Source organism: Leucoraja erinacea, chromosome 37, assembly GCF_028641065.1.
Source record: "Leucoraja erinacea ecotype New England chromosome 37, Leri_hhj_1, whole genome shotgun sequence".
Lineage (NCBI taxonomy): Eukaryota > Metazoa > Chordata > Chondrichthyes > Rajiformes > Rajidae > Leucoraja > Leucoraja erinaceus.
The window spans coordinates 2636356-2697303 of NC_073413.1; the positions used below are offsets into that span (position 1 = coordinate 2636356).

Sequence of the window (60948 nt, forward strand, 5' to 3'; positions counted from 1 at the left end):
TAGTTTTTGGTATTTTTTTTGTTGGTGTGTGTGTGTGGGGGGGTGGGGGGGGGGGGGGGGGGGGTGGGAGGGAGGGGGTAACTTTTAAATCTCTCCCTGCACGGGAGACCCGACCTTTTCTTTGTCGGGTCTCCATTGTCGTTGGGGCTGCAACGTGGAGCGGCCTCCAACAGGAAGACCGGGGGCTCTGGTGCCGACTACTCACCTCACCGTCGCGGAGCTGGCCGAGTCCAGAGCGGGTGGAGCGGTGGTGGAGTGCTGCTGCGGCCCGACCTCCGGAGATTCGGAGGCTGCAACTGCGGGTCTGGCGGACGGCGGCACCGGGAGCCCGCGGGTCCCTGGAGGGAGACCGCTTTTCAGGGCTCCCGCAACGGCGACTTCTCCCGCCCGAGTTGCGGGGTTGAAGAGCTCCTGGAGCGGGGCCTTACATCACCGCCCCGCGCGGCTTGGAATGGCCGCGGGACTCTGCGAGCGCACGCCGGGGGCTCTAACATCAAGACCCGGTGTGCGACCTTGCATCACCCGGCGTGGCTTTAATGGCCGCGGGACAATCGCCATTGCCAGCCGGGGGCTTTGACTTTGACTCTGACATCGGGGGGGGGGGGGGGGAGTGCAGTGGAGAGATAAGTTTTTTTGGCCTTCCATCACAGCGATGTGATGGATGTTTATGTAAATTATGTTGTGTCTTGGGTCTATTTGTTTGTAATGTATGGCTGCAGAAACGGCATTTCGTTTGGACCTCAAGGGGTCCAAATGACAAATAAATTGAATCTTGAATCTTGAATCTTGAATGGAAGAATAAAATACGTGCAGGAAGAAAGTCCTGTAGTAGAGGTCCCGGTGACCATACACACCAACATGGAAGAGCCTGGCAGACGCAAGCTCGAATCGCCTTTTGAGGACTTGTCAAGCCTCCCTCATGACACGTGCCAGACCACTGTTTCTCGGTTAATAACCCCCATTGACCTTCTACACCCGCCACCCCTCAGACCACGGCGAAGCTGCAGAAGGCCACTGGAGGCCCACCTCCTCCGTTTAGGTGAAGGTGAAGGAGAGAGGAGGCGGTGAAGGTTGACGACCATCAATGTATCTGATGCTCTCTCAGCGCCTGGCTCCTCCAGGGGTGTGTGCTGAGGAGATGCGTCTGGCACTAGCGGGCTGCCGTCTAACAGCGGGAGTTTAGAGAAGCAAGGCGTGAAACAGGCCCTTCGGCCCACCGAGTCCGCGCTGACCCGCGATCCCCACACATCAAGATTCAAGATTCAAGATTCAAGAGAGTTTATTGTCACATGTCCTAGATAGAACAATGAAATTCTTACTTTGTTTCAGCACAACTGAATATAGTAGGCATGAATACAGAACAGATCAGTGTGTCCATATACCATCATATAAATATATACACACATGAATAAATAAACAGATATAAGGTGCAAATAAGCAGATCTATTAATGTTCAGAGTTTTGTTTGAGTTGAGTTTAATAGCCTGATGGCTGTGGGGAAGTAGCTATTCCTGAACCTGAACGTTGCAGTCTTCAGGCTCCTGTACCTTCTACCTGAAGGTAGCAGGGAGATGAGTGTATGGCCAGGATGGTGTGGGTCCTTGATGTTGCTGCCAGCCTTCTTGAGGCAGCGACTGCGATAGATCCCCTCGAAGGTAGGGAGGTCAGAGTCGATGATGGACTGGGCAGTGTTTACTACTTTTTGTCTTCTTTTCCGCTCCTGGGCGCTCAAGTTGCCGAACCAAGCCACGATGCAACCGGTCGGCATGCTCTCTACTGTGCACCTGTAGACGGTAGAGAGAGTCCTCCTTGCCAATCCGACTCTCCGTAAACTTCTCAGGAAGTAGAGGCGCTGATGTGCCTTCTTTATAATTGCATCAGTGTTCTCGGACCAGGAGAGATCTTCAGAGATGTGCACGCCCAGGAATTTGAACATTAACACTACCTTAACAATTTGCAATTATACCAAGCCAATCGACCTACAAACCTGTCCTTCTTTGGAGTGTGGGAGAAAACCGGAGCACCCGGAGAAAACCCACGCAGGTCACGGAGAGTGGGTACAAACTCCGTACAGACTCGCATCCATAGTCAGCATCGAACCTGGGTCTCTGGCGATGTGAGGCAGCAACTCTACCGCTGTGCCAATGTGCCCCCTCTATCGGGAGTAACGGACATTCTGCAGGGACTCACAGGGTTAAAGCCCTGTCCCACGGTACGAGTTCATTCCAAGAGCTCTCCCGAGTTAAAAAAAAATCAAACTCATGGTAAGCACGGAGAATGAACGTAGCGGGTGCGTCGGAGCTTGGGGACCTCTCTTAGCGACTCGTAACGCTAACGGCAGGTACTCGGGAAGACTCGTTAATGGCGGGTAAGCACGGGAAGACTTGTGAAGATTTTTCAACATGTTGAAAAATGTCCAGGAGAGCCCTGAGTACCGACGAGCGGCCATTGCCGTAAATCTCCGAGTTGGAATCAGGGCAAACTCGGGAGAGCTCTTTGAATGGACTCGTACTGTGGGACAGGGCTATTAGAGAGGGAGGTTTATCGGTTTACATTGCCATGTGTATCAAGATTCAGTGAAAATCGTTGTTGATGGGGGATTCAACCCGACCATTCGATGCTGTCATAACCAGGCTGGTGTGGATGGATACTGAGGTGGAGAACACATTGTCAGACCAGGCTGGCTGAATGCAGGAGATGACGGGGAACATGGGGAAGACTGTTCCAAGCTCCGCCGGGAGGTTGTGGGGAGTTTGGAGACACCAGACTATCTGGTGGTCGTAAGGGCTAAGGAAAAACCCAAGGCAGCCTTCTGTTGATTCTAAGATAGACACAAAAAGCTGGAGTAACTCAGCGGGACAGGCAGCATCTCTAGAGAGAAGGAATGGGGTGACCTTATGGGTCGAGGACCTTCTTCACCCGATACGTCACCCATTCCTTCTCTCCAGAGATGCTGACTGTCCCGCTGAGTTACTCCAGCGTTTTTGTGTCTATCTTCGGTTTAAACCAGCATCTGCAGTTCCTTCCTCCACACCATGACTATCTCTGGGTCACAGAGTCATACGGCATGGAAGCAGGCCCTTCGGTTCAACATGTCCCTGATCGACCAACATGCCCTTTTTACACTGGTCCCACCTGCCTGCGTTTGGCCCACATCTCTCGAAGCCCGTGTCAATGTGACAATTGTGCTGTAACAATTCCATGTTTCTACGGTAGACAAAAATGCTGGAGAAACTCAGCGGGTGCAGCAGCATCTATGGAGCGAGGGATTTCCCTCGCTCCATAGATGCTGCTGCACCCGCTGAGTTTCTCCAGCATTTTTGTCTACCCTCGATGTTCCAGCATCTGCAGTTCCTTCTTAAACTCCATGTTTCTACGCTCACTCCAGGCGGTGGGCTGGTGACAGTGCCTCAGCAGTGCTGGGGGGTGGGGAGTGGTTGAACCGATCTATCTCACTGCGACACTACCACCCCCCTGGATTAACACTGCAGGAGACAGAAGTAGGGAAAGTCAGGCCGACACTGCAGCTGCTGTTATCTGCTAGATTACCTGCTGGAACATACAACTGGGCAAAGGTCTAATTGATTGATTGCTTGGTTATGGGTGTGTGAGCAATGAGCATGTCAAAGCTCGCGGAAAGGCTACAAGGCAGATAAGCACAGGCAGGAAGCCAAGAACAAACCTCCTGAACTAGAACAAGGGAAATCTTTACCTTTTGATTCTTAGTCCCAATTAATGTACTGTATGGTGCCTTGACGATCTTTGATTTGATTGCTGTACTGTTTATGATTGTTCTTCCTGCTATCAGGGTCCACAGCTTTGAAATTGTGTCCCTAAGCACCTAATGCTCTTTATCCAACTTTCCTTCTGTAAGGACTAATTTTTTAACCCAACATTTTATTTTGTTATACAAAGTTATTTTTGGCCCTGAGAACATTTTCCTCTGTAAAGAGAATGATATAATATTGTGGAAGTTGAAGTGAAAAGTTGTGGAAAGTTACTGCTGGTGAAGCAATCCAAACTCTGTTGATATTGGTCGCTTGCCAAAACAGCTTGTGACTGGAACTGCGGTACAATTTGGAGCCGAAACAATGACTCAGCACAAAGTCAAAGTCGAAAGATTAGTCAGCAGTTTCCTGTTGACGGGACCTTGGCCTGCCGTGATTCAGCAAAGTTTGATCAGCTATCATTGACTCAGCAGAGCAGGAGCTGAACCATTGCTCAGCAAAGAGTGACATGGCAAAAAAATTGCCAAGTAATCTTTGGGAAATAAATGGGCTTTGATCTGTGAAGTAATCACAGCACTCTGTGCACGAGAGTGTGCTTGCATACGTGTGTAGAAACATGTTTGTGAGAGTATCTGTGAAAGAATAAGTGTGTAGGAAAAAACTGCAGATGCTGGTTTAAATCGAAGGTAGACACAAAACGCTGGAGTAACTCAGCGGGACAGGCAGCATCTCTGGACCTTTATCTGTGTACCTCCCATTCCCCTGACGTGATCTATGATCTATGCTATATAGACACACTGAACTATTCTGTATTTATGCTTACTAGTCAAGTCAAGTCAAGTTTATTTGTCACATACACATACGAGATGTGCAGTGAAATGAAAGTGGCAATGCCCGCGGACTTTTGTGCAAAAGACAAACAACAAAACAACCAAACAAATTATAAACACAATCATAACACACATATTCTTTTACATAATAAATAATGGAAGAAAAAACGTTCAGTAGAGTTAGTCCCAGATGAGATAGGCGTTTACAGTCCGAATTGCCTCTGGGAAGAAACTCCTTCTCAACCTCTCCGTTCTCACCGCATGGCAATATTCTGCAAGCAAGAATTTCATTGTCCTATCTGGGACACATGACAATAAACTTTCTTGACTTGACTTGACTTGACTTGACTTGACTTGACTTGACTTGACTTGACTTGACTTAACTTGAAGAAGGGTCTCGACCCGAAACGTCACCCATTCCTTCTCCCCAGAGATGCTGCCTGTCCCGCTGAGATACTCCAGCATTTTGTGTCTACCAAAGAATAAGTGCGTATCTGTGTGGGCGCATGTATATATATTTCTCCCTTTGTGTGTGTGTCTATGTCCATTTTTCACTGTGCATGCATGTACAGTATTTGCATGTTTCTCCCTGAGAGTATTTTGGTATCAGTGAGTGTGCTCTTCTGTTTAGTCTCGTGTGGGTGAATGTCTCTGTGACTGTGAACGTGAGTGAGTTTCTTATTTGGTTTAGTTAAGTTTAGAGATACAGCGTGGAAACAGACCCTTCGGCCCACGAGCCCACACCAACCAGCGATCCCGGCACACTAACACTATCCTACACACACTCGGGACAATTTACACTGTTTCCGTGCTGTATCTCCAAAACTAAACTAAACTTGACTTCAACTCGTAGAAACGAAGAACTGCAGATGCTGGTTTATACCAAAGATAGACACAAATTGCTGGAGTAACTCAGCGGATCAAATAGCATTTCTGGAGAAAGAGTCTAGGTCTAGGTGACATTTTGGGTCGAGATTCCTTCTTCAGATCTAAAGAAGAGACTGAAAAAGGATCCCAACCCGAAACGTCGCCTATCCTTTCTCTCCAGAGATGCTGCCTGACCCGCTGAGTCCCCCAGCACCTTGTGTCTATCTTTGCCTTCATCTCCACTAATCTCCCTGTGGCTGATGCATCTGTTCACTATAGAATTGGTAAAAGTGACCACTGCACAGCCCTAGTTTCTGCCCTAACCATCATAGTTTTTGATGGCTATTTGCCAGGGATCGCCCTCAGAGCTCCAACCGTTATGCTTCATGTGTACACAGGTGAAATGTGAGTATGTGTAAGAGTGTTGGAGAGGTTGGTTAAGAGAGCGTGTTTGCGACCCAGTTCCTTTTGCTGACCTCCACCACACGTGTTAGGTCATTAAACACATAGACAAACCCAGCTCAGAAACCAGGTCCTCTGGCCTGTGAGACTGCAGCAGTAATCCAGCACCCAGCTTTTTACACCATTCTTACCCCGACCCTTTATATTCTTCGTACATTCTCATCAACTCCTGTAGATTCACTTACTCACAATTTACAGTGGTCAAATAAACCTGCCACTCACACGTTTTTGGGATGTGGAAGGAAACATCCAAGGGAAAACCCATTTGGCCACAGGGGTGATGCAGACTCCCCACAGATAGCGGTGGAGCCAGGATTAACCTGGATCTTCAGAGCCATAAGGCAGCAGCTCAGAGAATATATATTGGAATAATAGAGGATTTGAGGGCTGTGGGGAACCCGTACAGAGGAAGAGTTAAGAGGTCCAGGAAGTCCAGAGGCGGCACACACACCCCCATCCACATTAATGGGACGGAGGTGGAACGTGTTTCTAGCTTCAGGTTCCTGGGAGTCAACATCTCCGATGACCTCACTTGGACCCACAATACCTCAACTCTGATCAAGAAGGCTCACCAGCGTTTCTTCTTCCTGAGGAGACTGAAGAAGGTCCATTTGTCTCCTCAGATCCTGGTGAACTTCTACCGCTGCACCATCGAGAGCATCCTTACCAACTGTATCACAGTATGGTATGGCAACTGCTCTGTCTCCGACCGGAAGGCATTGCAGAGGGTGGTGAAAATTGCCCAACGCATCACCGGTTCCTCGCTCCCCTCCATTGAGTCTGTCCAAAGCAAGCGTTGTCTGCGGAGGGCGCTCAGCATCGCCAAGGACTGCTCTCACGCCAACCATGGACTGTTTACCCTCCTACCATCTGGGAGGCGCTACAGGTCTCTCCGTTGCCGAACCAGCAGGTCCAGGAACAGCTTCTTCCTGGCGGCTGTCACTCTACTCAACAACGTACCTCGGTGACTGCCAATCACCACCCCCCCCCCGACACTAATTATTATTTATTCAAATCGTTTGCTATGTCGCTCTTCCAGGGAGATGCTAAATGCATTTTGTTATCTCTGTACTGTACACTGACAATGACAATTAAAATTGAATCTGAATCTTAAGGCAAGCAGAGAGTGGCCACGATCACAGAATCTCATAGACCTATACGGCATGGAAACAGGCCCTTTGGCCCATCTTGCCAATGCTGACCAGGTTGATATACTAGGCTAGTCTCATTTGCCTGCATTTGACCCATTCCTTCTAAATCCTATCTGTCCATATGTTGGGAAAAAGACTCCTCATGTTTCTCATGACGTGTCTTCCCTAGAGGCAGGAAACATGTTCCCGATGTTGGGGGAGTCCAGAACCAGGGGCCACAGTTTAAGAATAAGGGGTAAGCCATATAGAACGGAGACGAGGAAACACTTTTTCACATTGAATGGCGGTGCTGGCTCGAAGGGCCGAATGGCCTACTCCTGCACCAATTGTCTATTGTTCATTGTCTTTTGTCATGATCTTGTATATGTCAAAAAGCCCACCCCTTAGCCTCCTAAGCTCCGTAGGAAAAAGTCACAACCTCTCCATTTCACTCTAGCCCATATTGAATGGGAGGCAGGCTTATGAGGCCTGATGGCCTTCTCTTATTTTTTTTTGTGTACAACAGATTTGTTAAATTTATTTTAGTTTTAGAGATACAGCACGAAAACAAACCCTTTGTCTCACCAAGTCCGCACCGACCAGCGGTCCCCACAGGCTAACATTATCCTACACACTGGGGTCAATTTACAATTTTACCCAATTAACCTACAAATTTGTACGTCTTTAGAGTGTGGGTAGAAACTGGAGCACCCGGAGAAAACCCACGCAGGTCACAGCGAGGACGTGCAAACTCCGCACAGACAGCACCGGTAATCAGGATTGTACCCGGGTCTCTTGCGCTGTGAGGCAGCAACTCTACCGCTGCGCCACCGTGCCATTCTAGATGTGCCTAACCTGCAGAATGCTTCCAGTATGTTCTTATGTAATATCACTAAAAATAGATTGTTTGGTCATTATTCCCAATGCTATTTCTGAGAGCACGGAGTGCAAAATCAGCCTCTATTTTTTGCTGCATTACAACATTCCTTCATTCCCCCATCCCTCTGTCATTTGGAACTGAAATAAGGAGACATTTCTTCACACAGACGATAGACAATAGACAATAGGCGCAGGAGTAGGCCATTCGGCCCTTTGAACCAGCACCACCATTGAATATGATCATGGCTGATCATCCCCAATCAGTACCCCGTTCCTGCCTTCTCCCCATATCCCCTGACTCCACTATCTTTAAGAGCCCTATCTAGCTCTATCTTGAAAGTATCCAGAGAACCGGCCTCCACCGCCCTCTGAGGCAGAGAATTCCACAGACTCACAACTCTCTGTGTGAGAAAGAGTGTTTCCTCGTCTCCGTTCTAAATGGCTTACCCCTTATTCTTAAACTATGGCCCCTGGTTCTGGACTCCCCCAACATCAGCAACATGTTTCCTGCCTCTAGCGTGTCCAAACCCTTAATAATCTTATATGTTTCAGGAACAATCTTCCTTCATCTAGCCTGTCCAACCCCTTAAGAATTTTGTAAGTTTCTATAAGATCCCCCCTCAATCTTCTAAATTCTAATGAGTACAAGCCGAGTCTATCCAGTCTTTCTTCATATGAAAGTCCTGACATCCCAGGAATCAGTCTGGTGAACCTTCTCTGTACTCCCTCAATGGCAAGAATGTCTTTCCTCAGGTTAGGAGACCAAAACTGTACGCAATACTCCAGGTGTGGTCTCACCAAGACCCTGTACAACTGCAGTAGAACCTCCCTGCTCCTGTACTCAAATCGGAGCATCATTTGAGTATCGGAAGAAGGGTCTCGACCCGGATTGTCACCCATTCCTTCCCTCGAGAGGTGCTGCCTGTCTTGCTGAGTTACTCCAGCTTTTTGTGTCTATCTTCGGTTTAAACCAGCATCTGCAGTTCCTTCCTACACATTAGTTGAGGGCACGCTGCTGACACAACCTTGTACACACGCCCGGCCCAACGCTGCGTTTTGTCCCACAGCTCGCTGTTGTCCCATGACTACTGAAAGCAGAAGTTGAGAAGAGCTGAGTAAGAGTTCAAGTCTGTTGCTGTCTCACCTCCACCTCCCCAAAACCAAACTAGCAAAGGGTTCCCAGGTGTGTGGTTGCCCCTGGAAGCAATGTCTATATGTGTGTACAGAGAACTCACTCAGTGAGGTTACCTTGCATCATTTACCTTGCAAAGGACAAACACAAACAAGGTTTATTTACCAACTGTGTAGCAATGAACTAGGTAAATACTGGTGTTTTCAAATGATCCGTTTGCAGTTTCACAATGAGACACATTGCATCCTGTTTAACCAGATATCGGGTCAATCTTGGTACAACTAACATCGGGTTTTTTTCAAATGTTCAATGTGCAAACCTGCACTATTCATTTAATGAACAACTTCTAAGGCAATGAAACTAATTACATAGTTCACTACAACCATCAGGCTATTAAACACCACAATCTCCAAATAAACTCTGAACTACCTAGACTTGGGGCATTGCTTTTATCTTTCTACACTATTAACCTTTTTATGTGTGTACGTGCGCGTGCGTGCGTGTGTGTATGTGTGCATGTGTGCATGAGTGTGTGCATGAGTGTGTGCATGAGTATGTGTGTGTGTGTGTGCATGAGTGTGTGTGTGCATGTGTGTGTACACTGTGTGTGCGTGAATGTGTGTGTGCGTGTGTGTGTGTGTGTGTGTGTGTGTGCGTGCGTGTGTGTGTCCGTGTGTGTGTGTGTGTGTGTGTGTGTGTGTGTGTGTGTGTGTGTGTATGTGTGTGTGTGTGTGTGTGTGTGTGCATGTGTGTGTGTGTGCGTGTGTGTGTGTGATGTGTGTGTGTGTGTGTGAGTGTGTGCGTGTGTCTGTGTGTGTGTGTGTGAGTGCGTGTGTGTGTGCGTGAGTGTGTGTGTGTGTGTGTGTGTGTGTGTGTGTGTGTGTGTGTGTGTGTGTGTGTGTGTGTGAGTGTGTGTGTGTGCGTGTGTGTGTGTGTACAGCCCGCATAAATGTACCAAATATGTGCCAAAGGGGGTCACGAAATAGATTGGAAGATCAGGAATTCATTCTCAACATATGAGAGGTCTCTTCAATAGTCCGTTAGCAATGAAAAAAAAGCTGTTCCTGAATCTGGAGGTGCCATGATTCCAGCTTTTGTATCTGCTGCCTGACAGGAGAGAGGAGAAGAGAGAAAGACTGGGGGTCCAACCATGGATTGCAAATTCTCATGAACATTATCTTCTTCTTCACAAGTGATCCGGGTTCGATCCCGACTACAGGTGCTGTCTGTACTGAGTTTATACGTTCTCCCTGTGACCTGCGTGGGTTTTCTCCGGGTGCTCCGGCTTCCTCCCACACTCCAACGACGGACAGATTTGTAAGCTCACCGGCTCGGTAAGATTGTAAATTGTCCCCAGTGTGTGTGGCTTGGCTTTAGTGTGGGGGGAATCGCCGGCCAGCGCGGACTCGGTGGGCCGAAGGGCCTGTTTCCGCGCTGTATAACTAAACCAAACTAAAACTACTTGGCTTATATTTCAGTGACATGGAAAATAACCCAGGAAACACGAGTTCAAATCCCATTGGGGTTTTTTTTGAGAGAGAAAAAAGATTTCTGTTAAAGTTGCTGTTTCACATGTCTTTTTTTTAGAGAAGGAAGTTCATTGTTCTGTGCTCAGCTGGCTTCAATGTGAATCCAACTCTGGTTGGAAAGATTTCTTCTGCATCCGGTTTGAAGCCCAACATCACACGCTGGGGGCATGATACGGATGTTTTTGTGAGGAAACGGGCAGAGGGAGGAGGGGCATCCTTGATGTCGCCCCAAACGATGGTTGGTGGCTGAGGGACAGTTTAGTTTAGTTTAGTATAGTTTAGTTTAGAGATACAACGCGGAAACAGGCCCTTCAGCCCACCGAGTCTGTGCCAGCCAGTGATCCTCGCACATGAACACTACCCTACACACACGCCAGGGACAATTTTACATTGACACCAAGCCAATTAACCTACAAACCTGCACATCTTTGGGGTGTGGGAGGAAACCACAGATCTCTGAAAAAACCCACACGGCTCACGGGGAGAATGTGCAAACTCTGTACAGACAGCACCTGTGGTCAGGGTCGAACCCGGGCTCTGGCAGATTGTAGCTGTCAAATTGCAGCAACATCTATATTTCTCTCCTGGTCTGGCCTGTTTACGATTCCTGTTTCTTAGGTAGTATTCTCCTAAAGTTCCTTGAAGAAAGAATCCCTTGGTCATTTCGCGACCCGTACTGGTTTTATCCACAACCCACAAATGCTTTATTTTTTTGAAGTTTGCATGACTTAGGATATACAGCATAGAACTGGCCATTTGCCCCAATCAGTTCCTGCTGGCGGTCATCATTTTGTCACAAGGGCCATTCCTGTGCTGTTTTTGTCCGGTTTTGGAGAACTGCCATTAGTTGAGGGCAGACACAAAAAACTGAAGTAACTCACCTGAACAGGCAGCATCTCTGGAGAGTAGGAATGGGTGATGTTTCGGGTCGAGACATAGACATCAGAAACATAGACATAGAAACATAGAAAATAGGTGCAGGAGTAGGCCATTCAGCCATTCGAGCCTGCACCGCCATTCAATATGATCATGGCTGATCATCCAACTCAGTATCCTGTACCTGCCTTCTCTCCATACCCCCTGATCCCTTTAGCCACAAGGGCCACATCTAACTCCCTCGTAAATATAGCCAATGAACTGGCCTCAACTACCTTCTGTGGCAGAGAATTCCAGAGATTCACCACTCTCTGTGTGAAAAATGTTTTCCTCATCTCGGTCCTAAAGGATTTCCCCCTTATCCTTAAGCTGTGACCCCTTGTTCTGGACTTCCCCAACATCGGGAACAATCTTCCTGCATCTAGCCTGTCCAACCCCTTAAGATGGGATTAATGAAGAATGTCACAGCACAGGATCCCCTAGGACAGAACAAGATAGAATTTCAAACTCTGTCAAGTATGGAAAACACTGAAGCTGACGGAGTTGGCTAGAGTAAATGTAGAAATGGATTATTTAAAAGGTCAAATGGTCGACCAGCGTACTTGCTGAATTTGATCAAATACTTTCAGAACGATATATTCAAAGGTTTCAAAGTATTAGTCACCTACACCAATTGGTGTAGTGAAATGCTTGTTGCCAATGCAGCACATTAAAAAAGAATACAAACATGACAATAATAAAGAAATTTAAACATAAAAAACATCCCCCACAATGGCTTCCATTATGAGGGAAGGCACTAAGTCCAGTCCCATCGCCATGTCCACCCATAGTCGGGCCTATTGAGGCCTCCGCAGTCGCCGCTATGGAGACCCGATGTTCCAGGCCGTTCTCGCCGGGTGATGGTGCTCCGGCGTTGGGAGAATCCTCTCAGCAGCTTGGGACACCTGGAACAGCGGCTTCCTTACTGGAGACCGCGGCTTCCGAAGCAGACAGGCCGCGCCGGATGGAGCTCCACCACTGGCGATCTCGGCAAGAGATCCCAGGCTCCCGATGTTAAAGTCAGCACCACCGCGCGCAGCTGGCCGCTCCACAGTAATGGAGCAACTATTCAGCAAGAAGGGACGCAAAGTGCTGGAGTAACCCAGTGCCTCTGGAGAATATGGAGACTGCAGGTGGGTCCTGACCCAAAACGTCACCTATCCACGTTCTCCAGAGATGCTGCCTGAGTGACCCACCGAGTTACTCCAGCACTTTGTGTCCATTATCCGGCACAATGTCCAATCTGAAAGTCGAGTTGCGAATAGTGCTCCACAGCAGCACCTAGTGGACAGGCATGCAATAGGTGTCAGAAATAGAAATAAGGAACTGTAGTTGCAGGTTTACAAAAAGACACAAAGTGCTGCTGTAACTTAATGGGCCAGGCAATATCGCTGGAAAAAGAAGGGACTGATGCAAAGTGTCACCTACACAAGTTGTCCAGTTGCAGCCTGACCCGTCGAGTTTGTGTCTTTTTATGCATAGGTGTCTATCCAGTGCTCCTTGTATTACGAGGAACTGGTAATCCCATATGTTTGATTGTCTAAGCACATGCCTTTACATTATAGCTGGCTGATCCCACTGGCATGGCTCATTGCCAGTAATTTCTCCAGAAGAAACGTCTGAAGAAGGGTCTCGACCCAAAACTTCGCCAATTCCTTCTCTCCATAGATGCTGCCTCACCCGCTGAGTTTCTCCAGTATTTTTTGTCTACCTTCGATTTTTCCAGCATCTGCAGTTCTTTCTTGAACATTTCTCCAAGCCCAACTTGATTTGGTGAAAATGCGTGGGATCTATCTTTGCTGTTTTGACGTGTCCTGGATTACTAGGTTTAGTTTAGTTTAGAAATACAGCACGGAAACAGGCCCTTTGGCCCACTGTGTCTGTGCTGACCAGTGATCCAGAGGTTTCAGGCACGGTTTGGAAAACATTGCTAAAATTACACCTAACATCTGAGACACCTGTCAAAGCTTCAGTTTAAAATAAAAGCAGTTTAAAATGATGCCCTCCACATGATAAGGATGAAACAATTGCCAACTTCTTTGTGCAAAGAAGGTCTAGACGATGTCTAGAAGATGGTCAGGTCCACCTCAACACTTATATTTCGCATCTGCATCACTGTGGAGGACAGGTGTTATCTGGCTGAAATAAATATCTATCATATTGGGCGGCACAGTGGTGCAGCTCGTAGAGTTGCTGTCTCACAGCGCCAGAGATCTGGATTGGATCCTGATCTCGGGTGCTGTTTGTGTGGAGTTTGCACGCTCTCCCTGCGACCTCGTGTGTTTCCTCCAGGTGCTCCGGTTTCGTCCCACGTCCCAAAGACGTGCAGGTTTGCAGGGGAATTGTCCTCTGTAAATTGTCCCTAGTGTGCAGGAAATGGGAAAGTGGGATAGCATCAAAACAATGTGAACCAGTGATCAATGGTTGGCTCGGACTGAATGGGACTAAGGGCGTGTTTCCATGCTGTATCTCTAAACCAAACATTTTGAAGCATAAAAGATCGACATTTGTATTGCATTTTTGACTTTTAAGTTTTGATTGACACTACACTTGTGAATATTATGGTTATTGCTACTTTCAACACTTAAGGAATAGTGAATATGCATTTCTATAATGGCTTTCACAATCCCAGGAGGTTCCAGTTGCCAAACTGATTTGTGATGCATCGGGATAAGATACAGCACATCTATAGAAAGCAGTGGGCAGGTGCTATGGACCTGCACGGGAAGGTAGACGCTCCCGCCTCCACGAGTCTCGGGTAGATGGGGCTCGTCAGTCGGGGAAGGCGGTCCATCTAGGAGATGGAAAACTCTGATTTAAAACCTCCACTGCCTTGTGGCCATATCCAGTCATGGAAAAGGCTCCTGGAGTAAACCTCAAGAAAATCCGGAGTCGGAGCCCCTAAGGCAGTTTGTCGTTGTCTACAACCCCGCTCTGGCTGAAGAAGGGTTTGAAGAAGGGTTTCGGCCCGAAACGTTGCCTAGTTCCTTTGCTCCATAGATGCTGCTGCACCCACTGAGTTTCTCCAGCATTTTTGTGTACCCGCTCTGGCAGCTCCTGCGACGGCGCTGGTGCCAAACTGTAACGGCCCTGCTGTTCCTTTGGATCGATCAGCGACGTGGAGAGGGGGAGACGTGCTGCATGGGCAACAGCCTGTCCTCCATATGACATCGCCCAGGGCTTGCATCCGACCACACATCATCGTAAGCGACGCTGCTCTAGCCGAGGTTTGGGGCAACCAGCCAACAACTAGGATGCGTCAACCATGATCAGTCACGACCAAGGGGGGCAATAGACAATAGACAATAGCAAATAGGTGCAGGAGTAGGCCATTCGGCCCTTCGAGCCAGCACCGCCATTCAATGTGATCATGGCTGATCATCCCCATTGGCTATATTTAAGAGGAAGTTAGGTGTGGCCCTTGTGGCTAAAGGGATCAGGGGATATGGAGAGAAGGCAGGTACAGGATACTGAGTTGGATGATCAGCCATGATCATATTGAATGGCAGTGCAGGCTCGAGGGGCCGAATGGCCTAATCCTGCACCTATTTTCTATGTTTCCCCTGTTCCTGCCATCTCCCCATATCACCTGATTCCGCTATTTTTAAGAACCCTATCTAGTATAATAATGGTATATGGCCACACTGATCTGTTTTGTAGTCAATGGTCAATGCCTACTATGTTCTGTTGTGATGAAGCAAAGCAAGAATTTCATTGTCCTGTCAGGGACACATGACAATAAACTCACTTGAACTCGAGCTCCCTCTTGAAAGCGATAGGGGCCTACGGTAGAAATGCAAATGCACCACCTGCCTCCAAGTTGCACAACTTCAATCGACGTTGGCAGATATTTTGTTCTATAACCATATAACCATATAACAATTACAGCACGGAAACAGGCCATCTCGGCCCTACAAGTCCATGCCGAACAAATTTTGTTCCCCTTAGTCCCACCTGCCTGCACTCGTACCATAACCCTCCATTCCCTTCTCATCCATATGCCTGTCCAATTTATTTTTAAATGATACCAATGAACCTGCCTCCACCACTTCCACTGGAAGCTCATTCCACACAGCCACCACTCTCTGCGTAAAGAAGTTCCCCCTCATATTACCCCTAAACTTCTGTCACTTAATTCTGAAGTCATGTCCTCTTGTTTGAATCTTCCCTATTCTCAAAGGGAAAAGCTTGTCCACATCAACTCTGTCTATCCCTCTCATCATTTTAAAGACCTCTATCAGGTCCCCCCTCAACCTTCTGCGCTCCAGAGAATAAAGACCTAACTTATTCAACCTATCTCTGTAACTTAGTTGTTGAAACCCAGGCAACATTCTAGTAAATCTCCTCTGTACTCTCTCTATTTTGTTGACATCCTTCCTATAATTTGGCGACCAAAATTATACACCATACTCCACATTTGGTCTAGTACTGGCGCGATGGGCCGAACGGGATCTTCCTCCCGACTGACTGCTCCAGAAGTACAGGCGCCTGCCTGAAGGGGGAGCGCAGGAGCTGTGTGTGTGGACGGACGGTCTGGCGTCGGCGGCGGGCGGGAAGGAGGTCGGTGACCGGTTGTCCGCTCCGGCAGCGGCTGCAGGTCGGTCAGGCGATGGGAGGGGAGCGGGGCCCCAAGCAGGAGACGCCTCGGGGGGGGGGGGGGTGCAGATAGATCAGCCGATCGTGGAGGCCTCTCGCCCGGTTGCGCCCACCCACCTCGGCCCGCTCTCCTCCCCTCCCTCATCCCCATGTCCCCGCCCTGCATCCCCCCCCACCCCCATGTCCCAACTTTACTGGAGCAGCTTAGACACATAGCACGAGTAGGCCATTCGGCCCTTCTAGACAGCACCGCCATTCATTCAACATGATCACCATGGCTGATCTGTCCATCCCCAATCCTGCTTTCTCCCCACATCCCTTGATTCCCCATATCCCTGAGACCTGAATCTAACTGTATGAAAGAAGGGAGACAAAGGGGATGAACATAGAAACATAGAAATTAGGTGCAGGAGTAGGCCATTCGGCCCTTCGAGCCTGCACCGCCATTCAATATGATCATGGCTGATCATCCAACTCAGTATCCCGTACCTGCCTTCTCTCCATACCCCCTGATCCCCTTAGCCACAAGGGCCACATCCAACTCCCTCTTAAATATAGCCAATGAACTGGCCTCAACTACCCTCTGTGGCAGAGAGTTCCAGAGAATCAACACTCTCTGCGTGAAAAAAGTTCTTCTCATCTCGGTTTTAAAGGATTTCCCCTTTATCCTTAAGCTGTGACCCCTTGTCCTGGACTTCCCTAACATCGGGAACAATCTTCCTGCATCTAGCCTGTCCAACCCCTTAAGAATTTTGTAAGTTTCTATAAGATCCCCTCTTAATCTTCTAAATTCTAGAGAGTATAAACCAAGTCTATCCAGTCTTTCTTCATAAGACAGTCCTGACATCCCAGGAATCAGTCTCGTGAACCGTCTCTGCACTCCCTCTATGGCAATAATGTCCTTCCTCAGATTTGGAGACCAAAACTGTACGCAATACTCCAGGTGTGGTCTCACCAAGACCCTGTACAACTGCAGTAGAACCTCTCTGCTCCTATACTCAAATCCTTTTGCAATGAAGATTAAGGAAAATGTAGAAGGTAGAAAACTCTCTCTGTGAGGCTCTGGAGACACCAAACGTCACCCACTCCTCTTCTCCAGAGATGCTGCCTAAAGATACGAGGCTCCTCTAGTATATTTGATGCTGCCTGTCCCACTGAGGTACCCCTAGCATTTTCCATAAGGAATGGGGCATGAAACTGCTCACCCCGGAGCTGGAGTGAGCTTTTGTTGTCGGACTGACTCCCACGCCTGTCTTTAAGAAGGAACTGCAGATGCTGGAGAATCGAAGGGAGACAAAAATGCTGGAGAGACTCACCCGCTGTGTTTCTCCAGCATTTTTGCCTACCCACAGCTATCTAGACCCCTCATCTTCCCACCCCGTTTCCTGTAGAGACTCTATCCCCTACTTCCAATTCCTCTGACCACGCTGCCTCTGCACCCAAGATGAGGTGTCTGCAGGAGATCTGAGATGTCCTCATTCTTTTGGGAAAGGGGTGCCCATCTTCCTTCATAGATGATGGGGGGGCGGGAAGAAGAAAGGGTTTATAATAGATGTCATTTGATAGTTTGTCTCCTGTGATGGAGACGGTGAGATCAAGAAATGTTGGAGATGGTCCAAGTGAAATTTAAGTGCAGGATCGAAATTAGAAGTAAAGTTTGCAGGATGGAAATATTTGATGCGGCCCGTGTGACATGGCATGATGACGTATTGACGCGCGGTGTTTTTTCATGTGTCGCAACATTTTTTTGGACGCCGCTGGAATTTGAAATGTTCAAAATCTTTGGCGACACTGATATGACGCCAGCAAAATCGGCAAGTGGGACCAGCCCTTTACAGTATTTATCAACCGAGAGATCAGGCAGGTTTAGGCGGACTGAGCGGAGGCGTTAAGCGAAACGATCGCCGAGCCTGCGCTTGTAAACCAGCATCTGCAGTTCCTTCCTACACGAGAAGGAAAACGTGTAAGTTACGGCATTCATTTTTCCGTTGCATTTTGGCTACAAATGTAGTTCAAGGGGAATGGAAGGTGGCTGACGTGAACATAGAACAGTACGGCAACAGTACGGGACCATGGCCCTACAATTTAGTGCTGAACAAGTTACACTAAACTCCTCTAGGTGCACATGCACATATCCCTCCATTCTCTGCATGCCCATGTGCTGATTAAATCACATGAAATGTCCACTCCCTCTCTCTATTTACCATTTACCATTATTTTCTTTGGAGATGCTATCACCATGAAGTCAAGTCAAGTCAAGTTTATTTGTCACATACACATACGAGATGTGCAGTGAAATGAAAGTGGCAATGCTCGCGGACTTTTGTGCAAAAGACAAACAACCAAACAAATTATAAACACAATCATAACACACATATTCTTTTACATAATAAATAATGGAAGGAAAAAACGTTCTGTAGAGTTAGTCCCTGGTGAGATAGGCGTTTACAGTCCGAATTGCCTCTGGGAAGAAACTCCTTCTCAACCTCTCCGTTCTCACCGCATGGCAACGGAGGCGTTTGCCTGACCGTAGCAGCTGGAACAGTCTGTTGCAGGGGTGGAAGGGGTCTCTCATGATTTTGTTTGCTCTGGAGTTGCACCTCCGGTTGTATAGTTCCTGCAGGGGGGTGAGTGAAGTTCCCATAGTGCGTTCGGCCGAACGCACTACTCTCTGCAGAGCCTTCTTGTCCTTGGCAGAGCAATTCCCAAACCAGATGGTAATGTTCCCGGACAAGATGCTTTCCACCGCCGCTGCGTAGAAGCACTGGAGGATCCTCGGAGACACTCTGAATTTCCTCAATTGCCTGAGGTGGTAAAGGCGCTGCCTTGCCTTACTCACGAGTGCTGAGGCGTGTGATGCCTATGTCATATCCTCAGAGATGTGGACTCCCAGATATTTAAAACAGTTCACCCTATTCACAGGATCCCCATTTATCCTCACTGGAGTGTACGTCCTCGGATGATGTGCCCTCCTAAAGTCCATGATCAGCTCCTTCGTTTTTTTGATGTTCAAGAGGAGGCTGTTATCCTGGCACCAGAGTAGAACTCTGAGTTCTAGTGATCTCTGGGCACAGCTGAAAAGAGAGGCAAGGTTTGCTATTGTTGGTGTGAAATTAATGTTATCAAGTACTGTTCACACAGTGAAATAATTGGGTTGAGTGAGCCACTGTAAATTGGAGGAGCAGCATGTCATATATTGCTTGGGTAGTTTATACCCCAGCGGTATGAACATTGACTTCTCCAATTTCAGATAGTCCTTGCTTTCTCCTTCCTTCCCCTCCCCTTTTCAGCTCTCCCTCAGCCCACTGTCTCCACCTCTTCCTTTCTTCTTCCTGCCTCCCCCACCCTCACATCAGTCTGAAGAAGAGTCTCAACCCGAAACGTCACCTATTCCTTCGCTCCATAGATGCTGCCTCACCCGCTGAGTTTCTCCAGCATTTTTGTCTACCTTCGATTGTCCAGCATCTGCAGTTCCTTCTTAAACTTGTACCCTGTGATGTTTTTTTGTCTAGATGCCTTTCATAAACAAGGACTAGAAGTGTGAGAGAAGCACTCTGTGGGACTCTGGTGATCATGGATCCAACCTCCACCACGCTGGCAAGGCTGGGAACAATATGCATGTTCACGTTCCACACAGAAGGTAATAATCCTCTGAGGGGTATCATGAAGTGGTCTCACTCTCTCACAGTGTTGTCATATCATGGAAGGAACAGGGGAATTGTGTGAAAAAAACTGAGGGCCATCTTTGCCTTCTACTGTCCTGGCAATTACATAAAGGGCCTGTCCCACTGTATGAGGTAAATCAAGTTCTCCCGAGTTTTCCCCTGATTCGAACTCGGAGATTGTCTGTGGGAGTCCGTGGATGTCCCGGAGTGGCTCGTACGAGCAACGGTAGGTACTCGGGAAATCTGGTAAACTCGTGACGTTTTTTCAACACTGTGAAAAATGTCCACAAATAAAAAAATACTCGCGATGAATACTTTTTACTCGTACGAGCCGCTACGACAAGAACTCGGCAAGAAGAAGAAAACCATCAGATCCCTACAGGGGAGGAGGTGGTGGGTCCTATGGGATGGTCACATGAACAGACTGGCAGAATGCCTCATGACCAAAGTTTTCAGACAAGCTCCAAGACCCATGTGGTTGGTGGTGAGAAAAGGCCTCAACGTCAGATCTTTCATATCTGCTTGGATTGCTGGCCACTTGAGGCCGTTGCCCATCTCTGTCTAGAATGTGCCGTTGCCAAGAATGGTTTGCGATGTGCTGCAGGGGTTCTTGACAAGGTTCATCCTGAATAGCCCTGTCACAACTTGGGGGAGCACGATGACGCAGCGATACAGTTGCTGCCTTACATTACCAGACCCGGGTTCTACACTGACTACGGGTGCTGTCTGTACAGAGTTAGTATGTTCTCCCCGTGACCTTTGTGGGTTTTCTTCGGGAGATCCAGTTTCCACCCACACTACAAAGATGTGTAGGCTTGGTAAAATTGTACAGTTATCCCTAGTGTGTGTAGGATAGTGTTATTGAGTGGGGATCGCTAGTCGGCACGGACTTGGTGGGGCCGAAGGGCCTGTTTCTGCGCTGTATCTCGAAACTAAACTAAAGTAAACCTGACTGCTGCTCCTAGAGGCAGAAGCCATCTGTTGCTGTGAAACCATCAACAGAATCAACTATGCCCTCTGGTCTCACCGAAACGCAACTGGTGCTCCAGAGCAAGGTGCGGTCCGTGGCCAAGGGTTGCAACTTGGCTGTTGTTAAGGTCTAGGACCATTTGTGGAGGGACGCGTGGATGCTGGGTGCAGCTACTGCAGGGGATCTGAACTGAACCATTCTGTATTTTTGCTTACAATACTCTGTTGTGCTGCAGCAAGCAAGAATTTCATTATCCTATCTGGGACACATGACAATAAAATCTCTTGACTTGACTTGACTAGTGATATATCATAGAGTTTAGTATAGTTTAGAGACACAGTGTGGAAACAGGCCCTTTGGCCCATCAAGTCTGCGCCGGCCAACAATCTAAACACCATCCTACACACACTAGGGACAATTTACAATTTTTACCAAAGCTAATTAACCTACAAACCTGCACGTCTTTGGTATATGGGAGGATACCGGAGCAGCTGGAGAAAACCTATGTGGTCACAGACAGAAAGTATACAGTCTGTACTGACAGCATCCATAATCAGGATTGTACACGGGTCTCTGGCATTGAATGGCCGCAACTCTACTGCAGTGCCACTGTGCTGCCCACAGGTCAGGCCACCACATCCATGCCAACCTTTTTGCCCATCTACGCTAATACAATTTTACCACTTCTATGCCATTGGTTCTTAACCTTTTTGGCACCAGTACGCGTGTACGCAAACAAAATACTGTATGTGGTGTGTACCTTTGTTAGGTTCCTAAACATGGGCTCAACAAATTGATATGTTATTTGTGTCCCCATCATGACCCCTGGCAAAGCCCCAAACGACCCCCAAGTTAAGAAGCACTGTATCTATGCCATGTCTATTTAAGTATCAGCTACTAATGTCAAGTAGTAATAGGATTAACATGACTTGTGATTACAGTGTTGATTTGAACCCATGCTCTTGTGACCTATTTGAGAATGTCACTGTGCCATGGCAAACCTTGTTAAGGCTCTTTCTCTTTCATTTGCAGTTGGCCGTTGATGCTGTGGGAGCAGCATGCCAGCATCATGGGTGAGTTCTACCCTTGGCACGCTGGTGGCTGGTGTTGTCCTTGCCTCTGTGTGTGGAGCCGAACCATCAAACTTCCTGCACCTCGACTACTGTGTGATCGGGGCTGGGCCCGGTGGCCTGCAGATTGCTTACTTTCTGCAGCAGTCCCACAGACAATATCTGGTCTTTGAGCGCAGTGATGTCTCTGGGAGCTTTTTTGTACGCTACCCCCGCCACCGCAAACTCATCAGCATCAACAAGCGTTATACCGGGAAACAGAACAAAGAGTTTAACCTCCGCCATGACTGGAACTCACTGCTCGGCCATGATGACAACCTGCTGTACAAGCACTACTCCAAAGATTTCTTCCCCCACGCTGACACCATGGTCCACTACTTGAACGACTTTACTAGAATATTTGCGCTGAAGGTTCAGTACAACACAGAGATAAAGAGGATCGAAGTTGAAAGGGATTCCGAGGCTTGGAATGGGCACCATTTCTTTCTGACAGATCAGAATCACCATCATTACAGGTGCAGGTATGTAAGACCATTATTACCTGAGACAGCGCCATCTATTGATGGCACCAGCTAGTTTCTGCCTAATTCCTGGTGCTTTATATTCTAAGTCCAGGCCGCATACTGTAACCTTACAATTCCCAGCCAGAACGTTTGAGCAAAGGGCCTGTCCCACTTACGAGATTGTTTCGGCGACCCGTCATAGTCGCAGCAGGTCGCCGACCAGAAAAAGGTACGACTCTTTGGGTGACTACTCACGACCATACAGGCGTCACGTGTCGACATTCACGCCTATATTGTCCTGAGTAGTCGCCCAAAGAGTCGTACCTTTTTCTGGTCGCCGCTGTATTTCATTTTTGAAGATTTTCGGCCACCTGCTGCGAGCGACTATGACGGGTGCCGGCAAGTCGCTGAAAAAAATTGCATAAGTTGGACAGGCCCTTAATTCTCCAATTCTCCAATTACCGCCTATTTCCTTCGCTCCATAGATGCTGCCTCACCCGCTGAGTTTCTCCAGCATTGTTGTCCACCGTCACTTAGAGCAGTACTTTTAGCTTTTACCCAGTAGATGTTGCTGCTGTTTTGATTATGGGCTCTATCAGCTTTATGGATATTCATTGTAAATACAAAGATAGGCACAAACTGCCGGAGTAACTCAGTGAGTCAGACCATACCTGTGGAGAAAAGGAACAGGTGACTGAAACCTGTTTCATTTCTCCAGAGATGCTGCCTGACTCACTGAGTTACTCCTGCTATTTGTGTCTATCTTCAGTTTAAACCAGCATCTGCAGTTCCTTCCTATTCATTTTATATGCATCCCTTAGACTGGTTCCTGTAGTGAAATGGAAAAAAAACATTAGAAATAACCCAGACAGATCAAACGGTATCCATAGAGAGAGTTAACGTTTTGTGCTGTGAATAGGAAATTGACCTGGTCAAAGTTAAGTCTGTTTCTCTTATGACAGGTGTGCCAGATCTGTTGAGAATTGTATAATTTTCTGTTTAGTTTCATATTTGCAGCATCGTGAAGTATTATGCATTTGTTTCCTGTAGTTTGCTGTTTAACTGAACTCATCCTGTCCCACTTTCACGACCTAATTCACGACCTCTGCCGAGTTTGCCCTTGACTCATACTCGCAGCATGGTCGTCACGAGGTCTCGGTAGGTCGTAGCAGGCCGTGATGCTAGTCGTAGGTACTCGTGGCATCAAGTAGGTCGGGGCGTTTTTCTAGCATGATGAAAAATGTCCACGAGTAAAAAAGGTCGTAAACTAGGTTGTGAAAATGGGACAGCCCTAAACAGACTCTAAAGAAACAAGGAGACCATGTGGACTCTTTGCCCTGTCTGACTGAGAAAGAGCAGTTTTTCTAAGATCTCTCCCTTTGTTTTTATCTGTAACATGTATTCTTTATCTTCAAGTAGCTAGTTCTCTTTTAAAATTATTCCAGGGAGAACTTTCCAAGTTCCCAAAATTCAGGGTATGAATGGTGGCACCATCAGAGTTGCTGCCTTACAGCGTCAAAGACCAGGGTCCGATCCTCAGCCGGGTGCTGTCTGTACAGAGCTGGTACGTTTTCCCCGTGACCATGTGGGTTTTCTCCAGGTGCTCCGGTTTCCTCCCATACTCCATAGGCATACAGGTTTGTGGGTTAATTGGCTTCGGTGACGATTGTAAATTTACCCCAGTGTGTAGGATAGTGCTAGTGTACAGGGATCGTTGCTCGGCGCGGACTCGGTGGGCCAAATTTCCGCGCAGTATCTCTAAACTAAACTAAGTAGGCCCCCGTAAACCTGCTCCACCATTACGTAAGCTCCTGGCTGATCTGATTGTACCTTCAGCTCTGTATTTCAGCCTATCAAGAACCTATCTACCTCTTCAGTAAAATATTCCATTGATTCACTTCTTCACTTAAACACCCTTTACTGCTTCTTTTATTTGATTCAAAATAGGCACTTTGATACGTTTTTGTTCATCTGTTGGCCAACACATGCGTAACTCTTTGACATTGAGTGCAGAGGCAGTGACCACTCGGAGTGGATTGTCTCAGCTCCCTGTGTTTGTGCTTAACAAGGTTACCATGTCATCGAAGATAGACACAATATGCTCGTTTAACTCAGTGGGTCAGATAGCATCTCTGGAGAAAAGGAATAGATGATGTCACATATTCCTTTTGGAAAATGTCACCTATTCCTTCTCTACACAGATGCTGCCTGACCCGCTGAGTTAAACCCAGCAATTTGTGTCTATCTTCGGTGTAAACCAGCATCTGCAGTTCCTTCCTGCACATTTTAGAAAACATAGACATAGAAACATAGAAAATAGGTGCAGGAGGAGGCCATTTGGACCTTCGAGCCAGCACCTCCATTCATTGTGATCATAGCTGATCGTCCCCTATCAATAACCTGTGCCTGCCTTCTCCCCATATCCCTTGACTCCACTAGCCCCTAGAGCTCTAACTCTCTCTTAAATCCATCCAGTGATTTGGCCTCCACTGCCCTCTGTGGCAGGGAATTCCATAAATTCACAACTCTCTGGGTGAAAACGTTTTTTTCTCACCTCAGTCTTAAATGACCTCCCCTTTATTCTAAGACTGTGGCCCCTGGTTCTGGACTCGCCCAACATTGGGAACATTTTTCCTGCATCTAGCTTGTCCATTCCTTTTATAATTTTATATGTTTCTATAAGAGATCCCCTCATCCTTCTAAACTCCAGTGAATACAAGCCTAGTCTTTTCAATCTTTCCTCATATGACAGTCCCGCCATCCCAGGGATCAATCTCGTGAACCTATGCTGCACTGCCTCAATCACAAGGAAGTCCTTCCTCAAATTAGGAGACCAAAACTGTACGCAATACTCCAGATGTGGTCTCACCAGAGCCCTATACAACTGCAGAAGAACCTCTTTACTCCTATACTGAAATCCTCTTGTTATTTTACCATGTTATTGATCAGGAGTGGGAGCTCCGAACAATGATTCTATCTCCTTTCTCCTCGGCTCATGGGGAGGAACAAGTTTGAATTGATGGAACACGCTAAGGGCATCCAGCGCACTTTAAAATGTTGCCAAAATAGGAAATATAGAAGGCAGTTTGTGCAGAGCAAGTTCATACAAATAACAATATGATGATGAACAAATGCTGTTTGTTTTAGTGTTATTAGTTACAGAACGTAAGTGTCAGCCAGGACATCGGGAACAAATTAACTGCTCTTATTAAAAAAAACGGCAGAGTTAATCTTTACATCCATCCGAGAGGGCAGATGGGTTTTAGTTCCACGTTTCATCAGAAAGACAACACTTCATTTGTGCAGCTTTTAATCAGTGTTGCACTGAGTGCCAATTTGGTCACATTCCCAGTTTGTGCAGCGGGGCCAGAATCGACAGCTTTCTGACTTGGTTCTACCAGTGCTCAAGGTCCATACAAATGCCTGCACTATTTTGGGGTGCCACCCAAATGGGGGTAAATGAGGCTTAAAGGGCCTGTGTTAAGGCCTGAAGGGGCTATCCCACTTGGGTGACCTAATCCGCGAGATCTGGCGAGTTTGCCCTCGACTCATACTCGCAGCATGGTCGACACGAGGTCGTAGGAGGTCTTTGTAACTCTCCTTCATGCTCGAGAGTGGTCTCCGCATATTCGAGGCCTCGGCTAGGTCGCGGCGTATTTTTCAACATGTTGAATAATGCATGCGAGTAAAAATCGATACTTTTTTTACTCGTGGGTTTACTCGTAGTAGGTCGGCATGTTAGTCGTAGGTAATTAAGGATAGTCGAAGGTAGTCGTAGATAGTCTTCATCATAGTCGAAGGGAGGTCGAAGGAGATCGAAGGAGGTCGTCTTCACTCTCCACTATTCAGTGTCCAATTTTCCCGTAGCTAGTCGTAGCTAGTTGAAGCTGGTCTTCAACATAGTCGAAGGAGGTCGAAGGACATCTTCTACTTAGTCGAAGGAGGTCTTCAACATGACATTTTTTCAAACTCTCCTAATCTCTTCTAAACTCGCCAATTAGGACACCCAAGTGGGACAGCCCCTTAACTCTATCACAGCAAGGAGAGATGAGCTTGGATCTGAGGTGTACAGTAGGGGGTTTAAACTGAACAAGGTTGCACTAGGGAAGCTGAGAGGTTAGAAGGGGATCAGTGACCAGCTGACTGCATCTATTATTCTGTATAGGAAGGAACTGCAGATGCTGGTTGAACAGACACAAAATGCTGGAGTAACTCAGCGGATCAGCATCAGCATTTTTCTCAGGATAGGATCAGAATAGGAGACTTTTTCAGATTCAGATTCAATTTTTAATTGTCATTGTCAGTGTACAGTACAGAGACAACGAAATGCATTTAGCATCTCCCTTGAAGAGCGACATAGCAAACGATTTGAATTTAAACAAAAAAATTAGGTGTCTGGGGGGGGGGGGGGGGGGGGGGGGGGGGTGGGGGGGGGGTGGGGGGTGATTGGCAGTCACCGAGGTACGTTGTTGAGTAGAGTGACAGCCGCCGGAAAGAAAGCTGTTCCTCGACCAGCTGGTTCGGCAACGGAGAGACCTGTAGCGCCTCCCGGATGGTAGGAGGGTAAACAGTCCATGGTTGGGGTGAGAGCAGTCCTTGGCGATGCTGAGCGCCCTCCGCAGACAGCGCTTGCTTTGGACAGACTCAATGGAGGGGAGCGTGGAACCGGTGATGCGTTGGGCAATTTTCACCACCCTCTGCAATGCCTTCCGGTCGGAGACAGAGCAGTTGCCATACCATACTGTGATGCAGTTGGTAAGGATGCTCTCGATGGTGCAGCGGTAGAAGTTCACCAGGATCTGAGGAGACAGATGGACCTTCTTCAGTCTCCTCAGGAAGAAGAGACGCTGATGAGCCTTCTTGATCAGAGTAGATGTATTGTGGGTCCAAGAGAGGTCATCGGAGATGTTGACTCCCAGGAAACCTGAAGCTAGAAACACGTTCCACCTCCGTCCCGTTAATGTGGATGGGGGTGTGCGTGCCGCCTCTGGACTTCCTGAAGTCTACAATGAGCTCCTTGGTCTTCTTGGAGTTAAGGGCCAGGTTGTTGTCAGCGCACCATGCTGCTAAGTGCTGGACCTCCTCCCTGTAGGCCAGCTCATCGTTGTTGCTGATGAGGCCAATCACCGTTGTATCATCTGCATACTTGATGATGGTGTTAGTACCATGTACAGGTGTGCAGTCATAGGTGAAGAGGGAGTAGAGGAGGGGGCTCAGCACACAGCCCTGAGGAACGCCGGTGTTCAGGGTGAGGGTTGAAGAGGTGTGCTTGTCTAACCTCACAGACTGGGGTCTGTTGGTTAGAAAGTCCAGTATCCAGTTGCAGAGGGAGGGGTCGATGCCCAGGTTACCGAGTTTGGTGATCAGTTTTGATGGAATAATGGTGTTGAATGCTGAGCTGTAATCGATGAACAGCATTCTTACATAAGTGTCTCTGTTGTCGAGGTGGGAGAGGGCGGAGTGAAGTGCCGTTGAGATGGCATCCTCTGTACTCCTGTTCTTGCGGTAGGCAAACTGATAGGGATCCAGTGTGGGGGGTAGGCAGCTTTTGAGGTGTGCCAGGACCAGCCTCTCGAAGCACTTGGTGATGATGGGGGTAAGTGCAACTGGGCGGAAGTCGTTGAGGCTTGCCGCAGTTGAGTGTTTTGGCACTGGCACGATGGAGGTGGCTTTAAGGCAAGTGGGGACAACTGCTTGGGCAAGTGACAGGTTGAAGATGTCAGTCCAGACGTCTGTCAGCTGCGCAGCACAGGCTCTGAGCACGCGCCCGGGGATGCCATCGGGGCCAGTTTTTGGGTGAGAACCCTTCGAAGCTTCCAGAGATGCTGTCTGACCCACTGAGTTACTCCAGCATTTTGTGTTTATCAGATGTATTCAATCTGGCTCAGGGTTGCAGGATGTATATTATCTCTAGTCCAGAATTTTTTTTTCCTTAAATTTATACCATACAGTTGAATTAAGGCTATTCCAAGTTTGAACTGCTATTGCTGTTGCTGGTCCTCGATGAATGGACCTTGCCCACTGACCTGACCATTGAAGGTGCTTTCCACCAGGTTAGACAAGGTCTAGGTCAGGGGTGGGGAACCTTTTCATGGTGGAATGCCGCATTAAGTTAGCTGTAATCTATTTTTTTTTAGATTAGATTAGATTCAACTTTATTGTCATTGCACATAGTACAACAAAATGCAGTTTAGCATCTAACCAGAGTGCAAAGTGGTAAAATGCTGATTAAATAATATTAATAAGGCTGCATCCAAGAAACTTCAATTAGATATAGGATTATTTTGTTGAATTTCTTCAACTCTTTGGTATTTTAAGTATGTTCAAGATTAAATTAAATATATTAAAAGATGAACAAAAACATATTAATAAAAATAAAAGGATTTGTTCTACAAAATTTGGACTCACTTAAAAGGCCGCACTTAATGGCCTAGAAGGCCACATGCAGCCTTAAGGCCGCAGTTTCCCCGCCCCTGGACTAGGTGCTAAATTGGATTGCCAAGTTCTCAGTTTAGAGAAACAACAAGAAAACAGGCCCTTCGGCCCACCGAGTCCACACCAACCAACGATTCCCACACTCAGGAATAGCTACTTCCCCACAGCCATCAGGCTATTAAACCTGGTTCAGACAAAACTCTGATTATTAATAACCCACTATCTGTTATTTGCATTTTATCAGTTTATTTATCCATGTGTGTATATATTTATATTATGGTAGGTTACACCTTCGATTCTCCAGCATCTGCAGTTCCTTCTTAAACACTTTATATTATGGTATATGGACACACTGATCTGTTTTGTAGTCAATGCCTACTATGTTCTGTGTGCTGAAGCAAAGCAAGAATTTCATTGTCCTATACAGGGACACATGACAATAAACTCACTTGAACTTGAACTTGAACTTGAACTGCCCTACTCACACTCGGGACAATTTACAATTTTACCAAGCCAATTGACCTACAAGCCTGTACGTCTTTGAAGTGTGGGAGGAAACCGAATCTCCCAGAGAAAACCCGCGCAGTCACAGGGAGAATGTGCAAACTCCATACAGACAAGCACCCGTAGTCAGGATCGAACCCTGGTCTCTGGCGCTGTGAGGCAGCAACTCTACCACTGCTCCACCGTGCAGCCTAAGGTCTGGGGATGGCCAGGCGGGTTCGCGTGATTTCCACCTCTTCTCATGCATTGTGTCGGCTTTTGTTTCCCTCCTTACAGCGTCCTGCTGGTGGCAACCGGAGTGTGGGTCCCCAACGTGCCCGATTTCCCAGGCTCCCAGCACGTGGAGGGCTACGAGAACGTTTCCGTGGATCCTACCGACTTTGTGGGGCAATCAGTGCTCATCCTGGGTCGGGGCAATGCGGCATTGGAGACAGCCGACAACATTATCGGAGTGACCAACTTCATCCACGCCGTGAGTCGCTCCCGGTTACGGCTCGCTTGGGCCACGCATTATGTGGGAGACATCCGGTAAGTCAAACAGGGCAGTTCATTCATGCCAGCGGGAGCTGATCTGTCTTAAATCTCCCGGAAACACTTTCAGATTTCAATGCTTTATGTTTTTATCATTATCATGGCCATATATGCATTCCCACTTTTATTGTTACACCTTGTGGGGCTTCGACCAAAAGGCAGCCTTCACTAAGATTAAGATAGGCACAAAATGCTGGAGTAATGGCCCTGTCCCACTGTACGAGTTCATTCAAGAGCTCTCCCGAGTTTAAAAAAAAATCAAACTCGTGGAAACACGTAGAATGTACATAGCAGGTACGTCGGAACTCGGGACGTCTCTTAGCGGCTCAAAACGCTAACGGGAAACGCGGTAAGCTCGGGAAGACTCGGGAAGATTTTTCAACATGTTGAAAAATGTCCACGAGAGCCCCTAGTACCTACGAGCGGCTATTACCGTAATTCTCCGAGTTCGAATCAGGGCAAACTCGGGAGAACTCTTGAATGAACTCGTACAGTGGGACAGGGCCATAACTCAGTAGGACAGGCAGCATCTCTGGAGAGAAGGAATTGGTGACGTTTCGGGTCGAGACCCTTCTTCAGACTCCTGGTCTCAACCCAAAACGTCACCAATTCCTTCTCTGCAGAGATTCTATCATTCCTTCTATCCAGAGATGCTGCCTGTCCCGCTGAGTTGCTACTGCATTTTGTGTCTAACTTCGGTTTAAACCAGCATCTGCAGTTCCTTCCTTCACTAAACTTAATATATATTCTTTAAAACTAAGCTCTTTCAAATATGGTTGTGATCACTTGTCCTAATATCTGCCAGTGTGGTTTGGTGTTGGACTTTGATCCAATTCTTGTGAATGCATTGAACTCTCTTGCTGGGTTCACGGTCATGTATAATTGCAAGCTAGTGTTGAGAGTGGAGACAGGATGTGGCGCTTCAGTGGGACAAGCCAAACAGAATTTTCAACCAGTGATTCCTGCTAGTCTGGCTTTTAAGTTCATAAAGTGTTTTGAAAGGAGAGATCGTTTTTTAGTTTTTACAGATACAGTGTGGAAACAGGCCCTTCGGCCCACCGGGTCCACGCCAACCATCGTATGTGTGTGCCTCCGTCTTTGTCTGCGCCCTCAAACTATCCCTTTCATTAAAAAACATTCTTCTGCAGAGATTATCATGACATCCTTTCACTTTTTTAACAACCAACGCAAGGCAAGAAGACGGGAGCAGTAGCAGGCCTGCCTATGGGTGGGAATCCTGGGTGGGACAAATGGGCCTGCCTGCAACCCCCCCCCCCCCCCCATGTTTTAAAAACAATGTCCGCCCATGGGCCAGCCCCACCATTCACGTTTTTCATGGTTCATTTGCACCTGATCTTTCAAAAAATAATGTTCCTTCTCTTCAAATACCTCAAGTCATCTCATTCCCACAAATTCTGAGGTGGAGAATTCCAGAGATACAGTGTGAAGAAATTCTGATGGCCTCAGATTTAAATGACTGCCTCTGTAGTGTGATACAGTGTGGACACTTCCACTTGGGCCTTCGGCTCAACTTCCCCATGCCGGCCAACATGTTGCAGCTACACTAGTCCCACCTGTCCGCGTTTGACCCATGTCCCTCCCAACCTGTTCTATCCATGTACCCATCTAACTGTTTCTTACATGTTGAAACGGTCCCAGCCTTAACTACCTCCTCTTGGCAGCTTGTTCCATACGCCCACCGCCCGTATCTTGTTGAAATATTCCTTGTTCGAGACATTCTCATTTATGGAAATACCTTAACATCTAAGATAGACGCAAAAAGCTGGAGTTACTCAGCTGGACAGGCAGCATCTCTCGATCGAAGGATGGGTGGTGTTTTGAGCTGAGACCCTTCTTCAGACGTCTACACTGTTGTGCTCCCTTGGATGTGATTTGTCATTAAAATTACCCCTTGTTCTTCCAAACTCCAAAAAGGTTTCTCGTTGCTGGTTCCTTAAAAATGCCAGTCTTGACTATTCCTAGCTTTAGCCACATTGTCTAGATTTTAATTTAACATTTTTCTGACCTTCTTTGTTAACCACAGATGGTTATTCTTTCTCATTGAGTTCTTCTTTCTAATTGCGATAAGGTCATAGGTGATAGGAGCAGAATTAGGCCATTTGGTCCATCAAGTCTACTGCGCCATTAAATCATGGCTGATCTATCTCTCCCTCCTAACCCCATTCTTCTGCCTTCTCCCCATAACCCCTGACACCCATTCTAATCAAGAATCTATTTATCTCTGCCTTAAAAACATCCATTGGCTTGGCCTCCACAGCCTTCTGTGGCAAAGAATTCCACAGATTCCCCACCCTCTGACTAAAGAACTGCCTCCTCAGATTTCTGCTAAATGTTACGGAATGGCTGCATAAATATCAGCCACTGCTCATCCATTGACATCTCCTTTACTATTCTTCCTCGTGGCTTTGTAAGTGTCATTATTTAATTTGAGCCCACTTTTTTTGGCCCATCAACACAGAAATCGCTGTCCTTAGGCGACCCTTAACTACAAGATATCTTATTAATTCTACCTCATATCATGTGACTAAATCTAAAATAATCTGTTCCTGGGTAACATATTCTTTAACACATTGCTGTAGGAAATAATCCTTGATGTACTCCACAGATTCCTCTTCAGTGTTCCCCTTGCTGCTTTGATTTGTTCAACTGATGTGTAAATTAAAATCTATGATAAAGGCATGCAAGAAATAAACTACAATTAATATTCCACTTTGTCCCATGAGGTGGCAACAATTTGGGGGAGAGGGGCTGCCTATAGACTACTAATTTCAACTCAATAGACAGATAATAGGTGTAGGAGTAGACTATTTGGCCCTTCGAGGCAGCACCGCCATTCAATGTGATCATGGCTGATCATCCCCAATCAGTACCCCGTTCCTGCCTTCTCCCCATATCCCCTGACTCCGCTATTTTTAAGAGCCCTATCTAACTCTCTCTTGAAAGCATCCAGAGAACCAGCCTCCACCGCCCTCTGAGGCAGAGAATTCCACAGACTCACCACTCTCTGTGAGAAAAAGTGATTCCTCATCTCCGTTCGAAATGGCTTACTCCTTATTCTTAAACTGTGGCCCCTGGTTCTGGACTCCCCCGACATCGGGAACATGTTTCCTGCCTCTAGTGTGTCCAAGCCCTTAACAAGCTCAAACCAATTTCACATCACAATCTGCTACATCAATATCATTACTCACCGTCCAGTCGATACATTCATGAAGTAACAATATTATCTTTTTGCCCGTTCTTTTGGAACACTGTATTCCCGGGAAAAAAAGCGTTCCCAGCCCTGGTCAACCTGCAACCAGGTCTCAGTAATGAAATTAAACTTGTGTATTTCTAATTGTGCCATCAATCATTTATCTTATTAGAAATGTCTCATGATATCAAGTAAAAAGCCTTATGGGCCTGTCCCACTTACGCGATTGTTTTCGGCGACTTGTCGGCACCCGTCATAGCCGCAGCAAGTCTCCGAAAATTTTCAACGTGTTGAAAATCCAGCGACGACCAGGACGAAGTACGACTCTTTGGGCGACTACTCGTAACCGTACAGGCTTCATGTCGCCAGGGTGTCGCCTGTATGGTCGTGAGTAGTCTCCTCAATCACCCAAAGAGTCGTAGAGTCTTTCTGGTCACCGCTGAATTTTCAACATGTTGAACATTTTTCGGCGACCTATTACAGGTGCCGGCAGTAGCCAAAAAAGTTGCCTAAGTGGGACAGACCCATTAAACTTTGAGTTATTACAATTTTTAGTTACTTTCTGTCACACAATTTTACTTGTTTTTTGCCTCTACCTGTCACGGCTTGAATGTTTATTCTCTGCCACTGCTCTCTGTTACTTTTAGATTTATTAAGCTTCCTATTAGCTCCTATTAGCTTCCTAGCCACCCAGCACAGTGGCACAGTGGCACAGTGGTAGAGCTGCTGCCTCACAGTGCCAGAGACCCGGGTTTGATCGTGACTACGGGTGCTTGTCTGTACGGAGTTTGTACGTTCTCCCTGTGACCTGCATGGGTTTTACAATACAATACAATACAATACAATACAATACCATTTATTGTCATTTGAGCCTCAGTGCCAATTTCCTACAGACATACACACAATTTAATTCACACAAACATCCATCACAGAGAACCCACTGTGATGGAAGGCAAAGTCTTTTCTCTACCCTGTTCTCCATGTCTCTCCCGATGTCCAAGCCCCAGGCGGGCGATGATAAGTCCCACGGCCATTTTAGGCCATGCCGGGCGATTTACGGCCCCGCTCCCGGTCTAAAAGTCACAATGTTGGAGCCCCCGGCGGGCGCTGGAATGTCCCACGGCCATGAAGCCGCGCCGGGCGATGTACGTCCCCGCTCCGGGTCGTTCCAACCCCGCGACACGGGCTGGAGAAGTCGCGTTGCGGGAGCTCCGGGAAGCGGTCTCTCTCTCCCCCCGGACCCGCGAGCTCCCGATGTCCCAGTCCACCGGACCTGCGGCTGCGTTGCTGGAGCCTCCGAGCCCCAGGAGTCGAGTCGCAGCAGCGAGTCACCACCGCTCCCCACGCGCCGAGGCCGGCCAGCCCCACGATGGTGAGTAGTCCGCAGCTCCGCAGTCTCCCGAGCCCCCGGGTCGTTCAGGTTGGAGGCCACTCCACGGTGCTAGGCCCCAACGACAACGGAGACCCGACAGGGAAAAGGTCGGGTCTCCCGGACAGGGAAGAGATTTTAAACAGTTTCCCCCGCCCCCCACATATACACATTTAAAACAAGTATTAAAAAAACCCCACCAACACTACATTTAACTAGACAAAAAATAAAAAAAAAGACAGACAGGGAGCTGCAACGGGTGAATCTCGCCGCCAAAGTTTTCTCTGGGGAGCCCGGTTTCCTCCCACACTCGAAAGACGTTCAGTTTTGTAGGCTAATTGGGTTGGTTTAATTATAACTTGTCCCCAGTGTGTGTAGGATAGTGTTAATGTGCGGGGATCGCTGGTCGGCGCAGACTCGGTGGGCAGAAGGGCCTGTTTCCGCGCTGTATCTCTATACTAAACTAAACTATCACGGGAACTTCTCCTTCGATTATTTTAAAGCCTGTTCGACATCACTAACGATGCAAATTGCCAGCGTGATTGAAATGAAGCCCATCCTAGTGGCACTGCTTCACTTTCCTGAGTCTTGGTGCTAAGTGCCCTGTAAAACAAAACCTATATCTCTCACATCAGGCTTTGCTCTGTACGTTTATTTCTCTAATATTATTTACCTTCTGTCACATGCATCAGGCAGGAAGTATTACCCAAGTGGTGCTGCTTTACAATTTGCCAGAACTACGTCCACTTCTTCAGTCAAACCACCTCCCTCGTCTTACCGATGTCCCTCATGCCAAGGCGGACCCCGACAACTAAATCAGCATTCCAAAAAGTCCCTCCCCACCCCATAAGTGAATCTTTACCCTTGGTATCAGGACTCTGTCTTTGCTGCAGAGAACAATGTCTGTTCCTCTAAAGGGCCTGTCCCACTTTCACGACCTAATTCACGACCTTTTTTACCCGTGGACATTTTTCATCTTGCTAGAAAAACGCCCCGATCTACTTGATGCCACGAGTACCTACGACTAGCATCACGACCTACCTACGACCTTGTGACGATCATGCTGCGAGTATGAGTCAAGGGCAAACTCGGCAGAGGTCGTGAAAGTGGGACAGGCCCTTAACTGCGTCATCCACAATGCATACAATCTTTCTTAGCACTCTTTCACCCCAACCCTCCCTACCCCCTCCACTTGTTTTGTTATCTTTGCCTTGAACAGTGTTTGGACTTCCTTGCTGCCCTGGTTCAAACAGTTGGATAAGAGTTAGAGCTGAGGCTACTCCAGAACCACCCTTTGTATGGGCGCTTGTCGGCTCTGTGCCTGCTATCGCTGGAGTTTAGAAGAATGAGGGGTACCCTCATTGAAACATACAGAATAGTGAAAGGCTTGGATAAAGTGGATGTGGAGAGGATGTTTCCACTAGTGGGAGAGTCTAGGACTAGAGGTCACAGCCTCAGAATTAAAGGACTTTTTTTAGGAAGATGAGGATTTATTTAGTCAGAGAGTGGTGAATCTGTGGAATTCTCTGCCACAGAAGGCTGTCAATGGATATTTTTAAGGCAGAGATAGATAGATTCTTGATTAGTATGGTGTTAGAGGTTATAAGGAGAATGGGGTTAGGATGGAGAGATGGATCAGCCGTGATTGAATGGCGGAGTAGACTTGATGGGCCGAATGGCCTAATTCTACTCCTATTCCTTATGCATCCCTTTACCTGCCTCTTTTGCAGTTACACCAACCTCCCCCTGACCTCTGATCAACCTGTGGCCATTAAACCAAGGGATGGGACGAGAACACAGAGTCCAGATAACACAAACCAAGTCCATAAAACATTCGTGCAAATATTTTTATAGGGAGTGCCAGATGACAGTGGGATGTCATCTGAAGGCCGCTTGTGGAACTGTGGAAGCCTCCAGCTTACTGAAGAGGCTGCTAGCCATCTTTCTGACGGGGCTCCAACATCACATTCCTTTGAGCCTTGTGGTGGAACACCAACGCCCTGTGGTTTCCCAGCAGTTACACTCATGCCTCTGCCTCCTGGCCCTGTGCCAGCTCAGAGATCTCCATTCATTTCAATGGGGGAGAAAACAGCCTTGAGGGGTGGAGGTAAATTTCGGCAGATTTATATATTTTTTAATATAGAATTTTAAAGTCATTCATTGTTGACATAAATACAAAAAAAATGATTTAAATAGTCACAGGCACAGGCAATGTGGAAACAGGCCCTTCGGCCCAACGTGCCCATAATAATAATAATAATAAATTTTATATATGGGCGCTTTTCAAGAGTCTCAAGGACACCATACAAAAATTTAGCAAGTAGAGGAAAAACATGTAAGGGGAATTAAATAAATAGTAGAGACATGACTAGTACACAAATTAAAGACACAATTCAATTCAAAACACAATATGAGGCAATTCAAAGCCCCATACCGACCAACATGTCCCATCTACACTAGTCTCACCAGCCTGCACCTGGCCCATATCCATCTAAACCTGCCCTATCCATGTACCTGTCCAAATGTTTCTTAAACGCTGCGATAGCACCGGCCTCAACTACCTCCTCCGGCAGCCCGTACCAAACACCCATCGCCCATTGTGCAATTGTTTAAACTGGGAAAGAGAGAGAAGATTCTGGTTTGGAGGGGGGTGGCCATGGAGATGACCATGGAGGATAAGCTGTAAACCAGGTTAGCAGGCCAATGGGTGGGTGGTACCAGTTAGAGACAGAGTGTGTAGCCAAAAGAGCAAGAGATGCTGCACTTGTCGCTTTACCCCTCTCCCCTTGACTCCATTCAAGGACCCAAGCAGTCTTTCCAGGTGAGGCAGAGGTTCACCTGCACCTCCTCCAAACTCATCTATGGCATACGCTGCTCTAGGTGTCAGCTGAGCTACATCGGTGAGACCAAGCGTAGGCTTGGCGATCGCTTCGCCCACCACCTCCGCTCGGTTCGCAATAACCAACCTGATCTCCCGGTGGCTCAGCACATCAACTCCCCATTCCGAAGCCGACCTTGCTGTCCTGGGCCTCCTCCATGGCCAGAGTGAGCACCACCGTAAATTGGAGGGGCAGCACCTCATATTTCGCTTGGGCAGTTTGCAACCCAGCGGCATGAACATTGACTACTCTAATTTCGGGTAGTCCCTACTTTCTCCTCCCCTTCTCAGCTCTCCCTCAGCCCACTGGCTCCTCCTCTTCCTTTCTTTCTCCCGCCCCCCCTCCCACCCTCACATCAATCTGAAGAAGAGTTTCGACCCGAAACGTTGCCTTCGCTCCATAGATGCTGCCTCACTCGCTGAGTTTCTCCAGCATTTTTGTCTACCTCTGAAAGTTGTGAAATTTAGTTTCGAGATACAGCGCCGAAACAGGCCCCTTCGGCCCACCGGGTCCGCGCCGACCAGCCATCCCCGCACATTAACACTATCCTACACCCACAAGGGACAATGTTTCCATTTACCAAGCCGATGTACGTCTTTGGAGTGTGGGAGGAAACCGAAGATCTCAGAGAAAACCCATGCAGGTCACGGGGAGAAGGGACAGACTCTGTACAGGCAGCACCTGTAGTCAGGATCGAACCCAGGTCTCCGGCGCTGCATTCGTTGTAAGGCAGCAACTCTACCGCTGCGCCACCGTGCCACCGAAATGCAGAGCCTGAAGATGGGCCCTGCAGGTCAGGTTGGGCATGTTCTGCACTCCCAGAGGGGAAAAATGTGGAGGAAAAAAAACAAACTAAGCTACTACAACTGATGAACAACTGATGCAGACAGTGAAATTCAGTTGTGTGAGAAGGAACTGCAGATGCTGGTTTACACCGCAGATAGACACAAAATGCTGGAGTAACTCAGCGGGACAGGCAGCATCTCTGGAGAGAAGGAACGGGATGACTTCTTCAGACTAAAAGTCACGGGGAAGGGAAACGAGAGATATCGACGATGATGCAGACAAATGTAGAACAATGAATTAAAGATATGCAAAAAAGTAACAATGATAAAGGAAACAAGCCATTGTTTCTGGTCTGTGGAGGCACCTCGAACCAAAATTTCACCTATTCCTTTTCTCCAGAGATGCTGCTTGAAGCACTGAGTTACTCCAGCATTTTGTGTCTGTCTATCTACAGAGAAATTAAGTTATGTGAATCTGTGTCATTCAATATTGAGTCCAGAAGGCTGCAAGGTGCAATGATAAATGGTGCTGTTCCTCAAGCTTGCTCCGGGCCTTATTGAAACAATGCAATAGGCCACAGACTGGTGGATCGGAATGGGAGTGGGATGGAATATTAAAGTGACAAGCTTGGAGTTGCCACTGGGGCTCCGCAAGGAAAGTCATCCCATCTGTGTTTGGTTTCTCCATTGTGGAGGAGACTACATTGTCAACATGAACTCTATCTTCCCACAAATGCGGCCCCATCAGCTGATTAATTCCAGCATTTTCTGCTTTATTTTAGATTTTCCAGAATCTACAGTTGCAGTTCTTTGGGGATTTTCACATAACTTTCAGTGTTAACTGCTCTTTTAAGGTGTATTAATTTTTATTTATTTTTGTTTTCAATGTTTTAGACAATTTTTCCCAAATACCCCTCCAAATTTTATGTACCTCTATCAAAATTTCCCTCAGCCTCCTCTGATCCAAAAAAAACAAATGTAACCTCTGCAGTCTAAAATCGAATCTAGGGATGGTCTTGCTTGACACATTTGCTGGAATTTGTTGAAGAAGTAAATAGCAGGACAGACAAAGGAGAGCCAGTAGATGTTGTTTACTTAGATTTTCAGAAAGCCTTTGATAAGGTGCACACTGTGGATAGGGTGAACTGTTTTAAATATCTGGGAGTCCACATCTCTGAGGATATGACATGGGCATCACACGCCTCAGCACTCGTGAGTAAGGCAAGGCAGCGCCTTTACCACCTCAGGCAATTGAGGAAATTCAGAGTGTCTCCGAGGATCCTCCAGTGCTTCTACGAAGTGGCGGTGGAAAGCATCTTGTCCGGGAACATTACCATCTGGTTTGGGAATTGCTCTGCCCAGGACAAGAAGGCTCTGCAGAGAGTAGTGCGTTCGGCCGAACGCACTATGGGAACTTCACTCACCCCCTGCAGGAACTATACAACAGGAGGTGCAACTCCAGAGCAAATAAAATCATGGGAGACCCCTTCCACCCCTGCAACGGACTGTTCCAGCTGCTACGGTCAGGCAAACGCCTCCGTTGCCATGCGGTGAGAACGGAGAGGTTGAGAAGGAGATTCTTCCCAGAGGCAATTCGGACTGTATACGCCTATCTCACCAGGGACTAACTCTACTGAACGTTTTCCTTCCATTATTTGTTATGTTTCTCCATGTGGTTATGATTGTGTTTATAATTTGTTTGGTTGTTTTGTTGTTTGTCTATTGCACAAAAGTCCAGCGAGCATTGCCACTTTCATTTCACTGCACATCTCGTATGTGTATGTGACAAATAAACTTGACTTGACTTGAAAGAATACGTGTGGCTGCTAATTCCTGTCCAGCTGGGGCGTCATTTGCGTGTCACGGAGTTGGCACGCAAAGATTTGTGAGTCAAAATTCCTGGGAGCTGCGCACGACCGTTCGTCACTGCCCATGCACCACCCTCGCCATGTGCGCGTAACGTGACAAATAAATTATGACTTGCACTTGACTTGACAAGTGGGGCTGGTAATAGAAACTAGAAACATAGAAATTAGGGCAGGAGTAGGCCATTCGGCCACGGAGCCTGCACCGCAAAGATTTTCATGGCTCCCAATTCAACTGGGGCTCCCGCACGACCCTTCGTCCATACCCCCTGATGCCCTTACCACAAGGGCCATCTAACTCCCGTAAATATAGCCAATGAACTGGCCTCAACTACCCTCTGTGGCAAAGAGTTCCAGAGATTCACCACTCTCTGCGTCCTTAAGGAAGAGCCCACGGTATCAAAGGGCAGATGCTAGCATGGATAGCAGGTTGGCTGGATGGCAGAAGACAAAGAGTGGCAATAAAGGGGGCTTTTTCTGGTTGGCTGCCAGTGACTTGCGGAGTTCCGCAGGGCTCGGTGCTGGGGCCGCTACTCTTCAAGTTGTATGTTAATGATTTGGACGAGGGGATTGAAGGCTTTGTGGCCACGCTTGCGGATGATACTAAAATAGGTGGATGGGCAGGTAGTGTAGAGAAAGCAGGGACTCTGCAGAAGGACTTGGACAGTTTGGGAGAGTGGGCCGAGAAGTGGCAGATGGAATATAGTGCAGCAAAGTGTGGAGTCATGCATTTTGGTAGTGGGAATAAAGGCGCAGACTATTTTATAAATGGGGGGAAAATCCAGAAATCGGATGTGCAAAGGGACTTGGAAGTGCTGGTGCAGGATTTCCAAAAGGTTAATCTGCAAGTGGTAAATTTCAGGAACTCTCTGCCACAGAAGGTAGTTGAGGCCAGTTCATTGGCTATATTTAAGAGGTAGTTAGATGTGGCCCTTGTGGCTAAAGGGATCAGGGGGTATGGAGAGAAGGCAGGTACAGGATACTGAGTTGGATGATCAGCCATGATCATATTGAATGGCGGTGCAGGCTTGAAGGGCCGAATGGCCTACTCCTGCACCTATTTTCTATGTTTCTATATTCAAAATTGGTAGTAAAGAAATCAAACTCAATGCTAGCATTTATTTCAAGAGGGTTTGTATACAAACAGAGGGATGTAATGCTGAGGCTCCATAAGGAGCTGGTAAGGCAGCATTTGGAATATTTTGGGCAACATATCAGTGGGTATTTTTAAGGCAGAGATAGACAGATTCTTGATTAGTACAGATGATAGAGGTTATGGGGAGAAGTCAGGAAAATGGGGATAGGAGGGAGCGACAGATCAGCCATGATAGAATCGTGGAGTAGACTTGACGGGCTGAATGGCCTAATTCTACTCCTGTCACCCATGACCTTATAACCTGAAAAAGTCCCATCCCATGTCAAATGCTGGTGAATCTCTTCTGGACCCCCTCCTGTGCTCTTGCATCTTTGCGACAGCATGGTGTCTGCCCACTTGAGGTCCTGGGGCCAACGCTTTATCGGCAAGACCAAGTGCAGGCTCGCCAATCGTTTCGCTGAGCACCTCCACTCAGTCGGCTGAGGCCTACGCGATCTCCCGGTTGCAAAACACTCTGACTCCCCCTCCCATTCCCGTTAAAATTGAATCTGAATCTGAATCGGACTCCCCCTCTGTCCTGGGCCTCCTCCATTGTCAGAGTGAGGCCCAGCGCAAATTGGAGGAACAGCACCTCATATTTTGCTTGGGCTGCTTACACCCCAATGTTATGAATATTGATTTCTCTAACCAAATATTCCATTGTCTCTGTCCCCCCCCCCCACCCTAGTTCTCCGACTAATTTCACTGTCATTCTGATTAATTTTACTGATTGCATGCCTCCTTGTCACCTTCCCCTCTTCTTCTTCTTCTTGCATATGGCGTGCACAGCCTAAAGTTGTAGGACAACTTGTTCTATTTGATTGTGCACGCCAGGTTGATTGCATTCGTCGAAACAGGGAGGACCACGTGAAGGTTGCAATCTCCCACCCGTCACCTTCCCTTCAGCTAACAATGAACCATTCTACATTTCCTTAGCACTGTCTGCTTTGTTCTTTTGTCTTCACACCTTGCCCTTCCATACCTCTAGTCTGCCTCTCGCCTGACTCTCAGTCTGAAGAAGGGTCTTGACCCAAAATGTCACCCATTCCTGCTCCCCTGAGATGCTGCCTGTCCTGCTGAGCTACTTTGGCATTGTGTGTCTTTGTTTAGAAGTGCTTTGGGTGGTTGCACCACAGAGTGTGGTAGGTGAAGTACTCGGTGCCTGACATCTCTTTACAGTTCTGTTCAATCTTGCACTCTTCAGGGCAGTGAACAATGGCCTACTGGACACCTACCAGCTGAAGTCGCTGGATGGCTTGCTGGAGGGAGACCTGAGCCACATTGTCATCATCCGAGACAAAAAGGGAAAGTTGCACTTACGGCTGAAACATCACCTTAACAGGAGCAATGCCTCCCAAGACATGTCAATGACCATTCATGACCAGCGCCTCCTGTCTGAAGAAGGAGCGGATAACTTTGCGGTGCGTCTGCCTTACGACCGTGTCATCCGCTGCTTGGGGTGGACATTTGACTTTTCCATTTTCAGCAAGTAAGTGTGTGGTTGCAAAAAGCCTTTGACATCTTAAAGGGCCTGTCCCACTTTCCTGAGTTATTCACGCATTCTCCTGAGTTATTCAGGAATTCTCCCGAGTTTTCAAACTCGCAGAATGTTCGTTACGAGTCCTTAGGAGTCCGTGGATATATCGTAGCGGCTCGTTATGCCAGCCGTAGGTACTCGGGGCATCAGGTAAGTCGGGACGTTTTTTCCAGCCTGATGAAAAATGGCCACGGGTAAAAAAATAGCCCCGAGTACCTATGGCTGGCATAACGAGCCGCTACGATATATCCACGGACTCCTACTGCCTCCTACGGACTCGTTACGAACATTCTGCGAGTTTGAAAACTCGGGAGAATTCCTGAATAACTCGGGAAAGTGGGACAGGCCCTTAAGTCGTGCAGGTAGAAACTTCAGAAAATTTCCCTTCACCTTTACCTGTTATTTATGCAATCTGTTGGACACTACACTTTCCTACCTGTATATATCTCCAAGAGGAGTATCTCATCTTACCTAAAACAGACACAAAATGCTGGAGTAACTCAACAGAACAGGCAGCATCTCTGAAGAAATGGAATTGGTGACGTTTCGGGTCTTGACCATACTTCACTGATGCCCTGGACACACAAGGGATTTGCTTACGGGTGTATTAGGGAGGATATATCAGCATTGGAGGAAGCGCAGTTCTGATCTACTGAAAAGTATGTTCTGAGATTCTGAATTTAGACACTGAAGGGATGATTTGATTGAGGTTTTCAAGATTTTGATGGAACTGGGAAGTTGATATTTCTGTTGGTTGGACAGTCTCGAGGAAATAACCAAACATTGGACTAAGACCTTTTAGGCATGAAGCTATGAAACCGCGTAGATATTAGGAAGTAGCTTGGGACCAATTTACTTACGCAGGGGGGAATACTGTGCTACATCCGTATCCTGTATTGGCACAGACACAAAATAAAACAGCTTAAGAATCAGCAGTGAGTGTATCTAACAAGTCGGTTTATTGAAGGACTTCCGAGCGCGGAGTGCGTTCGTCCGTCCTGACGAGAGGGCCTGTACATCTGGCCTCCCGTAGCGGCGACTGCGGAGGTTTATGGCCCCGACCACGGGGGAAGACTGACTGTACTTTGTCCCTTCCACCACAGTGAAGAATGCTGTGGTGGATATTTGTGTCACATTTATATTGTGTATTGTGTGTTCTTTTTTGATTGTACCGCTGCTGGCAAATTCATTTCACTGCACTTATATGTGTATGTGATGAATAAATCTGATCGATTGATTGCATTGTCCAGACTCTTAATTGTTGAAGAGAAAATAAAAAGCATTCATTTCTTCAACTATGCTCTCCCCAACAGTGTTGCTATGCCTCAGAGAGGTCGAGGTCGCATGGATAAATACCCACTGGTCAAAGCCACTTACGAAGCAGTAAACCTTCCAGGGATGTTCATTATCGGGACAGCAAGTCATTCCGTGGATTACAGGAAGGCAGCCGGCGGCTTTATCCATGGATTTCGCTACACAGGTGAGTATCAGGGCCAGCTGCAGCATCTGAACTGAAATAATGTAGCAATTTTACAAAATTTTGAGATTTAAAAAATCAAGTCTGCAATTTATCCCATCAGATAAAGCATAAAACGAAGTTTAATTTGACACCTAATTCACTTTCATGTCTTCAGTATTAAAAAAGTTATGGCCATTTTCATACTGAAATTAGCATCTTGTTCCCTATTGCTTTTCCATTGACTTAACTCAAAAGCTGTGATCGAGGACAGTCAAAAGCCCATAACTTTCTTAAAAGTAAAGAGAACTGAATGAAATGTTCAGTTATTATAGATTGAAGCATTCTGAAACAAATATGAAACAATCTTAGGTACACAAAAAAGCTGGAGAAACTTAGCGGGTGCAGCAGCATCTATGGAGCGAAGGAAATAGGCAACGTTTCGGGACGAAATCCTGAAGGAAATAGGCAACGTTTCGGGCCGAAACCCGGAAGGGTTTCGGCCCGAAACGTTGCCTATTTCCTTCGCTGCATAGATGCTGCTGCACCCGCTGAGTTTCTCCAGCTTTTTTGTGTACCTTTGATTTTCCAGCATCTGCAGTTCCTTCTTAAACAACATGAAACAATCTTACTTGGATGACGTGAAATTAAAGCATATAAGCAAGTTTATATGAAAAATAACCCTTACCGACCGTTTTGTTTTCTCCGAGTTACCTAATTTGTTAGCTTTTGGTAATTAAAAAAAAAAGAATATGTCAGCGATTTATGCGCTGGGGGCAATCTAGACTCTAAACAAAATCTAAGGTTCATTTCTTAATTCCTTCTCTCCAGAAAAGTTAAATGAATCCCCTACTTGCTCCAAGTCAGCTACTTTTGAATTGTCGTGTCATCTCGTGCACTGGATACAAGGAATCTGCTCTGGCCCTGAGATTTTTCACATTAGTTGGAGGGTTTCCTCTTGAACAGAACTGAACTTGGGTGTGCACTCTGCTGCTGCGTATCAATGTTGCCTTCTGGCCCTGTCCCACGGTGCGAGTTCATTCCAAGAGCTCTCCCGAGTTTGCCCTGATTCGAACTCGGAGATTTACGGTAATGGCCGCTCGACGGTACTCGGGGCTCTCGTGTTGAAAAATCTTCACGAGTCTTCCCGAGCTCACCTGCCGTTAGCGAGTCTTCCCGAGCACCTGCCGTTTGCGTAATGAACCGCTAAGAGACGTCCCCGAACTCCGACGTACCCGCTATGTTCATTCTCCGTGCTTACCACGAGTTTGATTTTTTTTAAACTCGGGAGAGCTCTTGGAATGAACTTGTACCGTGGGACAGGGCCATTATATTGTGTCATTTCTTGCAGTTATTGCAGCACATGTTGCTTCAGAAACCGTCCTGTTTATCTTGGTCGAGAATCAGATAAAACCGATGGTGTTGGAATGCTGTCTGGGCCCGCCTGTTATCTTGCATATTTAGTATACTTCTCCCTCTGAAGCTCTGCGACTTTTGTCCCAGCTTGCATCACGGTTTTGTTCGCTCAGCACTCTGTGTTGCCAACCTACTGTTTGATTTTAAATGATTTACCTCATCTGTCTTAACTCTGGGTAGAGAGATAATCTAATATTAAGTAAGCGAGGCAGAAAAATGGCTCGTGACAATCAAATGGGTTACTGGACCGAGACCAACTAAAAGGCCGAACGTACTTTATCTTCTCCACTAATAGCTTTTAGACATCTTGGCCCAGGGTCTGATGTTGCATCACTGGTTCAGCAAAGAACCTCTAACAAAGGCCACTCCACTGCTCAGCCAAGGCAAGGTCTTGGCCTGAATTATATATTAAAGTTAATAAAGTTAGAATCAAGCGGATAAACTCACAGAGAGTTGTGAGTCAGAGGGCGGTGGAGGCCAGTTCTCTGGATACTTTCAAGAGAGAGCTAGATAGAGCTCTTAAAGATAGCGGAGTCAGGGGATATGGGGAGGAGGCAGGAACAGGGTACTGATTGGGGATGATCAGCCATGATCACATTGAATTCTGTGGAATTCCCTGCCACAGAAGGTAGTTGAGGCCAGTTCATTTGGCTATATTTAAGAGGGAGTTAGATGTGGCCCTTGTGGCTAAAGGGATCAGGGGGTATGGAGAGAAGGCAGGTACAGGATACTGAGTTGGATGATCATGATCATATTGAATAGCGCTGCAGGCTCGAAGGGCCAAATGGCCTACTGCTGCACCTATTTTCTATGTTTCTATGAATGGCGGTGCTGGCTCGAAGGGCCGAATGGCCTACTCCTGCACCTATTGTCTGCCCCGACATATATCTTCTTTGACTTTTAGTTGTGCAGCAGCAGACTTGAGTGCTGAGAACCAGATTTCCCTAAGGTCGTTCGATTTATGCTTGGGCGATCAAGCAAATCGTTTTTAGGTTCAGAAGACCATAAAGTAATTTGGTGCTAGTTTTCTTCCCAGAACAATGGAAAGGGGAGGGGGGAGGGGGAGGAGAGAAATGCTATGGGTGACTAGTAAAGCAATTAGTAACTTCTCTATATTTCTGCTTTAGCTGGGCCACATGACCTGCAGTGCAGTTCCTGGTTCTTCGATCAGAGCAAGCACCTTGGGACAAAAACGTGTGAAAGTCAGGCAGCGGCTGCACGCTTTTATCAGATTCTCTGGTATATGCAGTGAGATCTGTGACGTTAATCGAATGGGTACCCTCACCATTATCTAAATGGTGGCCGATTGGGAAAGGGGGAGATGCAGCGAGACCTGGGTGTCATGGTACACCAGTCATTGAAGGTAGGCATGCAGGTGCAGCAGGCAGTAAAGAAAGCGAATGGTATGTTAGCTTTCATTGCAAAAGGATTTGAGTATAGGAGCAGGGAGGTTCTACTGCAGCTGTACAGGGTCTTGGTGAGACCACACCTGGAGTATTGCGTACAGTTTTGGTCTCCAAATCTGAGGAAGGACATTATTGCCATAGAGGCAGTGCAGAGACGGTTCACCAGACTGATTCCTGGGATGTCAGGACTGTCTTATGAAGAAAGACTGGATAGACTTGGTTTATACTCTCTAGAATTTAGAAGATTGAGAGGGGATCTTATAGAAACTTACAAAATTCTTAAGGGGTTGGACAGGCTAGATGCAGGAAGATTGTTCCCGATGTTAGGGAAGTCCAGGACAAGGGGTCACAGCTTAAGGATAAGGGGGAAATCCTTTAAAACCGAGATGAGAAGAACTTTTTTCACACAGAGAGTGGTGAATCTCTGGAACTCTCTGCCACAGAGGGTAGTTGAGGCCAGTTCATTGGCTATATTTAAGAGGGAGTTAGATGTGGCCCTTGTGGCTAAGGGGATCAGGGGGTATGGAGAGAAGGCAGGTACGGGATACTGAGTTGGATGATCAGCCATGATCATATTGAATGGCGGTGCAGGCTCGAAGGGCTGAATGGCCTACTCCTGCACCTAATTTCTATGTTTCTATGTTTCTACCAAGGAAGTCACAGGTGTTCAGTTCAGTTGTGTTTAGTTTATTGTCACGTGTACCGAGGTACAGTGAAAAGCTTTTTTTGTTGCGTGCTATCCAGCCAGCAAAAAGATTCAACATGATTACAGTCAAGCCGTCCACTGTTTACAGATACAGGATGAAGGGAATGATGTTTACTGCAAGATAAAATCAAGCAAAGTCTGATTAAAGATAGTCTGAGGGCCTCCTATGAGGTACATGGTAGGCCCAAACTGATCTCTAGTTGATGATAGGATGGTTCAGTTAACTGAGAACAGCTCCTAAACACTTACAAAATAATGTTAAACCCCCCAATCACTGTCGTAGACGTGATGTTTGATTGCCTTTAGACTTTCGATGTACAGCACTAAATCCGTATCGACCAGCGATCACCCTGCACACACTAGAACCATTTTTGCAACTTACTGAAGCCAATTAACCTACAAACTGTACGTCTTTGGAGTGTGGGAGGAAACCAGAGCTCCCAAGGAGAAAACCCACATGGTCATAGGCTTGTATTCACTGGCGTTTAGAAGGATGAGGGGGATATCTTATAGAAACATATAAAATTATAAAAGGACTGGACAAGCTAGATGCAGGAAAAATGTTCCCAATGTGGGGCGAGTCCAGAACCAGGGGCCACAGTCTTAGAATAAAGGGGAGGCCATTTAAGACTGAGGTGAGAAAAAACTTTTTCACCCAGAGAGTTGTGAATTTATGGAATTCCCTGCCACAGAGGGCACAGTGGAGGCCAAGTCACTGGATGGATTTAAGAGAGAGTTAGATAGAGCTCTAGGGGCTAGTGGAGTCAAGGGATATGGGGAGAAGGCAGGCACGGGTTATTGATTGGGGACGATCAGCCATGATCACAATGAATGGTGGTGCTGGCTCGAAGGGCCGAATGGCCTCCTCCTGCACCTATTTTCTATGTTTCTATGAACGTACAAGCTCCACACAGGCAGCGCCCATTGTCAGGATCGAACCCGGGTGTCTGGCCCTGTAAAGCAGCAACTCTGCCGTTGCGCCACCGTGCCATGTTGGTTACGGAACCCTTGTGAGACCCCGTGTTTGTGGTTGCTTCCACCAGCCCGTGCAGTTCACCGTCTGCTGGAGCATCGCCACCATGGTGTCCACTGGCCGGCAACTGCCCTGCCCGTCTCCCAGCTCACCAACGTGATCACCAAGCGCATCAACGAGGCCTCCGGCATTTATCAGATGTTCAGCGTCCTTGCGGACGTGGTGTTGCTGCAGAAGTGAGTACCCCTCACTTTACTCTCTCCGATCAGAAGGGTGTATTATTAATTAATATACAGCGGAATGTTTCCCCATTGTTGAGTAAGACCTCGTGCCTCTTTAGTTTGAATTCCTTCACCTCATGTGGCCATGTTTATGATATGGTATAATAGTGTTTGTTTGGTACAGTTCAATCTAACCCCAAAAATCAATGTTCTACATATTTGCGACAACATGTTTCTGATTAAATAGTTGGGACGGAAGCCCGACTCCAGCAATGGCCAACTCCGCAGGGCAACTGCTCTTTACAAAAAAACATTGTTTTTGTCTAAGGAGGAACTGCAGATGCTGGTTTAAACCGAAGACAGACACAAAAAGCCGGAGCAACAGCGGGCCAGGCAGCATCTCTGGAGAGAAGGAATGGGTGACGTTTCGGGTCGAGACCCTTCTTCAGACTGATCTCCACAGATGCTGCCGGACCCGCTGACTTACTCCAGCATTTTGAGTCCATCTCCTCTTTTATATGTTGCTTTGCTTTCATTTCCAATGTATGTGTCAAGATCCAGAGGTATCCTATAAATGGAGTCGTTTCCTATCAGTGCTGCATTATTGTCTGTGCATGGTTAGCTTAAAATTATTCTCTCTGTGGGTTGTTAACTGGTTAATAATGAGTAACTCAAGCTGGAGGAGAGCCCAGTGTCTATTGCTGAAGTTTGAATCTCTCGAACCTTGAGTCGGGCCCAGTTCTCTTATCCTGGACAGCCCCCGTGGATCTCCCTGGTCTGGTCCTACCTGGTCTGAAGAGCCTTCACTCTGTCCTCAGCAGACACCTCCGTCTGCAGAGGTCAGTGTCTACCTGAGTGAGTCTGACAGAAGATAGACACAAAATGCTGGAGTAACTCAGCGGGACAGGCAGCTTCATTGAACAGAAGGAATGGGTGGCGTTTCGGGTCGAGACAGAACAGAAGCATGCTTAGGCGCTAAAGGGCCTGTCCCATTTGGCCGTCATTTGCGCGTAAATTACGCTACATCATTTACGCGTCACGAGGCCCGACGCTGGAGTAACTCAGTGGCTCAGGCAGCATCTCTGGAGAACAAGTGAAATTTTCTTCTGAAGAAGTGTCCCGACCTGAAACATCACTTATCCATGTTCTCCAGAGATGCTGCCTGACTCGCTGAGTTACTCCAGCACTTTGTCATTTTAAGGTGAAGGTTAATTGGGTTAAAGAATAACCATTAAATCTCCGTGCCTGTCAGCTTATCATGAAGCTTAATGAAGGGCAATTACAGAGAAGCTGCAGTTATTTTCCCTCTGACCTAATGTCCTCGTTGTTTCATGAGTATACAGTATGATGTATGAAAATATGTATGAACTCAGGCAATGTATAAGCCTTTCACCTATGTGAGAGGGGACTCCACCTTGTTCTTGCAAAGTGTCTGTACATAGGAATTGGGGTGTAACTAGTGTAGTTTCCCCCTCCCTAGTCCACATTACTGAAGACAGGCCAGGTCAGTCTGATTGTATAGGAAGGAACTGCTGAAGCTGGTTTATCCCAAAGATATAGGCTCTCCGGTATATTGTGTCTCTCTGCCAGTCTAGATTGTTCTAGCTGCGATTGGCCTTCCCGGCACTGTTTGTGAAATAAGAGCCAATAAGCTTCCAGTGAAGGTGGTGGAGGCAGGTTCGTTTTTATCATTTAAAAATAAATTGGATAGTTATATGGATGGGAAGGGAATGGAGGGTTATGGTCTGAGCGCAGGTATATGGGACTAGGGGAGATTAGTGTTCGGCATGGACTAGAAGGGTCGAGATGGCCTGTTTCCGTGCTGTAATTGTTATATGGTTATAGTTCATCAGTCTATGAAAGTAAGCATGTACGTACAGCAGGCAGTAAAGAAAGCGAATGGCATGTTGGCCTTTGTAACAAGAAGAGTCGAGTATAGGAGCAATGAGGTCTTTCTGCAGTTGTACAGGGCCCTAGTGAGACCACACCTGGAGTATTGTGTGCAGTTTTGATCCCCTAATTTGAGGAAGTGCATTCTTGCTATTGAGGGAGTGCAGCGTAGGTTTACAAGGTTGATTCCCGGGATGGCGGGACTGTCACATGCTGAGAGAATGGAGCGGCTGGGCTTGTACACTCTGGAATTTAGAAGGATGAGAGGGAATCTTATTGAAACATATAACATTATAAAGGGTTTGGACACACTAGAGGCCGGAAACATGTTCCCGATGTGGGGGGAGTCCAGAACCAGGGGCCACAGTTTAAGAATAAGGGGAAAGCCATTTAGAACAGAGACGAGGAAACACTTTTTCACACAGATAGTTGTGAGTCTGTGGAATTCTCTGCCTCAGAGGGCGGTGGAGGCCGGTTCTCTGGATACTTTCAAGAGAGAGCTAGATGGGGTTCTTAAAGATAGTGGAGTCAGGGGAGAAGGGGAGAAGGCAGGAACGGGTACTGATTGGGGATGCTCACATTGAATGGCGTTGCTGGCTCGAAGGGCTGAATGGCCTACTCTTGCACCTATTGTGTATTGTCTATGCCTGTCCTGCTGAGTTACTCCAGCATTTTGTGAATAAAACACTGATGACGGGCCTGAGTGGCTCAGAGTTTGCTGGGGCTATTATTGTGAGACTATAGTAATTACAGCTATAACTATAGCTGTTACTATGAGACTAATGATACTACTATTACTAATGAAGGAACCATTGCCTATTGCTTAAATGAAAAGTTAGCTGGATTAATACCCCACAAATCTAATCTAGGTTATTCTGCTCAGCAGAGTCCCTACAGAAAAGGGTGAAGTCTTACGGAAATGTGTTGCCAATATGGCCTCCACTTGCAACCTCTCAAACACAGCCAATGAATCACATTTGTAGACGATGCCTGCTTGTTCCTCATTACCACATGTGCTCACGATGGGACTGAACTGGTTATCTTCAGATCCATTCCAGGAATTGCTATCTTATCTCATAATAACATGACACAGGCCTTTATGTATCTGTAGTCCACAACCACAGCCCTCTCTTGAGGGTACCACATGTTTAGTTTAGTTTAGTCTGTGGAGCAGAACAGCAGACAGCCAACCATGTCATCTCTGGGTGCCCGCTCTATCACCCATCCCAAATGGAGCTCAGTCAGGGCCTGGCAGACATTGACGCCAACAGAGACATAAATAAACCAAATGAATAGTTGGATCTCAACGCCCGGCTTGAGATCCATCTATTCCTTTGGCTTATTTATGTTTCATTCGCAAGAAGAAGAAGTTTAGTTTAGAGATACAGCGCGGAAACAGGCCCTTCAGCCCACCGAGTGCGTACTACCCTACACACACTAGGGACAATTTACACATACACCAGGCCAATTAACCTACACACCTGTACGTCTTTGCGAGTGTGGGAGGAGAACGAAGATCTCGGAGGAAACCCATGCTGTCACGGGGAGAACATATAAACTCCGTACAGACAGCACCCATAGTCGGGATCGAACCCGGGTCCCTGGCGCTGCAGGTGCTGTAAGGCAGCAACTCTACCGCTGCGCCAGTCTTCAAGAAAGCAACAGGGACCAAGACACCAGGTTTCTGGCCACTCATTGTGTTTAGCCTATTGACTCAGACTGGTGTTTAACACTGAGTGGGCTCAAGAGTTAGTGAGCAGGAGAAACCACTCGTGTAGGAAGGAACTGCAGATGCTGGTTTACACTGTAGATAGATAAAATGCTGGAGTAACTCAGCCGGACAGACAACATCTCTGGAGAGAAGGAATGGGTGACGTTTCGGGTCGAGACTCTTCTTCAGAAGGGTCTCGGCCCGAAACATCACCCATTCCTTCTCTCCAGAGATGCTGCCTGTCCCGCTGAGTTACTCCGGCATTTTGTGTCTATCTTAGGAGAACCTACTTGTAAGGAGAAAGTAGGTTTGATTACTATGTTCAATCAAGATCCCATGAGTTGTTTTAGTTTACTTTAGAGATACAGTGCGGAAACAGGATAATCTGCAGACTGAGACCGCACTGACCAGCGATCCCCGCACATTAACACTACCCTACACACTGTAGGGACAATTTTACATTTATACATTTATACCAAGCCAATTAACCTACAAACCTGTACGTCTTTGGAGTGTGGGAGAAACCCGAGGATCTCTGAGAAAACCCACGCAGGTCACAGGGAGGTCTCGGTGGGCAGATAGACCTGTTTCCGCCCTGTATCTCTAAAGTAAACTAAAACAACTCATGAGATCTTGATTGAACATAGCAATAGTTTTCACACAGAGAGTGGTGAATCTCTGGAACTCTCTGCCACAGAGGGTAGTCGAGGCCAGTTCATTGGCTATATTTAAGAGAGAGTTAGATGTGGCCCTTGTGGCTAAGGGATCAGGGGGTACGGAGAGAAGGCAGGTACGGGATACTGAGTTGGATGATCATCCATGATCATATTGAATGGCGGTGAAGGCTCGAAGGGCCGAATGGCCTACTCCTGCACCTAATTTCTATGTTTCTAAACCTACGTACAAACTCCGTACAGACAACACCCGTGGTCGGGTTCAAACCCGGGTCTCTGGTGCTGTGAGACAGTGGCTCTACCGCTGCGCCACCATGTCAGGGGTTATGGGGAGATGGCAGGAGAATGGGATTGAGAGGGGGAGATAGATCAGCCATGATTGAATGGTGGAGTAGACTGGATGGGCTGAATGGCCTAATTCTACTCCTGTTACTTATCAACTTGTGAAGGGATGCTAACAGTAAATATCTCGGTGCATCTCCAATAGTTGGGACAGTTGTCCTGAGACAGCCGCCTGTTAACATTGCTCCTGCTCTGGATGTTTAGAAATGCCACCCAGTTCGAGTACTTGGAAGAATATCCGATCGGAGCGCTCCCGCACCTTTGGCAAAACACCGGGAAAAAGGCAGAAAATGGACTGTTTGTTATTAACCTGGAATACGGGAGCAACTTCTCCAAACCCGAGGCAGATGTTTTCCACCCCAGCCGTTCCGTGGGGGACCCAAAGCACGCGTGGCTCTCCAACTTCCTCCACCCTGTTATCTACTTCTACAGACACATCCCGACAGGTCAGTGTTTTGTGTGTGCTTCCCTGTGTCCCCCTTTGGCTGCCTCAAATCCCCCTGCATGTCGGTGTCTTGTCTGACCGTCGATCCAATGGACGTGTCAACAGTATTGGGGGGAAAAATGGCCCCGAGGTACACAAATGATCTAATACAGAGGTTAAACATATTTAGTCGCCGCAGATTTGTTGGTGGGAGATCCTGAATGACTGATTGAGTTTCTTGAAGAAGTAACGGAGTTTGCTGACCACACCAGTGCCATTGATGTGGTTTACATGAACTCCAGTAAGGTCTTTGACTAGTCTCCCATGGAAAAGATACCCCCTGATCCCTTCAGCCAAAAGGGCCACATCTAACTCCCTCTTAAATATAGCTAATGAACTGTGGCCTCAACTACATTCTGTGGCAGAGAATTCCACAGACTCACCACTCTGTAAAAAATGATGTTCTCATCTCAGTCCTAAAAGACTTCCCCTTTATCCTTAAACTGTGACCCCTTGTTCTGGATTTCCCCAACATCGGGAACAATCTTCCTGCATCTAGCCTGTCCAACCCCTTAAGAATTTTGTAAGTTTCTATAAGATCCCCCCTCAATCTTCTAAATTCTAGCGAGTACAGGCCGAGTCTATCCAGTCTTTCTTCATATGAAAGTCCTGCCATCCCAGGAATCAGTCTGGTGAACCTTCTCTGTACTCCCTCTATGGCAAGAATGTCTTTTCTCAGATTAGGAGACCAAAACTGTACGCAATACTCCAGGTGTGGTCTCACCAAGACCCTGTACAACTGCAGTAGAACCTCCCTGCTCCTGTACTCAAATCCTTACTTGCAGAGTCACTGTATTAAACAACAGGGAAGCCGGCCCCAACGTCCACCTTGCAGAAACAAAGAACTACAGATGCTGGTTTATACCAAAGATCCTACAGCGAGCAAGATGGTCTACTCGACCAAAAAGACGTAGTACGTTCATGGGCAGATTCATGGGTAATTTACGGCCCCATTTTGGTAACCGGCTTCCGTCTCCGCACCAAAGATCCAAAAGGATAATAGTGCGGAGACGGAAGCCGGTTACGGAAACATCCTCGTAAAGATGACAAGAATGTCCTTCCTCTCCACAAGGCTAAAGGCCGTGGAATTTACAGCAGAGTCAGCAAGTTTGCAGAAGTAAAATTGATAGTTGATGGCGAGGAGGGTCGGCTTGATCTTCAAAAACATTGATCAGTTGTAAATTTGACAGGATAGTGGAGAGGGATCTTAATCCTGACTAATATGAAGTGATGCATTTTGGATGATCTAAGGCAGATTGGACATACATAATGAACGATAGGTTTGGGGGAAGTCTTTCTGTGGACCACAGATCTCCGATGGGGGCAGCATAGGTAGATGGGCTGATGGACGAGGCATACTTGTTGCTTGTCTTCATTAGCTGAGGCTTAGAATATAACAGCGTTGAAACATTGCCAAGGCCACGACTGAAATATTTAGGTCAGTCATAAGTGAAAGGAGTAGAATTAGACCATTCGGCCCATCAAGTGTACTCTGCTATTCAATCATGGCTGATCTATCTCCCTCCTAACCCCATTCTCCTGCCTTCTCCCCATAACCTCTGACACCTGCACTAATCAAGAATCTATCTCTCTCGGCCATAAAAATATCCACTGACTTGGCCTCCACAGCCTTCAGTGTCAAAGAATTCCACAGATTCGCCACCCTCTGACTAAAGACATTTCTCCTCATCTCCTTCCTAAAAGAACATCCTTTAATTCTGAGGCAACGACCTCTAGTCCTAGACTCTCCCACTAGTGGAAACATCCTCCCCACATCCACTCTATCCAAGCCTTTCACTCTCCTGTATGCTACAATGAAGTCCCCCCTCATTCTTCTAAACTCCACCGAGTACAGGCCCAGTGCCGACAAACGCTCATCATAAGTTAATTGTGTATAATTCTGATCACCATGCTATAATAAGGATGACATTTTACTGGAGATTCTCCAGGATGTTGCCTGGGAAGGAATGTTTCGGATAACATAGAAACATAGAAAATAAGTGCATGAGTAGGCCATTTTGCCCTTCGAGCCAGCACCGCCATTCAATATGATCATGGCACATCTAAAATCAGTATCCTGTTCCTGCTTTCTCCCCATATCCCTTAATTCTGTTAGCCCTAAGAGCTATTTCTAACTCTCTATTGAAAACATCCGGTGAAATGGCCTCCATTGCCTTCTGTGGCAGAGAATCCCACAGATTCACAACTCTCTGGGTGAAAACGGTTTTCCTCATCTCAGTCCTAAATGGCCTGCTCCTTACTGTTACACTGTGACCCCCTGGTTCTGGACTACCCCAACATTGGGAACATTTTATCCTACATCTAGCCTGTCCAATCCCTTAAGGGTATGGAGCAGGGAGGTCTACTGAGCTGTACAGGATACAACACTGGAGTTGCGTACAGTTTTTTGGTCTCCAAATCTGAGGAAGGACCATGTTATATGTGTCTTATGTTTGGTTTATACTCTCTAGAATTTAGGAGATTGAGAGGTGATCTTATAGAAACTTACAAAATTCTTAAGGGGTCTATAAGAGTGGTGAATCTCTGGAACCTCTCCAGTCAGCCTAAAGCCCTCGAGTCGATCCATAATTTCTATGTGAGCAGAGTTTGAGCATATGCTGGGTTTGTTTCCCTTGGAAGGTACCCAGACTGATGAGGATGTAGGTCATTGGATCTACTCTATCTATGAGAAGCTCCCACATGACAGAAGATGTCTAAGACTAAGTCATGATTTAAGGTGACGAGCCAAAGGTTCAGAGGGGATGTGAGGAAGATTTTTTACAGAGGATGAATGAATGGATTGAGCCTGCGTCTCTAGCGCTGTAAGGCAGCAGCTCTACCGCTGTGCCATCATGCTGCGAGATCATGTCTTCCACTTTATGGGCTTGAAGCTGACACTGAGAGCCAACATGTAAAGTATCCATTATTCACTCAATCAGGTTTTCCCTGGATTGAAAAACTAAACAATCACACAAGCCTGTGGCATGTGATTGACAGCAGTGAGCTAAGTCTCTCGGATACAGTACCTTGGTTGAAGTGTAGAGTTTGTCTGTGTGTGGGGAATTATGCCGGTCTGTCTTCAGAGTGAAACTCTTGCACCCAGAGTGGGCTTGTGAACGCGTGTGAGTCAACGGGGCGTCATTTACGCGACATCCTGAAAATTGGTTGTCACATCGTGACGCGCGCGCAGTGATGCACGGTAACGCGCGGCGTCCCAGGATTTTGGAATGCTCAAAATCCTCGCGCCCAACTGCATGACGTATCCCTTGCGCACGTTGATGTACTGTTGGCGCACGGACGTGCTAATGGCGTACGTGTACCGCGTGGTGACGCATGGTTACGCACGGTGATGCACGAACATTGTCTATGCTAATTTATTATGCGTCACCGTGCGTCAACGTCTGTAACCATGCACCGCCCGTACGCCGTCGGCGCACCATTTGCGCGTCATATGAGCGCCGCACCACGTGACCACCCGGGTATAAAGCGCGCATAGTTTTGAAGAATTTTCACTGGGAAAATCCTTGCCACGGAGATCGGACTAAGTACGAACGACATCACAAATGGCTCCCAAAAGAAGCAGGGCCCTCACGAGCACTTGGCGCGCGACTATCGTACCGCTAGACGATTTTCACGCGACAGTCGCACGTCAGTCACTACCGGCCTGTTGCGTGAATGAATGACAGACAACTGGCGCCCAAGTGGGACAGGCCCTTGAGTGTGTGCATGAACAGGGCACGTTGTGGGGGCACAGAGAAGGCAGCTCATGCTGACCAGGGGCGAGAGTAGATCGGCGTGCACCTTGTTGACTCTTTGCTTGTTTCCAGAGACAGAGATGACGCAGAGACCGAAGCAGTGGCCACTGCCGCGGCCGAGCAGCATCCACCACGTGGTGGAGGACTTCCTGACTGACTGGACCGCTGCACGAGCTCACATCCTGCCCCTGCGTCGCTTCCTGGAGACCTGCCTGCACACCGACCTCAGGAACTACTTTGCAGGTGTCACATCCTCTTGGAACAAAGTCACATCCTCGCGAACAAAACGCCCGTATCTCCAGCTGATCGCCCTAGGGAGCTGCCTCCTCCCCGGACAGTTCCTAAATGTTACTCAGTTAGTAGTTTTTAGTGGTAGAGATACAGCGCGGAACATCGCGGAGCCCTTCGGGTCGCCGGTTGGACCCAGTCCGCACCGAAATCCAGCGATCCCGGCCGCCCCACATTAACACTAACGGCGACACCATTGCCCGCTCCCCGCTGGTACAGCGCCACGCCGCCGAGACTCTGGTTCAATCCCCGCGGGCGGCGGTGGACACAAAAAGTTGCCAGCTGGAGCAACCCGCAGCGGGGAGTTGGCGGCCACAGGCAGCATCTCTGGAGGGAAGGAATGGGTAATGCCTTCTTAGTACTATGTTTACCTATCTTTTATACATACACGCACACACCCACTCACACTCACCTACACTCTTTCTCTCACACACTCACTCACTCGCACTCCCTCTCTCTCACACACTCACTCACTCGCACTCCCTCTCTCTCACACACACACACTTGTGTGAAGTGCCGAACATAGGCACAAATTGCTGAGCAACTCCTTGGGTCAGGCAGCATCTCTGGAAGAGTTCTATCTAATTATAAGCATTTTAGACAATAGACAATAGGTGCAGGAGTAGGCCATTCGGCCCTTCGAACCAGCACCACCATTCAATGTGATCCGGCATTTTTTTAACACGGGGTATGGGATTTGAAGAATACTTAGTTGTAAGATCAGAATTGATGGGAAAGATTTCATCCCTATGTGTTTCCATTGTCCCTGCAGAATCCTGCTTCAAGTTTGCCTTGACTCAACAGCATCTGCCGCCTTCCTGTCGCTACGGATACCTAAACGGGCAAGGGTTGCTGGGCAACGAGAGCTTGTAGCACAGGCTCAAGGAGGCTGCCATCTTTGTGGTGACCCCTAATGGGCAGAGGGAGAAGCCGGTGGCTGCAACATCCACCTCTGCAGCTGCAAGATGGTCTGAGCACCAGTGCTGCACTACAACCAGAGTGCACACAAACCTTCTCCTTGTTCGCAGGCCGCAGCGATTCCAGGAAGATTCCACGCTGCTGTTATATACAAGGGACTCGCCAAACTTTTATACGATGAAACAAAGCCATAACACTGCAAATAAGGGAAATTCAGACATTAAACAGAAAATGCTGTAAGTATACGTCAGGTCAGGCAGCATCTCCTGAGAGAGGAACAGTTTAATCAGAACCTTGCTGCACCTCTCCAGAGATCTCCCCGACCGGCTTAGATTTTGTGCAATGTAATATTTATATGTGAAATTCGAGCCAAAAATATCCATTCAGAGAGCAGGGAGACCGTTTTATATTATTAGATTTGCTACTTGTTGCAGGGCTAGCCTGAAACATCTTGAAGAAGTTTCTTATTGCAGATTTGATCCCGTTATATATAACATAGAAACACAGAAAATAGGTGCAGGAGGAGGCCGTTCGGCCCTTCGAGCCAGCACCGCCATTCATTGTGATAATGGCTGATCGTCCCCAATCAATAACCCGTGCCTGCCTTCTCCCCATACCCTTGATTCCACTAGCCCCTAGAGCTCTATCTAACTCTCTCTTAAATCCATCCAGTGATTTGGCCTCCGCTGCCCTCTGTGGCAGGGAATTCCACAAATTCACAACTGAAAACGTTTTTTCTCACCTCAGTATTAAATGGCCTCCCCTTTATTCTATAAAGTTGAGATTGCAGACTTGACGTTTCTGTACAAGTCAAATCCAGCTTTGAAACATTTTAAAGGCAGGATGTGAATGAAGTACAATAAATCCATCAGCGCCTCCCAATTGTCGGATTTTAATGTTTCAGCTTTATACCCAAAGGCACTAAGAGAGATTGTGTTTTGTTGAAGTTCTGTGTGGGCAAGCTTGTTCTCAGCAACACACTGCCTTCTTCTCCACATTCCAAAAGAGATTTAATGCAGTCTTGCAAGACTCCAAGGAATTCTTGTCTTTTCTTGTTTCTGTTTTGGGGGAACTTGTCTTTATCTCTAACCGGAGACCTCGTACGACGGGCTTTCTGGATCTGTGGTTGAACTCAGCTCGGCCCCAGTGCAAAGGGACAGTCAGACACGGCCTTGGACCTGCTCCCGCCAAAGATAGACACAAAATGCTGGAGTAACTCAGCGGAACAGGCAGCATCTCTGGAGAGAAGGGATGGGTGACGTTTCGGGTCGAGACCCTTCTCCAGACAGAGATTCAGGGGAGAGGGAAACTGGAGATACGGAAGGGTAAGGTGTGAAAAATGACAGATCGAAGCAAATGATGATCGAGGAAATGTGGAAGGTGGGTAAAAAGCTGTAGAAACTCAGCGGGTGAGGCAGCATCTATGGAGCGAAGGGATGGGTGACGTTTCGGGTCGAGATAGAAGTCTGAAGAAGGGTCGAGACCCGAAACGTCACCCATCCCTTCTCTCCAAGGCCGTGTCTGACTGTCCCTTTGCTCCATAGATGCTGCCTCACCCGCTGAGTTTCTCTAGCTTTTTGTCTACCTTCGATGTTTCCGGCATCTCAAACAAATGTGGAATGGTTCATTGCCGGCTATGGGGAAGATGACAATGAGGCAAGCAAACAGTAAAATGAATCAGGAGGACAGTGAAACTAGTCGGAGGACTAGGGTGGGGGGAGGGACAGGAGAGAGAGAGGGAAAGAAAGCAAGGGTTACTTGAAGTTAGGGAAATCAATGTTCATACAACTGGGTTGTAAGCTGCCCAAGGGAAATGTGAGGTGCTGTTCCTCCAATTTGTGTTTGGCCTGTCTCCATGCTGCCCTTCGCTTGCCGTCTCTCATCCAAAACAACAGCAGAGACATGTAATGCCATGAGGCTGCTGCAGGTGATGCTACTGAACTATGATGAACAAACGCGGGGACATTCTGGGCCACGTGCCAAGTAATCGGCTTGAAGGATATGAATCAGCAGAGGCTTGGCAAATGGAAAGGGTACAAGATGCCTCAGGAAGTCACATACGTCAGAGGGAAAGGTACCAGCCCAGCCGAAGCAACTTAATACAAGTGTTTTGGAACAAACTCTGAAGAGTGGGCAGCCAGGCAGGCAGGCAGCGGGAAAGTGCTACACAGTTCGAATGCG

General features: G+C 47.4%; 1 protein-coding gene across 2 annotated transcripts; it reads left to right on the forward strand.

Annotated features, from left to right (window-relative positions):
* Positions 1-15934: 15934 nt before the first annotated feature.
* On the forward strand, positions 15935-60232 carry foxred2 (FAD-dependent oxidoreductase domain containing 2). Of its 2 annotated transcripts, XM_055663061.1 has the most exons (10): positions 15935-16069; positions 19581-19708; positions 21736-22294; positions 29492-29743; positions 42195-42479; positions 43841-44007; positions 48555-48720; positions 53527-53768; positions 57634-57804; positions 58622-60231. In XM_055663061.1, the coding sequence occupies exons 3-10, from the start codon at positions 21762-21764 to the stop codon at positions 58720-58722; spliced, it is 1917 nt and encodes a 638-aa protein (XP_055519036.1). In that variant the 5' UTR covers positions 15935-16069; positions 19581-19708; positions 21736-21761; the 3' UTR covers positions 58723-60231. The 2 variants fall into 2 exon arrangements, with proteins under 2 accessions (XP_055519036.1, XP_055519037.1); XM_055663062.1 differs by lacking the exon at positions 57634-57804 and having other exon boundaries at positions 58622-60232.
* Positions 60233-60948: the final 716 nt, after the last annotated feature.

Coding starts and splice junctions, on each gene's coding strand:
- foxred2 (XM_055663061.1), top strand. CDS start 21,762: ATGCCAGCATCATGGGTGAGTTCTACCCTTGGCACGCTGGTGGCTGGT. Junction 42,480..43,840: donor GACTTTTCCATTTTCAGCAA/GTAAGTGTGTGG, acceptor TCTCCCCAACAG/TGTTGCTATGCCTCAGAGAG. Junction 44,008..48,554: donor CCATGGATTTCGCTACACAG/GTGAGTATCAGG, acceptor TGCTTCCACCAG/CCCGTGCAGTTCACCGTCTG.